At 38.1% G+C, this 72089-nt stretch overlaps 1 protein-coding gene, 1 long non-coding RNA gene and 3 pseudogenes across 11 annotated transcripts in view; 4 read left to right on the top strand and 1 right to left on the bottom strand.

Moving 5' to 3' along the window:
- The window catches only part of LOC104601710 (tRNA-dihydrouridine(16/17) synthase [NAD(P)(+)]-like), a 15755-nt gene extending 612 nt beyond the window's left edge, over nucleotides 1-15143 (top strand). The window contains exons 1-3 of the mRNA XM_010265143.3: nucleotides 1-16; nucleotides 840-946; nucleotides 14003-15143. The exon at nucleotides 1-16 is cut by the window's left edge and continues 612 nt beyond it. Of these exons, the coding sequence (XP_010263445.1) occupies nucleotides 1-16; nucleotides 840-946; nucleotides 14003-14747 (868 nt within the window). The 3' untranslated portion in view covers nucleotides 14748-15143. The remainder of the gene's footprint in view (nucleotides 17-839; nucleotides 947-14002) is intronic.
- Nucleotides 15144-16531: 1388 nt separating this feature from the next.
- On the bottom strand, nucleotides 16532-18224 carry LOC104601895 (granule-bound starch synthase 2, chloroplastic/amyloplastic pseudogene; annotated as a pseudogene).
- Nucleotides 18225-34090: 15866 nt separating this feature from the next.
- Nucleotides 34091-35786, top strand: LOC104601711 (uncharacterized protein At4g06744 pseudogene; annotated as a pseudogene). Its single transcript, XR_016081361.1, has one exon. The product of XR_016081361.1 is annotated as an uncharacterized protein At4g06744 pseudogene (transcript).
- A 5643-nt stretch (nucleotides 35787-41429) lies between these two features.
- On the top strand, nucleotides 41430-47480 carry LOC104601712 (uncharacterized). Of its 8 annotated transcripts, none has more exons than XR_016080037.1 (6): nucleotides 41430-41836; nucleotides 41929-42001; nucleotides 44977-45054; nucleotides 45510-45602; nucleotides 46687-46783; nucleotides 46968-47480. It is a non-coding gene; the product is annotated as an uncharacterized LOC104601712 (long non-coding RNA). The 8 variants fall into 8 exon arrangements; XR_016080033.1 differs by having other exon boundaries at nucleotides 46896-47480; XR_016080034.1 differs by lacking the exon at nucleotides 45510-45602 and having other exon boundaries at nucleotides 41430-41674; nucleotides 41782-41836; nucleotides 46896-47479.
- Nucleotides 47481-60802: 13322 nt separating this feature from the next.
- On the top strand, nucleotides 60803-62857 carry LOC104601713 (uncharacterized protein At4g06744 pseudogene; annotated as a pseudogene). Its single transcript, XR_016080030.1, has one exon. The product of XR_016080030.1 is annotated as an uncharacterized protein At4g06744 pseudogene (transcript).
- The last annotated feature ends 9232 nt before the right edge of the window (nucleotides 62858-72089 follow it).

The raw sequence follows: 72089 nt of genomic DNA, 5'->3' as shown, positions 1-72089 counted from the left end.
ATTCACTACCTGCAAGGTGCGTTTCCTGCCGTTCTAAACAGGGGCTAAAGTTTTTGTCTCGCCCACTTTTAGTCGTGAATGTCTTGATGTAGTTGCTTATGTTGAGTGTTATGGTTCTGATTATGCAACTGGATCTATCATGTGGTGGAACTTGCAATGCTCTGATATGGAAGTAAACTGGGATAAATGTCATGACAAAAACTGGGATGAATCCCCTTAACAAGAATTTGCTGAGTGCAAATAATCAAACTTTTTTTTTGAGTAAATTGTTAAAATTCTGCTCCTAAAAGGAGGGTTCAGACACCTTCCTTCCGATGAATGTATTACTGTGGCTGGAAATGAGAGATTCTGATGTTTTTTTTTTTTTTTGGTTGAGAAAAAGAAATTGAATGAAACAATTAGACTTGATAAGGAAGTGACTATTGAAGTTTCTGCAAGACAGTCAATTAGCAAGGATTTGGGCCTTCTTCCCTGAAGGGGGAGTTTTTTTATATATATGATTTTAAAGAATTTCGAGTCGTTCAGTTAGCAAGGTGGGGTTACACTCACTCTCCTCGCTAGACTTAGCTGCCTTGGCTATGTCAGTGGTTTGGCTTGAGTCATAGCACATCCTTTTGGTGTGGTGGATGGGCTTTTTGATATCTCATGGTTGGGTTTGTTGTGTGTGGATTGATAAATAATGTATATGATATTTTATGACAGACTATGGCATCCTTTTTCAGTCATTCACAGACCATGATTATCACAGATTTGTATTCTTTGTTTTTGTGTTATAAAATCTTTTGGATATCTATTAGAAGAGGCTTCTGAGTTCATGTTAACTCTTATAACAATTTCAGGAGGATCGTCCATTATTTGTCCAATTTTGTGCCAATGACCCAGATATCTTGTTGGAAGCTGCACGAATGGTGGAACCTCATTGTGACTATGTTGACATTAATTTGGGGTAACTGACAAACTTCTTGTGTCTCATCCCACTTATAATGTTTGCATGATAATTGGTACTTCTATTGCATAAAATAATTATTCAATGTCAATTATATGTAATGTAGGGCAGTGGTGGCAGCCAAGAGACTCCTAAGCCGATAACAAAGCTATTATACTTCCATCCTTATCCCTAAATTATCAATCTCTATATGTTCAGTTCTTTTGCCTTTTGAAATCCATAAAGTATATTCAGGTGGATTCCAATCTTTTAAAGTCTCCATTGTTGGCATAGTAGCCACTTCCCTCCAATTCAATATCATCTCATAAGATGAAAAAGGTCCAAAGATTTCACCCAATGAACCACCCTTGTCATGATGCATTCCAAGATTGCCTTCATGCTTATTTCCTCTTCCTTGAAAATTCTTGCATTCCTTTCTTCACAAAATTTCCATAATAATGCAGCTTGTGTACATCTTCACATTATCCTTCCTTTTCTCCTTGGCAATCTGAAAGTTTCTGCCTCAAACAAACTATCCAAGCTCATAAGTAGGGTCCACTTGCACCCAAAAAGAGAAAAGAACCCCCACCAAATAGAGGTAACAAATGAACAGGAAATTAATAAGTGGTAATTGGTTTGACCATTAGCCTTGTAGAGTGCACCAATTTGGGTGGTAAACAGGCATTTTTTTCTTCTTTTTTTTGCAAAACATCTTGGGTATTGATTTCCATGATAAACCTCCCAACAAAAAACCTCTATTTTTGGTGGTACAGGCCTACACTGGACTTCATGCACTGGGAATGAAGAGAACCAAGTATTTGTGTAATGAGAGTATGGAAAAAGAAAGCACAAGAGAAACGACCTTGCATGTGGGGTGTTCAAATCCTCCCATCAAGCTTGGAAGGATATACTACTGTTGAGTAAAAGGATTTACAATAACTCTACAACCAAAGGACACTCATTCTCCCTCAACCCTCTTCTAAAAACCACCCATGCAATCCCATCAATCGAGGAATAAAAATTTGAGACGGGCTCGTTTTTGAAAAGAGAAATAGCATAAAGATTAGGGAAAGCATCTTTGAGAGGTAACTCACCAACCTAGTGTACCTTTTTTTTGATCAGTAACAAAAAAACTTTATTAATGATGTGAAGCTTTGTGAAACTTTAATTACAAAGGGGGGAGGTAAAATGTCCTAACTCCCCACCAACAGAATACATTGGAAGAAAGTTAAAAATTAGCCCAAAACAGAGATTCCCTATTCACCCCTTTCTTGGCTAACCCATTTGCAAATGAGTTAGCAGTCCTCTTTACCCAGCTGTATTGCACCTCAATGTCCCTACTCAGCCAATTGAATTTTTTCCATTCATTGTTACAACTCCACAAACCAATGTCTTCTTCCTACCAACCTAGTGTACCTCCTAGTGCTACTTTGGTCTCTCCTTGAAAAGCTATTCATGCTGTTCTTCCTCTTTTCCTAAGCCAGTTTTCCCAACATGAGCATAGTATTTGTTAGGGTACTGAGATGGATGTGGTATTATGATAGGATTTATAATTAGAAAATGAGTGTATCTATGAGAAGTTGGGGGTGATCACAGTAGAAGGTTGACAGCTATTGGTGCAATTTTGAAGCTCTAAAAGGGCAAGGTGAAGGCCAGAAAGGAAAAAGTTTGAAGTCATGAGAAAAAACAGATAGATGATAGCATCTTGATGGTGTAGAATGGCAACTCATGATTCATATTGCTACCCTCAAGTAGTTAGGATGAGGCTTTGTTGAGTTAGTTTGAGAATATTTGTGCCAACAAAGCCACAATTACCAGTTTTCAACTATTTATGCTTGTGAGGAGAAGCCTTGTATGTATTTCCATGTCAGGTACGTACCACTAAAAGCTTTCATGTTGCCAAAGGTTTGAGGAGAACCCAATATAATCTTCTTTCTAGAACTTGTCTTTTTCAGATTTTGTAATCTCATTGCAAGGTATTCTAGATAATCAGTGCTTGTGTATTCTGAGGAAAATCCTGGTTATGCAGATATGGAAGCAAAGAAAAGAACATGAAAGAAGAAACCAAGTTTCTACAGATATTGTTTCAGTGTCAATTTTGTAATGTGGGTGATATTAATCTGGTACCCCCTCCCTATTGCGTGGTTTTTCTTGTCGTATACGTATCTATTTTCTTCTTTATTTTAGATCTGAAAACCCTCTATTTCTCCTTTGTTTCCTGTATATTAGATCTGATTCCTTTGTTTAAACACAATGTACACCCTTGTGTTATTTCTTCTAAGTTTCCTATATTAGATTTGGTTTCTTTCTTTACACATCACATACATTGTAGTATGACTTTTCATCTTTGACCTTCCTATCCTACTTCACCTTTGATCTTTGACCTTTATTTATTTGATTCATAGGGCTACCTCTCCACTACAACTAGGCAGAGAACTTACCAACTGAGCCACCATGAATAGTGGTTAACTTAGCTACCAGGTTGAATTGTTCAATTTAAGAAGGGTAACTTGCTTCTATTTTACATTTTTCTACGATATTAGAAGCTAATTTGTCACCATACTTGGTTGCAAGAGTTCTTGTCAGTTGCCAGTGGTAATTTCATCTTGATAGTGGGCCCTAGGATTGACATCTAAAAGATACCCTGACTTAGCATTCGGACCATTTGAAAGAAAAATATTGAAAACAATTTAAGTACATTTATTCTATGTATTAAATGGATGAAATCATTGTTATGCAGAAGAGAAGAATGAAAGATGTTGAGTGGGCCGATTTGTGTTTAGTTTATTTCCTTTTAAATTAAGATGTTGTTGGGCCTTGGGCCCATTAGTCTTTATTTTTTAAAGAGTTGTAATTACTTAGGTTGAGTTGCCGCCCTACTTAGGGCATCTTTGTAATATCTCACACTTAAGTTAATTATAAATAGAATGAGGGGCTGGCGGCTAGGGTTAAGTAAATCCATCCTAGTCGACCTTCTTCTCTTTTCTTCCCTTTCCTTTGTCTCTTGCTGAAATCCCCCTTTCTACTCTTCCTTTCACAAGAAGCTTGGCCGAAATCAGCACATAAGGTTTTCTACTTGGTATCAGAGCGGGTTGAAGATTCTTGAAGAGATTCGTTCCTGCAGCCCTAGATTGGCCGACTGCATGGAGATTTAAGAGGCTGATTGAAGCTTTCAGGTAAGCTTAGTTTTTGGATTTTCTTGGTGGATCTATATGCCCTATAGCTGGTCTAGGGTTTCTCATCAGAATCATGAAAAACTGGAGAAAGGGGAAGAGTCCTGATTTTGTTGGACTCTTCAATTTTGACCTAGGTAGTGGCGCCCTATTTTTTTTAGGGTTCCTCTGGGTTTTTTGTAAGGGGCAATTCAAGTTCCATGTGGTTTGGAGGCCTCTAGAGAGGGCGGTTGCTTCTTCTCTCTCTTCTCCCCATCCCACCGAAAAGGAATCTTTCGTGGGAAGAAAGTCCAGGACACCAAAGGAATGTCGTTGGTTCCAAAAGGTATTCTGTTTATTCAGAAGTGACATGTGCACCAGAGGTCATGTCACTTCTGAATCAGAGGGATGCAGCTAGTTCCAATTCAGCCGCAACCGGACAACAAGGTACAAGTAGCACAGGTAGAACTCACTCTACCTCCCTTGCCCACACAGGTAGTCCACATGTCACTGCAAACTATGTTTCTGCTTCAGGTAAGGAGAGATCTCCTTGGATTATAGACTCTGGAGCCTCAGAGCACATGACCCATTGCTCCACCATTTTCTCCTCTTACCAGCTCAGTTCTGGCAGAGATAGGGTCTCTACAGCTGATGGATCCCATGTTTCTATTGCTGGGAAGGGATCTGTCAAGATTAATGATTCCATTTGTTTACCCTTTGTCCTTCATGTTCCTAGATTGAGCACCAACTTGTTATTTGTTAGTAGTTTGACTAAGAATCTGAATTGCTCAGTAATTTTTTCTCCTGGACATTGTATTTTGCAGGATCTGGATTCAAAGAGGACGATTGGGAGTGGTCGTGAAGTGAATGGAATCTACCTCCTCGATACTCTTCCAATTCACCAAAGTCATCATGTTTGCAAGGGCAGTGAGTCAAAACTTGTGGATCAGATTATACTTTGGCATAATCGTCTGGGCCATTTGTCTTTTTCTTCTTTAAGTTCTTTGTTTCCAAAACTGTTTGAGTCTGTGAGTCTGTCAAGGTTGAAGTGTGAAGGTTGTGAACTTGGAAAGCATTGTAGATACTCTTTTAAACCAAGTAATAAAAGATGTTCTTCTCCTTTTGATGTTATTCATTCGGATGTGTGGGGCCCTTATCATGTTCCCTCTATGGGTGGCTATCGCTATTTTCTCCTGTTTGTGGATGATTTCTCTCGATATTCCTGGATTTACTTGATGAAATCACGTGATGAGGTACCATCCTTGGTGAGACAATTCCATCAGATGGTATTAACACAGTTTGGAACTAGAATCAAGATGTTCAGATCTGACAATGCTAGGGAATATTTTGAGAGACATCTTGCCTCATATCTGTTGGAGTATGGTGTTGTCCATCAGAGTAGTTGTTCCTACAGTCCACAGCAGAATGGTGTTGCAGAGAGAAAAAACAGACACATTGTTGAGACGGCAAGAAGCATGATGATCATAGCGATAGTTCCGGTTCGTTTTTGGAGTGATGCTGTTCTCACGGCAGTATATCTGATTAACAGGATGCCTTCTCGTATACTTGGATTCAGCACTCCATTCAGCCTTCTTTTTCCTCAAGGGGAGATGTTTCATATTCCTCTAAGGTTGTTTGGGTGTGTCTGCTTTGCGCATATTCTTGGTCCTTATCGTTCGAAGCTTGATCCCAAGGCAAAGAAATGTGTCTTCCTTGGATATGCAGAGAATCAGAAAGGGTACCGCTGCTATGATCCAGTCTCTGGGAACCTGTTTGTTACTATGGACATTACTTTTTTTGAATCTACATACTTCTTCTCAAGGAATCCTTCTCAGGGGGAGTGTTTTGGGGAAGTAAGTCAGCAGTCTATCCCTCTCCCAGTTCCAGTTTCTGTGCCTACTATTGTGCTTGACAACCATTCGATGTCACCTACCTTGCCCCCCCCTTTGCGTTCCGTCTCACAGTATTACTCATGGCAAAGACTTCATAAGGAGGTTGATTCCACTACAACAGAACTCACACCACTTCCTGTCGATCCCTTGGAGATTCCAGATTCGGCTGATACAGATCCAGGTATACCTCTTGGTCCCTCTACTATTTCAGTTCCCATTGGTCCCACTAACACTGTTACGGATAACCTTGATCTACCTATTGCTCTTAGAAAAGGGAAGAGGAAGTGCACTGCTCATTGCATACCACAATACTTATCCTACAGTGGACTTTCTCCTTCCTACCGTGCTTTTCTCTCTTCTCTTGATTCCGTGTCTATACCCAAGGGTGTTAGTGAGGCTCTCTTCAAACCTGAGTGAAGGTAGCTATGCAAGAAGAGATGGAGGGTTTGATTAAGAATCAGACAGTTGGATGCAGATGGGTTTACACAGTAAAGTATAAGGCAGATGGAAGCATAGAGAGGTACAAGGCAAGACTTGTTGCAAAAGGATACACACAGACCTATGGCATTGATTATCTAGAGACTTTTGCACCAGTTGCAAAGATGACCTTTGTTCGGATACTCCTTTCTTTTGCTGTCTCATACTCTTGGCCCTTGTTTCAACTGGATGTGAAGAATGCTTTCTTAAATGGGGATCTGCAAGAAGAGGTGTATATGGATCTTCCAGCTGGTTTTTATGATAATGCTAAAGAGGGAAAGGTATGCAAGCTGAAGAAGTCACTATATGGCTTGAAACAATCCCTTAGAGCATGGTTCGACAGATTTAGAAAGGCCCTGATTGTTTTTGGCTACACTTAAACTCAATCTGATCACACCTTGTTTGTGAAGCGCAGGAGATCCTTGGTGTCAATCCTATTTGTTTATGTGGATGATATTGTTGTCACTGGGAATGATCTGAGTGAGATTGATAATCTGAAGAGGAACCTGCATAAGAAATTTGAGATTAAGGACCTTGGAGAACTGAGATACTTCTTAGGCATTGAAGTTGCAAGATCGAAACATGGAATTTTTATCTCTCAAAGGAAGTATGTCTTGGACCTTCTCCAAGAAACAAGGAAACTTGGAACAAAGGCAGCTAGCACCCCCATTGATCAAAACCACAGAATCAGTGCATCAGAAGGTGAACCAGTAAAGGACCTTGGGAGGTACCAAAGATTTGTGGGTCGGCTACTATACTTATGCATGACAAGACCGGACATCTCCTATGCAGTAAGTGTAGTGAGCCAATACATGCATGCTCCACGAGACCAGCACTGGAAGGCAGTTGACAGGATCCTTGCTTATCTGAAGGGACATCCAGGCAGAGGCATATTGTTTACTGATCATGGACAACTCAAGCTAGAGACCTATACAGATGCGGACTGGGCAGGATGCCTCGATGACAGAAGATCAACTTCAGGAGTGTGCACCCTAGTTGGGGGCAACCTAGTCTCATGGAAGAGTAAAAAATAAACAGTTGTGGCAAGATCAAGTGCAGAAGCCGAATATAGGGCCATGGCACATGGAGTTTTAGAACTTTTCTGGATCCGTTCTCTATTGGAAGAAATCGGTGTTCAGGTAGAAGAACCTATGATGCTATACTGCGATAACCAGGCAGCAATTAATATTGCTCATAATCCAGTCCAGCATGACCGAACTAAGCACATTGAAGTAGATAGACATTTTATCAGAGAAAGGGTAACTTCTGGAGAAGTTTGTCTTCCATACATTTCTTCTGATCTGCAGCTTGTTGATGTCCTCACAAAAGGCGTTGCAAAGAATAAGCTGGAGCATGATCTACGCAAGTTGGGGATGTATGACATCTACTCCCAACTTGAGGGGGAGTGTTGAGTGGGCCGATTTGTGTTTAGTTTATTTCCTTTTAAATTAAGATGTTGTTGGGCCTTGGGCCCATTAGTCTTTATTTTTTAAAGAGTTGTAATTATTTAGGTTGAGTTGCCGCCCTACTTAGGGCATCTTTGTAATATCTCACACTTAAGTTTATAAATAGAATGAGGGGCTGGCGGCTAGGGTTAAGTAAATCCATCCTAGTCGACCTTCTCTTTTCTTCCCTTTCCTTTGTCTCTTGCTGAAATCCCCCTTTCTACTCTTCCTTTCACAAGAAGCTTGGCCGAAATCAGCACATAAGGTTTTCAACTAAAGAAGAGAGAAAAGAGAGAGAAAAAGAGAGAAGAGAGAACTGAGAGCAAAAGATTACTGCTGGCGGTGCAGCTTTTTAATATATATATACTAGGGCGGCAACAACTAAAATAAAAAGGAGCAAAAGTACAATAGTACCCCTGTGGTACTATACATAGGAAAAAATAACAGCTGTTAACACTCCCCCTCAAGTTGGGACATAGATGTCAATCATGCCCAACTTGTCACATAAATCATGATGTCTTGAGTGGTGTAGTCCTTTTGTAAAGATGTCTGCAAGTTGATCACATAAATCATGATGTCTTGAGTGGTGTAGTCCTTTTGTAAAGATGTCTGCAAGTTGATCATTAGAGCTGACATAAGGAGTACACACTTCCCCTGTGATAACTTTCTCTCTGATAAAATGCTTGTCGACTTCAATGTGTTTAGTTCTATCATGTAGCACAGGGTTAGCAGCAATGTTTATGGCTGCTTTGTTATCACAAAATAGGGTCATAGGTTTGTCCACTGGAAAACCCAACTCACTCTACAGATTTTTTATCCACATAATTTCAGCCACTCCATGAGCCATTTCTCGATATTCATCTTCAGCACTGGATCTAGCCACTACACTTTGCTTTTTGCTTTTCCAGGTAACTAGATTTCCTCCTATGAAGGTATAGTAGCCACTAGTTGACTTTTTGTCATTTAGGGATCCTGCCCAATCTGCATAAGTATACACTTCAACTTTCAAATGTCCGTGCCTTTGAAACAACAAGGCAGCACCTGTAAACCTTTTAAGGTATCAGAGGATTCTTTCTGCTACTTCAAGATGAGTGGTCATAGGGGTATGAATGAACTGGGTAAGGACACCAACTGCATAAGCAATGTCTGGGCGGGTCATAGAAAGATATAACAATCTCTCTATAAGTCTCTGAAATTGTGTCACATCCTTGATAGGTTCACCTTGGCTGTCACCTAATTTATGGTTAGGATCAATGGGGGAATCAACTGGCTTCACTCCCATTTTTCTTGTATCCTAGATTAAATCTAGGACATACTTCCTTTGGGAAATGAAGATACCTCTTTTTGAGCGGGCAACGTCAATTCTTAGGAAGTATCTTAGAGGACCTAGATCCTTTACTTCAAACTGTGTGGCAAGAAAACTCTTCAACTTTTGGATTTCATCCTTCCAGTCACCAATGATAATTATATCATCAACATATACTATCAAAGCAACAATTTTACCTTCTCCTCTTTTCACAAACAATGTGTGATCAGATTGACATTGCTTATATCCTTTCTGCTGAACCGTTGCATGGAATCTGCTAAACCAGGCTCTCGGTGATTGTTTCAGCCCATATAAAGACTTCTTCAACCTGTACACCTTTTGTTCATTGCCTTGAGCCTGAAAACCAGGGGGTTGTATCATGTAAACTTCCTCTTCAAGGTCACTGTTCAAGAATGCATTCTTGATATCAAGCTGATGTAGATCCCAGTCAAGATTAACAACAAGAGAGAATAGAACTCTAATGGAGTTCATCTTGGCAACGGGTGCAAAAGTCTCTGGATAATCAACTCCGTACACTTGTGTAAACCCCTTTGCCACTAAATAAGCTTTATACCTCTCTACCGTGCCATCAACCCTATGTTTGACTATGAACACCCATTTACATCCAACTGGATCCTTTCCCTTAGGAAGATCTATAAGTTTCCATGTGCCATTTTTATGAAGGGCATTAATTTTTTCCTTCATAGCATTTGTCCATTCAGGTACTGAAAGAGCTTCTGCCACATTCTTAGGGATAGAGACACTGTCAATGGATGTGAGAAAGGCTCGAAAAGAGGGTGAAATGTTTTCATAGGAAACAAAGTGGGAAATGGGGTGTTTAGTGGTGCACGATCTAACCCCTTTTCTGTGAGCAATATGAAGGTCAAGGTCATTAGCAACAGAGGTATCAATTGCAATGGGGTCTGGGACATCAACAGGAACCAAGATACCTGAGTGAGTACGATCCGCCCCCGAAGAGTTTAATGGCACTGGAGGTACAACTTTTGGATTCTCCACAGCTCTTGAATTTGGTTGGCCTTTGTGATGACGGAAGAAGACACGAAAAGGAGGATCAGGAAGAAGAGGGAGCTGAACTAGTTTCTCCTCATTCCTACTCTCCCCCTGAGGAGAAATAGGGAAAAAATGCTCACTCTCAAAGAAAGAGACATTCATGGAAACATAGAATTTTCGAGAAATAGGATCAAAACAACGGTATCCCTTTTGAGTGAAGGAGTACCCCAGGAATATGCAAGGAATAGCACGAGGATTCAATTTCCCACGAGTGGGGGACAAATTTTAGACAAAGCAACGACAATCAAACACACGAGGAGGAATGTGAAGAAGGGGGGCCTTAGGAAAGAGAAGCTGATGTGGGGCTTTGCACTCTAACCAACGAGAGGGCATACGGTTGATGAGGTAGGTAGCACAAAGGACAGCCTCAAGCCAAAAGCGTTTTGGGACATTCATATGGAGTAGTAAACCCCGGGCCACTTCAACGAGGTGTCGGTTCTTTCTTTTAGCAACACCATTTTGTTGTGGTGTTCGGGCACAAGAGCTATGGTGAAGTGAACCACGTGACGCAAAACATTCTGTGAGATCACTATGAAAACACTGTTTGGCATTATTTGACTGAAAAATTTGGATTTCAGTTTGAAATTGGGTGAAGACCATCCGCTGAAAATCTTGGATAATTTTTGGTACTTCATCCCTGATCCGCATGGGATATACTCGTGTATATCTAGAATAATCATCGATAATGGTAATAAAATACTTGTAGCCACTCTCAGATGGTAAAGTAATAGGGCCCCACACATCAGAATGAACAATGTGAAAAGAAAATTCAGATTTATTATTTTTTGAAAGAAAATGAGTTCTACACTGCTTAATTGACATGTTTGACAAGAGAAATCTAAAATGGACACTGACTTAAACAATTATGGAAACACTACTTTCAAAGACTCAAAAGATAAATGACCAAGACGATAATGCCATAAATAAACTTGACTCTTACAGGATTGACTCTTAGACTCTGTGACTTGAAGACTAGCCTTATTCTCCAGCATGTAAAGTCCATCAACCATACATCCTCTACCAATCGTCCTCCCCGAGGCCAGATCTTGGATCACACAGTAAGAAGGGAAAAAGGTCACTGAGCAGTTTAAGGAATTAGTAATACTACTAACAGAGAACAAATTAATGGGAAATTTCGGAACATGTAAAACATCAGAGAGGGTAAGGCCGAGAGGGAGAGAAATGGTTCCTTGACCAGCTATGGTAGTATATGATCCATCAGCTAGTCTCACCTTGTCTCTTCCAAAAAGAAGGTGAGGTTTGAAAGTAAGAGGACGTACCAATCATGTGTTTTGACGCTCCAGAATCAATGATCCAGGGAGTGTCAGGGTTATGAGAAGCAACATGGAAAGATGTGGCAGAGTTATTTGATGTAGACGCAAATGAAGTTGAGGGAGGAGCATCCATATGACGAATTGCTTTACCATAGAGCTCTAAATGGTCACGGAATGAATTTATAATATCCTCCCTTGGGTCAGATCTAGATGAATGTGTCTGAGTCATAGTATGAATGGGGGGTTGATTCTCTTGAGTAGCCATGTTTGCCATAGTGTGTTTTCTTGTACCTTGCTGTCCTGACTTTTTATTCATATCTGAACCTTGCTTCTTATTCATATCTTGAGCCCATTTCGGCTTCCCATGAAGATCCCAGCATGTGTCTCGGGTGTGTCGGGGTTTCTAGCAATGAGTACACCACAATTTGTCCTTATCATCCATCTTTTTTTGAAGATCTCCCTTCCTAGAAGTATTTCCCCCACTGGTAGTAACACTTCCTTTCGCTGCCAATACAACTACATTTCCTCCAGAACTGTTCATCAAATTCCTTCTGCTTTCTTTTGATTGTACAAGAGCATAAACTTCCTGAACTGATGGAAGATCCTTGCTACTTAGGATCTGGACTCTGATAGATTCATATGTAGGGTTCATTGCACTTCCAGTCCACACTCTGATAATGATCTAATTCCTTCCAGACAGAGGTCAAGTCTGAGTAGTACACAGATAGACACCTCTCCCCCTGTTTACAAGTAGACGATTCTGCCTGTAGTTGGTAGATTTTTGCATAGTGTTGCAGTTCCGAATATGTTGATTTTGCTTGTTCCTAGATCTCATTTGCCGTTTCAGCCCACAGGAAATTCCTTCTTATTTGAGGTTGCATAGAAACTAAAAGCCAAGACATGACCATGCTGTTTTCCTGGTTCCATTTGTCATATTCAGCACTCCCAGAATGTGGTTCTTTGATTCTCCCATTAACCTATCTTTCCCCTTGCAGTGATGTACAACTTGATCCCTCTTGACCACTCTAAATAATTTAAACCATCAAGAGGGATAACAATCATGGGAAATGATAGGTCCACACCCCCACTCATTCCATTCAGCATTGAGGAAACACCGGATGTAGCAGAATCTTCACCACTCATGATTTCAGATTCAAAAACAACTCTTAAATGGGGTACACAGCCTTAAAGTGTTGTTACAGGTGCTGTTACAGCACTAACAGGTCATCCCTTGACTTACAAGTTCAACACAAGTGTTGCCACAGTGCATACAGGTCATCTCTTGACATACGCATCAACAGGACTACTGTTACAGCAAGTACTGGTCACTTTCTGACGTTCAGTTTACCATAAAAGCTGCTGTTGCAGCACACAAGAGGTACTGGTCACTTTCTGACCCACAGTTCACCATAAAAGCTGCTGTTGCAACACAAAAAAAGGTCCTCACAACCTACAGTTTCACAGGGATCAGTCTACCCCACAAAAAATGAAAGAAAGAGGTGCTGATCACCTCACATCCAATCGGCAGACCTAGTACAGGTTCTGCCCTGGCACACGACTAGAAAAAAGGTAAGAGAGAGAGAGAAAGGTTACTTCAATGTGAGATCTTCAATCAGCCTAACAGCAGATGAGGGCGGCAGATCTGGAAATCTGGTGCAAAGAAGAAAAAAGACTGTTTGCTCGACTTCTCCTTTCAGATCTGGTAGTCCTGCTCTGATACCATGTTATGCAGAAGAGAAGAATGAAAGAAGAGAGAAAAGAGAGAGAAGAAGAGAGAACTGAGAGAAAAAAGATTACTGCTGGTGGCGTAGCTTTTTAATATATATACTAGGGTCACAGCAACTAAAATAAAAAGGAGCAAAAGTACAATAGTACCCCTGCGGTACTATACATAGGAAAAAATAACAGCTGTTAACAATCATGTTATTATGGCATTAAACATTGGCAAAGGAAAGCCATAATACATTGAAAGAAGAAAAAAAAACATTGCAGAAATGAGATATAACTTCTTACTCATCAAAAAAGAAAAGAAAAGGAAAAAGGAGAGAGATAGAGCTTCCAAGAAGTCTAATGGTTTTCAGAGGTTCTAAATGCTCACCTGGGTATATGGTTTCCTTGTGTTCTTCAGTAGGTAGGAAGACCTAGTTTTTGTTGTTTGAGTGTGTAGGGATCTCCTTGGTGAAACTGTGATTGAGTTAGCTGTTGGCTATGGAAAAAGAGGGAAAATGGAGGAAGGGTAATGTGTTTTTTCATGCATCATGTGGAAGTTTGTTGTTCCGTCTCCAGATTTTGTAACTTATTATCTTATACATATTATCATATGCTGATTAACTCCAAAGGAATTTTTGTAGGTAATGTTTAAGATTACAGATTTTCTATTTTTTTTAATTGGTGTAAGATGTATCAACATTGAGGTAAAGAGTTAATGGCTTCAATTTACAGATTTTCATTAATGTGCAGGTGTCCACAGCGTATTGCAAGGCGAGGGAACTATGGAGCTTTCTTAATGGACAATCTCCCTCTTATAAAATCTCTAGTGCAGAAGTTGGCAGACAACCTCCATGTTCCTGTGTCTTGCAAAATCAGGATTTTCTCAAATTTACAAGATACCATAACATATGCCAGAATGCTAGAGGATGCTGGTTGTTCTCTCTTGGCTGTCCATGGACGAACTAGAGATGAAAAAGATGGAAAGAAGTTCCGAGCTGATTGGAATGCCATCAAAGCGGTAAAAGGTGCAGTCAAGATTCCAGTCCTGGCCAATGGGAACATACGCCACATGGATGATGTTCACAGATGTTTGGAGGAGACAGGTGCTGATGGTGTGCTTTCAGCAGAGTCTCTTCTTGAGAATCCAGCTCTCTTTGCTGGATTTCGGACTGCTGAGTGGGTGGAGGCTGATGAGGAAAGCAATATAGATGGCAAACTAGACCAAGCAGATCTATTGGTGGAGTATTTGAAACTCTGTGAGAGCTACCCTGTTCCATGGAGAATAATCCGTTCACATGTTCACAAGATGTTAGGAGACTGGTTCAGGATTCATCCGCAGGTGAGAGAGGACCTCAATGCACAATCCAGGCTTACCTTTGAGTTTCTATATGATATGGTAAATCGGCTGAGGGAATTAGGCACAAGGATTCCACTTTATGTGAAGGGCAGCCATGCAGGAGGGCCAACGGAAAATGGAGTTGATACACGTAATTAGTGATTTTGAGTTCAAAGGAAATGGCTTTAACCTTTAAGCAACTACTAACCAAATGGAGTTGCTGTCTGGCTGAAGAGAACACTAGGCTCTGTACCCGGTTTTGATCGCTTGATCATTCGCCCCTGTAGCTGTGACCTATTTTTGTTAGAGTTTAGAGTTGTACTTTCATGGTGGTTGGTACCAGATGCGATGCGAATGATTCCTTTGGTAATTATACAAGTCTTAGCTTATCTTAGCTTTAATTAGATGGTAATATCTCTTTTATAATGAAACTAATTGCTTAATTGTTAAATTTTGTTTTGGCCAACTATTAGGCCGTGATTTGTTGGGATTTTGGAAAAATATCTTGGAAACTAATCAATTTCCTGAGTAGGTAGTGGTACTACATATTGCAAAGATGCATATGATTGTTATTTTCCTGGCTGCAATTGTTTAACAAGACAGAAGAGAATCTCATTTTGTTCATTTTTGCTTTTGAATTGTTTCTTACCGAAATTTCTGAAACTATAATCACCAGTTGCTATTTCCAGTTTACTGTTTTATTTTTCTTGTCATCACATCTTCACACCATCACCACACTCCACACCAACACTCAAACAAGTAATTTATACGATTGTTGGTTGCATGTGTTAATTTCAAATTTAATGACATTGTAAATAATGTTCTTTTAATTAAATTTTGAATGGCCAAACTACTGCTAAATTTTCTTTTTTTTTTCTTCTGATAACTCGAGATGAGGGGCTACACCGCTACAGAGTAACGGGGGTAGCATTTCCCCAAAAATCCAAAAATTAATAATAAATCTTTCACAAGGTTTTCTACATTTATAGAGGATGAATGAGCACAATTAGCTAGCCAATCCACGACTTTATTTGCTTCTCTAAAGATATGATGAGACTCCACCTCTCTATCTATTTTCACGAGTAATTGCTTGCAATCTTCAATGATCGTCTTCAATCTCCACAGGGTTCTACTCGATTTTTAATGAGCTTGGAATCACCTGTTGAAGTTGAGAGCTATACTTTGGGCTTCCCAAACAGCTCATACTTTCCGCTAAATTGATCGTAGTAGAGTCTATACTATAAGCCTTTAAATTAACACAAGAAGCATTAAAGTTGATTTTAATAGTATCTAAACATAGGCTCCTCCATTTGACTGGAATCCAGCATATCTCTTTGCAAATTCTAGGATTGGAGCAGGATTTTATTTCTATAAAGGTGTTTAGTGCTCTTTCCATTTAAAAAAAATGGTGTTTAGTGCTCTCTCCAGAATGATGGGAAGAGGCACATGTTATGGGCCCGGGCGTAGGATCTCGTCACGGGTCGGTCCACGGGGAGAAAGCCCTGCTTTCCCTTGTGCTTTCCCTTGCGTGCCCCTATTGTGGGAAACTGAATGGGTGATTTGTCCAAGAGACCACCCGAACTCTCCTCACTCTTCTCTTGACTGGAAAACTGAATGCTTTTATTTCAACTCATAGCTCCTTAAATAGGAGATTACAAAAGGGGGTTCCTTGTTGGATTCGGCTAGGCTGGGTAATTCAATTCAAACTCAAACTCCTAATTACCTACTCCTAATAGTAACACAACTCTTACTTAAGAAGATAAGATAAGATAAGGATAAGGGATGAGGAATGATATATCTGGCGACAAGTTGGCGAGCAGAGCTGTTGTGGTAGGATAAGTGTGGACCCACCCTGATGAGCTGTCGTGTGGGCCCCGTTCTACTGCTGCTGCCGGCGGTGCGCGCATCTCACAGTGCTGCTGCCATGCGGTGTGTGTTGCTGTCTAGTGCAGCGCGCTGTCGGGCAGTGCGTGTTGCTGTGCGGCTGCTGTGCGTGGTGGCACGCACTGCTGGTTATGCTCGCCTACGAGTGTGTCTATTGCTTCTGTGTCTGTAACATTACACCCCTCTTGGACTACGAGCTTGTCCTCAAGCTCGAATTCCGGATACGTGGCTTGGAACTCTGCCAATGGATCAAATGGCTGCACACTATCTCTCAGTCCACCAACAGCATGAACAACAGGAACTATCCCGTAGCTCAGTGCATAAAGCTGGTTCAGTCCACATGGCTCAAATCTAGAAGGCATGAGTAGGATGTCTGCACCAGCAGTTATTCGATGAGCCATTTCCACAGAGAAACCAATCCAACCCCTGACTTTGTCATGGTGTTGACTCTCAAAATGTCTGAGAAGTTGTTCCAAGTCAGGTCTCCCAGTGCCCAACATGACTAGTTGCACATCCCGGTCCACCATCCAAGGAATGGACTCAGCAATGAGATCAACACCTTTCTGCTGGTCAAGCCTGCCAATGAAGCCAATCAGAGGAACATTCTCCTGAAGAGGAAGACCAAGCTCCCTTTGTAGAGCTGCTTTGCATTGAGGCTTGCTAGTCTAAAGAGTCTCCACAGAGTAATTGGTGTAGCCATCAGATGCCAGGTAAACACCCAACTGTGGGTTCCATTCTTTTGCATCAATCCCATTCACGATGCCCTTCAGCTTCCAATCACACTCATTTATTATTTGATGCAGACCCCAGCCACCTTCTTTAGTTTCAAGCTCTCAGGCGTAACCATGGCTTACAGTGACTACACGATTTGCTGCTTTCAGGCCAGCTGCAAAGATATTGAAGTGTTCCCCACCTCCTGGGTGTGCTATGTTGTGGATCACAAGAACGCACCGGGTATACTTACAGAAGAGAACCTCAAGAGCAGCCTTACAGAAGAGAACCATGCGTTTTAAAATATCCTCTCGGCCTCCCCCATATATATTTTTCTCAATATTGCGAAACATAGGGCTGTCCATGAACACAAAATCCATGCCATTAATATAAGCTTGAAAGAAAGTTACCTCCATATCCTGCCCATCCACCTTATATCTCTTGTACACTCCTGTTTCTTGGACTTCTGCATAGTTACCATACCGTGGTGCCACAACCATAACTCTATGTCCACGCCGAGCCAGAGCCTTTGGTAAAGCCCCAGCAACATCGCCAAGTCCACCTGTCTTCGACCAAGGAGCACATTCTACAGGTACCAATATAATGTTCATGACATTGTCCCCGACCAAAGGAGGAGACTTTACAGTTTCATCCTCCGTGCGCTGATTATGAAAGAATTGCTCGCAGCGGTACAGCCATCCTAGTGGGTCGCTGCTGCCGCTGTATGAGGAAAACTCCAAACGGCTATACTTGGGAATAACTGCAGCTGTCGGGGCAGCGATCTGCTGTTCGCTGGATGCCTCTGCCCGGTCCGGACGACGACTGTTTGTGTTGGCGATTCCCTCAGAACTTCATTCTTTGTTGGAGAGGAATGCTTCCAGCAGGCATCGCAGCTCCCGGACATCTTCCTTGACTTCATGAACCTCCATGCTGGTTTCTGCTAGCCTATGTTCCAGTTCGTGGACCTTGGATGATAGCTGCTCCATATCGCCCATGACGTTTGGTTCTGATACCAAAATGTTATGGGCCCGGGCGTAGGATCTCGTCACGGGTCGGTCCACGGGGAGAAAGCCCTGCTTTTCCTTGCGCCTTCCCTTGCATGCAGACCCTATTGTGGGAAACTGAATGGGTGATTTGTCCAAGAGACCACCCGAACTCTCCTCACTCTTCTCTTGACTGGAAAACTGAATGCCTTTATTTCAACTCGTATCTCCTTAAATAGGAGATTACAAAAGGGGGTTCCTTGTTGGATTCGGCTAGGCTGGGTAATCCAACTCAATTCAAACTCAAACTCCTAATGGTAACACAACTCTTACTTAAGAAGATAAGATAAGATAAGGATAAGGGATGAGGAATGATGTAGCTGGCGACGAGTTGGCGAGCAGAGCTGTTGTGGTAGGATAAGTGTGGACCCACCCTGATGAGCTGTCGTATGGGCCCCGCTCTACTGCTGCTGCCGGTGGTGCACGCGTCTCATAGTGCTGCTGTCGTGTGGTGCGTGCTGTTGCCGTGCGGTGCGTGCTGCTGTCTAGTGCTACTGCCGTGCGGTGTGTGCTGCTGTCTAGTGCTACTGTCGTGCGGTGCGTGCTGCTGTGCGTGCTGCCGTGCGCACTGCTGGTTAGGCTCGCCTATGAGTGTGTCTATTGCTTCTGTGTCTGTAACAGCACATTCCTATTGTTGAATTTGTTTTTCATCTTGATTTTTCCGTAAGTGCCATAAAAGAATAACGATTTTCTCTCTGATAACTGTGTTAAGAGAAGACCATTTCTGGGACTTCAAAGGTATTTCCACCAATTCTGATTTGAACCATTAAAACAAATAGGCAATTTAAGAGTATTTTGAGCAGTTAACCACACTTGTCTAGCATTGGGGCAGTTGATAAATATATGATCAGTGCCCACTTCCTCCCCACAAATACCACATGATCCACCAATATCCAACCCTCTAAAAATTAACATTCTTTTCGTTGAAAGCTTCTTGTTAAGTAGTAAGAACATAAATACTTTGTATTTGGGAGGGGATTTTATGCTCCAAACTTTTGTTATATCGGTTGCAGTCTTGGGAATAATACCTTTTAATAATTTTTTAAATATTCTAAATTTTTTTAGGGCCCGTTTGACGTGTTTTTCTGTGCGGTTTTTCGGCTGTTTATAAGTCGAGAAGATCGATTTTCGGTCTATTTCCGTTTGACACATGAAAGATCTAGCCGCCAAAAAATGGAACTCCAAAAAGACGCAAAAAACCCATTTTGGGCTGATTTCGAGAAGCTCCAAATGAAGCTTCTCGCGTAAAAAGACACGGAAAGACGCACATCTGCCAAACATGCTTCGGGCTACTCAGATCTTCATGCAAAAGCTCAATGCATCTTATGACTGTCAGAACTACCAGAAAATCTTCCCAAAAAACACACCAAATGGACCCTTAATCAAGTAACATCGATCTCAACTACTCTATTACAAAAAAAAAAAAAATGATCTCAACTACTCTATTATAAAAATTATGAAGTTGTTGGTTGCAATTGCCATCTTTGCTCTAACGTTGGACATTGTTTTTCTGTCCAAGTTTTGAATAGCCCTAAAATACTTTTTAAATATGAATGTTACCTAGTTTATTTGAGATAACTATAACTGGTTGAAAATCTTTTTAAGCTGGACGGTATTTTTACTCGTTAACATAAAGGGTGATCTGCTAGACCAAAACAGCAGCTTGTTTGGACGATCGTCTCCAACTTCAAACCATCACATTTTAATGGTTTTAATTGGACTGAAGGACCATCAGCTGGTGGAAAACTTCGGTATGCATGCCCCGGCCTGAGCTGGGCCTAGCTTTTGTGTTCAAGCCTGGCTTAGGCCCAGGCAGTCATGGCCCAACACCTTAGTAAAATAAAAATATTTTAATAAATCTAAAATGTATTTTTTTTGCAAATATTTTAAATTTCAAATCTAATCTTTGAGTTGTACTAGAAAAACAAAACAATGACTAGATCATAGGCCCGGAACCAAGCCCGTATAGGCCTGAGCCTGGGCTTATATTTCAGGCTAGGGTCCGGGCTGGGATAGGGCCAGCCCAAACTAAAGACCTTAGTATAGGTGCTAAACCCGGTCTGAGCCCAACCCTGCCCATGAACACCCCTAATGTAACTCATGACATCACATCCATTAATGTAAGATTCTTTCAAAGACGAAGCACTTTAGCTTTGTTATCCTCCTCCCCACGAAGAAGCAAAAAAAAAAAAAAAAATTCTTTTCATGTTGATCGACTGATGGACTCCAACAGATCACCTAAAGAGATAACACTAGCTAAGAGCAGAGGCTTTCTCCCGGTGTCAGCTGGAGAAATTCTATGTTCAATCAGAACTGTATACAATTGCATAGTCCAAACCCTCAGACGAATCATCTAGACTGGAAAAACAAATATGATAATCAAGAATAATTAAATCCTTGAAGTTGAAATGAATTTTTTTTTTTTTTGCTCTTTTACTTGGTCTTCATGCAAGTTGGCAACTTGGCAAAAGAAATATAGTTCAATTATAGGCTTTTACCTTATCGTGTATGGAATTGGATGAAAGGGTTGGTCAACTTTTTTTGTTTATCTCATTATATATTTCTATGTAACTAACTCATAATTATGCGAATATGGTGGTTTAATTCTCAAAGCCTTGTTAATTATCAGATACCAACCACCATGTGCGAGTTAGCTGCAGTCTTAACTTATTTCTGGTCTTCATTCGTTCTCATGGTAGAACCCAAGGGACGATAAATGAGTGACCAGAGGTCCAGAAAGTTTTACTTTATCATGAGGAATTAACTAATTAATTAAGTGGTAATTAGAATCTATATCTATATTTATATTAGAAAGAGGAAAGAGGGTAAGTGAGGGGTCCTCTTCCTCTAGTTATAGATAGCTCACATGATAACATGGCTCATACAAAGTTCTACCATGCTCTCTCTCTCTCTCAGATCATACAAAGTCTATCATGCATTCGTACCGGGTCCAGTAATCGGGTAGGGCCTTACATCATTATCATTTCCACATCCGGATGGGAGGCGCTCGGGTCCTCAGAATTTTGGTGAAGGTTTCACCCGTTATGCTTGTTTAGGTGTGTAAGATTTTAGTGTGCATTGGTAGCAGGTTGAGCCGGGTTTGCTTCGAAAGTGTTCTTTTTTCTTACAGCACGGTTTTAGTATAAGACTAAGGGGGTGTTTTTTTGGATTTTGAGAGAGGGGAAAGTTGATCAATGGGATTTTAGTTTCCATTGACAAAGAATCCCATGTTCTTTTTTTAGATTTATGTGGGGTCAGGAAAAATTTTCCACACTTGAATGGGACAAAAATACCTTTTTTAATACTGGATTTTTATGGATAAAATAGACATTACCTTATTTACATGAGAAATAAAAGAACATGGGTAAATAACTTACTGAAAAACGGACAGGGCCTAAGACCCACAAATTAAGGTGGGGTCGTATCAATACTTTCATTTCATGGTTTTGGCCACATGTAGAAAATGTAGTGGTTAGGTTGGAATATTAGAGTCCTATTAGAAATGGGCTTGTGATCACTAGGTTTTTGTTTCTGTTTTGTTTTGTTTTGTTTTGTTTTGTTATTCTTTTTTTTTTCTTGGGGGGGGGGGAGGGGGGTTTAAAAGACTTTAACCTCCCTTGATATTTCAACTAAATATTAAAGCATCTTCACTTTTCAAATTGGACTTACACATAGATTTATAAACTGTTATCTTAATAGAAAAAGTAAAATGATTAAAATACCCCAGCTTAAATTTGGGATTAAATTGATTTGTAATTAATTTAGAGAAAAAACCTTCATCTTCAACCTTGGAACAAGACAAACAGGTTTCTTCCCATGACTATTCCTGCTTATTGGGTGTAGTCAGTGAAGGTTTTCTCTTGCCGATTGATGAGGGGCATTTTGGTCACCTTGCTCAACTAATAGCACATGGACGCTGTTGACAACACGGTGTCCAGGTCAGTAGGACAGCTCGACAAGTCAACATGTGATACCCAACATCAGGTGGGCAGTCGAGCTGGGACAAGCTCGGGCCATCGCCAACATGAGCTCACCTAAACCGTTCCGTGCGCCACGCCCCTATAGGCACCGTTACTGTGACCATAGGAGTAGCTCGTCGAATTGTGCGCTACAAGAATCGTGGGCGACCTGTAACTGCTGCCCAAATCTAGCAACGGACACGCTAACATGCCTTAAATTGTAGAAACAACTCCACTAGAGACTCAAAGACGTTGCCTAATGGCACCTGAACCTCAGATAACTATAAGAGGACCCCAAATCCACCAAACTTAAGCTCTCTCACACATTCTCCCGAAATCCCCATACTGACTTAAGCATCAGAGTGTTCTCTTGGGTAAAACCTACCTAGTCACTCTAATCCTTCTTTCTTTACAACTCTTTCTAGCTCGGACGTATAGATACCAACTCGACACTGCCAGATCAGAACCTTATTCGAGCCCAGTCTCTGGACACGAGGGAACGAGCAGATTGTGCATCACCACCGATCAAGTGTAGATCGTGCGAGTTTTTTTTTCTTTTTTTATTTCCTTTTTCTCCCCATCACTGGTTTTTTGTCACCTTCCTATTTTCACCCCTTTGTTTTTCTTCCTTTCGATCCAAGGGATGGAACAAGAAGTTCAAAGCATTAGAAGAAAATCATGGAAAGGAAGAGACTCTAATCGATATCCCTAGAGGATTTGCTTTAGTTTGCATGGTGTTCACCAGGAAGAAAATAAACCATAATGGTTTGAAAAGAATGCTAATTCAGGCTTGGGGATGATTGGGGATGAATGTCGGGGATGAAGTGGATGGTAGATTCCTTCTTGTTTTTGGAGAGGAGGTGGAGCTTAAATGCTTCGCCAAAAAGGGTCCTTGGAGCTTCATGAAAACCTGATCCTTTGTCAACGTTATATGCCTGGTCTTAGCTTGAAGGAGATTCCCCTACACCATTGTATTTTTTGGGTACAATTGCAAGGTCTCCCGGTGGACTAGATGATTGAAATCATGGCTTGGAAGTTTGGGGCGATCATGGGAGAGGTCATCAAGTAGTTAAAATTACCCATGAAGAGGCATGCAAGGAAAGATTATATTCCTATACTGGTCCAACTAGAGGTGTTCCTACCTCTGAAGGCAGGGTATCCACTAAAGGGGAAACGTAGAGAGCCCTAAGAAACTTCCTATTTTTTGTTCCAACTACGGAAGATTAGGACATGATGAAAGAAACTATTCGTATCGAGCTACATCTAATAACACCAAGTTGAATATGGAAGACGATATGGGTTCTGATTAGGAAGGTCCAAGACTTGGGAAGTTCAACTCCAAACCTTGGGGACCTTGGTTGCGGACAGAATATCATCTTAAAAAAGAACGTCAGTTTCTCCTTCAAGAGGTGGAAGGTGACGATCAATACACTGGAGATGGGGGAGTAAGCGCTAGAGTTCATACTAATGCTCGCAGCAATTACCCAACAACGGGCGGATGTAGTCATTCACTAGCCCAAGACAACATTTGAGCACGTACAAACAACTGGCAATCAAAGGTGTGTAGAAAATCACCAAATCAATTTGAGTACCAGGAAGAGACAGAGGCGTATCAATAGTACTAATGTGATGGTTGGCCCTTCGGCTGAGTATGAAAATAAAACTAAGCGACAAGGTGGTGTCTGTGACGGATGCTTGGGATCAGTACCATATCAGACAAATACCATAACTTCTTTGGACATCCTTTCACAGAATGCAACCAAAAAGGAAGTTATCATTGATCATATTACCACTTTATTCAGGTCAGCCCTCTACCCTTTAATCTGCAACCTAGGAGGCTACGGACCCGGACCACCATGCCCCCAAATCTGATCGGAAGAAATGGACCCGGCTGGACGTAAAAAAACTTAAAAGAGCCTTCCACCCTATTAACCAAGGACCTATTAAGAAGGCTAAGATTATAGAGTTGGGGGATGACACGGAGAAGGTGTTTGGTATTGATTGACCAACAACTACCAATAGGACCTCTGGATTCATGGCAGACGCTCGTAAAGGGCATCCCGAGATAGAGGTGTAAATTGGGCATGTTGCTTGTAGCCAAGCACGACCCGACCAGAATTTGAACCGACCCAGCATGGCACGACATAACATGACATGACAACACATGGGCTATGCTAGGGCCGGCACGATAGTCCGGGCTGTGCTTGGCCTGGGGTTTCCGGTCCATGGTTTGGCATGGCATCACTCGTGGACCATGCTCGGGCTGCTCGATGAACTAGTCCCAATGGCTAGTTTTAGCTTTTTGGGTTTTTTTTCCAGATATACCCCCCAACAACTAAACAGGGGGGTATTTATATATTTTGATTTTGGGGGAGAGAAAGAATGACACAAATGCCCTCCAACAACTATAAAGAACTATATAGGGGTATTTATATATTTTGGTTTTGGGGGGAGAAAGAATGACACAAATGCCCCTAACAACTATATAACAACTAGTTTAGGGGGGCCTTTTGGGTAAAGAGATAAATAACTTTACAATGACCAAAATACCCCTCCTAACAACTAACTAGTTTTTAGGGTATTTGGGAAATTAAATTATTTTCAATTCCTATAAATAGCCTTATCCTCTACCATTCTCATCACACCAATTCAACAATTCTCTTAACCTCTTCTCTAGTTCTCATACTCTCTTAAGTCTCAATTTCTTAATCTCTCATACATTCTCTGATTCTCCAATTCTCAACTTTATTGAAGTTTCAACAAGAAGAATGCTTGCTCAACATCTTAAGTATCCCAAGTTAGCAATTTTGGAGGCTTGGATCTTGGAGTTGAAAGGCTTCAATCGTTGAAATTAAGTTTGGATTCTGAACCGACAATTTAGGTAAGTACAATTAAATTAATTTTTATTTTTTAGAATTTAAAAAAAATGATTGGCTCCTCCAGAAACCAATTCCCCAACATGTTCACCGATATGGATGCTATTGATATTGACAAAACTTTCACGCCTAGTACTGATATTAGGGGAAATAAAAAGAAGGCCACTAAGTTGATTAGTCCAATTTGGAAAATATTTAAAGTAAAGGAGGTTTAGGGGAAGGGAAAAAGAGCTATTTGCAAAAAATGTAGGAAAGACTTTAGCTATTGTAGCAAGGGTGGTATTAGCCATTTAGGCAGACATTTGCTCACCCATGAGAAAGAAGAAGAAGAAGAAAAAGAAGAAGAAGGGAGAGAAACAACACAAACACAAATTGTACATGCCGAACAATGAGGCAAGAATTCACAAAATACATTGTACATGCCGAACAACCATTTTTGTTAGTTGAAAATACTAAACTTGAAAAATGATTCCAAAATTCTATAAATCCACAATTTAAAAAAGTTTTTAGTAATACTATTAAATTAGATGCTTTAAAAAAATTTTATTCATAAAAAAATTTAATTTATATATTATCAAATTAATTCTAAAGTTGCAATTACTTTTGATATTTGGACTTTTAAATTTAACATAAGTTATATTTGTGTTACCAATCATTTTATTAATGAAAATTGGATTTTAAATAAAAGAATTTTAAGTTTTACTAGGCTTGAATGGCCACATACTGGCCCATCTATTGTTGTAAGTATTTTAAATACTTTACATGCTTATGAAATTGGCAATAAATTATTTTCTATTAGTTTTGATAATGCTAGTAATAATGGTTCAACAATAAATATTTTAAAATCTCAATTAAAACGATATTTAAATGGCAGATTATTCCATACCATATGTGCATGTCACATCTTAAATTTATGTATTCAAGATGATTTAAATATTACTTCTACTCATATTTCTAAAATTAGAAATTGTATTATATATATTAAATGTTCTGGAGCAAGAAAACAAGAATTTAAATATTTACGTTAAAATTATAGTTTAAAATATAAACATTTTATATTAGATGTTAAACATAGATGAAATTCTACCTATGCTATGTTAGAAAGTTGTATTTCTCACAAACAAACTCTTAGTGATTTTTATAATGCAAAAATGCCTATTGATATTATATTTGAGAAAGATTAGGACATGGCAATTTGTATAAGAGATTTTTTTCAAAACTTTTTATAATGCAACCAATGAATTATTGGGTATTTATCATCCATCTAGTTATAATTTAGCTTATCAATTAATGATGATTAGTGATTGTTTTGCAAAATATAGAAAGAATCCATAATTTAAAAGTATTGTTGAAATAATGGAAAATAAATTTAAAAAATATTGGGAGAACATTTCTCATCTTTATTGCTTAGCTACAATATTAGATCCTAGGATTAGGAAAGATGGTTTAGATATTTTACTTGAAACAAATTGTGAAAATATGAATATTGAAATTGGAAATAAAAAGAAGAAATTAGTAGTTTAGTATTTGAAATGGATAGTTTATATGAATCTAAAGTATGAGGGAATAATAAAAATTCTACAACTTGCACAACTACATATTCCACTTCTAAACTTGAGTCCAGTAGTGGAAGGGAAAAACCTTTTTATTTAATAAGTAAGAGGCAGATCCTCAACAATTCGAGCTCTTAAGGAGCATATCAGGTCCCATGACCCTCAAGTAATCTTTCTTTTTGAAACAAAATTTCAAACTAGTAAGCTCACTCAGATCTTTACTCGCTCTAGAACTCCAAACCTTTCCATAGTGGATCCAGTGGGCCTCTTTGGAGGATTATTAATTGCATGGTCGAATGGTATCAATATTAATGCCCTCTCTTCTTCTACAAATATCATTGATATATAACTCACAATCTTAACTTCAAACTGCACTTGGAGGTCTTCCTTTATTTATGGTAACCCAGATCACAGGTTCCATTGTAGAGTCTGGAAGGAGCTCAGGAGTATCACAAATAACCTGTCTAGCCCTTGGCTTCTTATGAGTGACTTCAATGCTATTATTTCTCTGTTTGAAAAAGAGGGTGGATCTTCTACAATCAACAGAAGCATGAGGGACTTCAATGATTTTATTAATGATTGCCAATTAGTGGATTTGAGGTGCTTTGGCCAAGCCTTCATGTGGGCCAACCAATGTTTTTATGGTAGAATATGGGAATGGCTTGATCACTTTCTTGCTTCAATCTCTTGGCGTACTCTATACCTTGAGGCCTGGGTTTACAACAAAATTACTCAGGGATCGGATCATGGCCCTATTATCCTTAATTGCTTCCCATATGTGTGGAGGGGCTTTAGGCCATTCCGCTTTGAAGCAATGTGGATGTCTCACCAGAATTGCAAACAAGTTATTGAAAACTCATGGTCTCATCCTGCCTGATCATTGGGTGCCAAGTTAATTAAGTGTAGGAAAGTCCTCCAGAATTGGAACAGAGAGGATTTTGGAAGCATTCGGTCCAGAATTGCAGATCTCAAGAATAGACTGCCAGCTCTTCAAAATGATAATAGCACCTCAAGGTACCAACAACAGCTTCTCTAGAAGCATCTTGATGTAGAACCTCAGTGCGAGGACTCCACTAGAAACAGATTGTTAATACTCCCACTGAAATAGAATTTGTTATTTTGGACTACTTTGAAAATTTGTTTTCTACCTCCCATCCAAATCTGGATAATGGTATCACTGATCTGATAGCTCTTGTGTTTTTTGAGGAAATGAATGAGGGCCTCTGTGCTCCTTTATCAACGAATGAAATTCGCCAAGCAACCTGCTCTATTGGGGGCTCAAAGCGCTAGGACCAGACGACTTCTCCATAATTTTCTTCCAAAATTACTGGCAAACAATCAGTCCGGACCTGCTCTCTACCATTCAACATTGGTTCTCCAATGTAGATGTGCCGGATCTAGCAAATCTTACTGGATCACCCTTATCCCCAAGTGCAAGAGCCCAATTGAGGTGGGACAGTATCACCCAATTAGTCTTACCAATGTCTCCTATTGGATTCTCGCTAATTGTTTGGTTTTTAGACTTCAGCACCTGTTGCCTCAATTAGTGGATCAGTCTCAGTGTGCTTTTGTCAAAAGTAGGTTCATCTTTGATAATATTAGAATTGCCCATGAAGCCTTGCACTCCTTAAAGAATTGAAAAAAAAGATAACCTTTTACATGGCCATTAAATTACATCTCAACAAGGCCTATGACCATCTTGAATGGTCTTTTGTTTTGAAAGTTCTTGAGTGCATGGGATTGAACAAGCATTGGAGGAACTTGATTCGGAGCTGTCTAATCACACTCACGTACACCTTCAACATTAATGGAACTCAATGGGGCAAAATTCATCCTACTAGGGGATCCGTCAAGGAGACCCTCTTTCTCCTTATATTTTCATTTTGCCAGCTCCGGCTCTCTCGAAATCTATAAAGAATGTTATCTTGGAAAGGAGTCTCTAGCCTCGGAAACTCAAGCACAATAGCCTTGAAGTCTTCCACCTCTTTTATGCTGATGACTACCTATTATTCTTCAAGGTGGATTTCCAGAATGCGGTGCATCTCAGAAAACCTAGTAGACTATGCAAAGGCTTCTGGTCAACTAGTAAGTTACCAGAAATTGAAAATTAATTACCTTCAAGAAGAACACCCCTTGCATGTTCAAAAGGATCATCTTAAGAATTCTTGGTATCAAAGAGGGGCATGGTCTACCCAAGTACCTAGGTCTGCCAAGCAGTATCGAAAGGAACAAATCTGATACCTTTGCTAATATAATGGAGAGAACTGACTTCAAGCTTTAGGGCTGGAAAAGGTTATCGCTGAACCATGCAGGTAGAGAAGTGCTAATCAAAGCAGCTGCGATCTCCACTCCAATTTACATTATGAGCCATTTCAAAATTTTGGACAAGCTTTAAACCACTTAAAATGGTAAACTTGCCGGTTTTTATTGGGGCCAGAAAAATCAGGAGAAAAAGAGAAGTTGGATTAGCTAGAGCCATCTCTGTTCATACAAGAGGCATGGAGGACTGGGTTTTCGTGATTTAAAGAGCTTTAATTGGCCTCTCCTTTCTAAAGCTGGTTGGCAACTCCTTGAAAATCCAGATTCTTGTTGGGAGACTGTCCTTCAAAGAATTTATTTTCCAAGTGGCTCTTTACTTTCAGCTAGCCCTGGTCGATGCCCCTCTTGGTCTTGGAGGAGTATCTGTTACAGGCTCTCTCTGCTTAATAAAGGTCTTATTTGGCGCATAGGTGATGGAAGCTCAGCCCATATCTGGGAAGATAATTGGATACCAGATCTACCGGGCCACATTCACCCCTATGCCTACAAACTGTGACATTCACATGGTCAAAGAGCTCATGCTGAATAATCCTAAACATTGGAAGTTGACCAATGATGGAAAATATTCAATGAAATCTAATTATCAGCTTGCAAGATCTATTGCTGCAAAGTGTGGGCTAAAATTTGGAAACTTAAATTTCCCTCCAAGCTAAAAAATTTCATTTGGCGAGCAATCTCTAATGTTATAGCAGGAAAATTATTCCTTCCTCATGCGGCCCTCATTGTGACGACCCTGTTGAAGATGCCATGCACTTGTTGTGTAGGTGCCCGTTTGCAAGGGTTTTATGGCTAGCTAGTGGGGGTTAGCCATTCGCTCGGGTGACATTACTCAGGAATCCTTCGAAGAGTGGATGGAGTTCGGTATTCATGCTTCCCAATCGGAGTTCTCTATTTTAGAGGAGTGGTTCTAAAAATTTGTAATTAATTGTTGGGGCATCTAGTGAGCTCGCAATACCTTGGTATTCCAAAGGCGGAGAATCACCCCCAAGCGAGTGATAGAGTTGGGTTCTACCTTGTTGAAGGAGTTGCTTGCCTTAACCTCCCTAGACTCGCAACAACTACCTTTGGTGAGAACAGACATGTTTTGGTGCCCCCCTCAAGGCTGGATCAAAATAAATTTGGATGCCAGTTCTATTGTGAGTACGAGTAGTGGCTCGATGGCCTGTAAAGTTAGAGACCACTCGAGTTGAATTATAGGAGGTTGTGTCTTATTCTTTCTATGTGGTTTAGTTGAGGAGGCTGAAAGACGAGCGCTAAGACTTGTCTGTCTAGAGGCAGATCGAGGAGGATTTCAGAAGGTCATGTTTGAATCAAATTCTAAGTTGCAGTTGAAGGGGTGGACCTTGCCAAATCCTCCCCGGAGTCTCTATCCTTCTCCCCTCTTGGGGCCATCTAGCACGATATCTCCTTGCTTATGAAGACTGATTTCCTTTTCTCACATTAGTCCTGAATGTAATTCCTGATGCAGTCGCTAAGCATGCTTTGCAACTACCTTCAAGGGGTGTTGTTGTATTTATCTTTAATCCTTTTTTTCAGTAATGTAATATCCTCTTAAGTACAAAAAAAAAAAAAAAAAAAAACTTGGAACAATGAAAACTTGACCATCGAAAGAGTTGCATCTATCCACTAGCCCTCCTATTTTTCTTCTTGTAAATTAATTAAAAATTATTTGATTTCTGATTTCATAAGCAAGTCATAAGAACTCCCTCATTAGATGAACTGAATCTTTGAGGTTAAGGATATAAGTTTCTATTTTCATGGTTGTTCACTATAAACAGTTAGTATACACACACATTGTCTGTGGATTTCTTGGATCAACAGTAAGAACTTTGAATCGATTAAAAGTTATACACTTAAATTACAAACCTACTTAAACATTCTATTTGCAAAAGCACATTTCTATATTATTGCCTCACCAGATAAAGCAGAGATAACCATAGTAATCACATTACCAATATAACTCTCCGATATCTTAAGAAAGGACAATACAAAAACCAAAGGGAAGCAACTCTGATGTCACAAGTTCTAATTTTTTTTCATTGGGGAGAGTTTAAATTTTCAAATTTCATTTACTCCCACTAAAAGTTCATGATTAAAACCAGAATCCAGTTCACAATTTTTACAGTACAATCCAGATAAGTAGCTCCATTTCCTTATCTGAGTGACGCCTTCATCAATATTGAGACCTTCAATTTATGATTGAGGCTTCACAGAAACCGCTTTACAGATAACAACCAAATAAAAATAAACGCAGATTTAGTTTTTTTATAAACAAGGTCCTTTGTTCAAGTTGCCTTTGATCAATGAAGAGAGAGGCTTGTGTCCATGTAAGACGCCAATCAATTAAAGCAAAGAGGTGTAATAAAGGGAACCATTGGAATTTAAAAAAAAATATTAACTGCATACGATGTCATGTGCTAACAAAGATGGAGGGAGAATTAAAGGATCGGAGAGGTTTTTGTCTATTGATGTCATCTAAAAGGAGAGGTCTAAGCCCAATTAAAAAAGTAAGAAGATGTTTCAGTATTTAGGTGAAATATCAAGGGAGGTTTAAGTCTTTTGCCTTTTCTTTTTTTGTAAAACCCAATTTTAATAGGGGATTAATTAACTCATAGAGTTGAGTTTCATTTAGAAGTAAAGTCCTTTCGCTCTCTACGAAGGGTTGGAAGGAGAAAACTGTACATAAGGCACTTTATAAGTCCATCCTATTTCTTGCACAAAGTAAGACCGAGTTCCCATCAATATCAATTCCTCTTTAAAGAAAGTAGAGAAAGGACATGCTAGAGTGGGGAAAGGAAGATGTTGGAAGTGGCTCGGTTACAGAGTGAAAAACCCGCCCCAATCACGTATACAACTACATTCTATGTCACGTTTAAATCGGGGGAGAATGACAGTTCATCCCAGTGTCAAAATTTTTAGGCCTAAAATATAATTGGGTTACGTGTCAGTTCGGAATTGATGTCAATTCACAGGCAGGCATTGGTGTATAGACTGTGGGCTTTTGATATTTTAAATGTTCATAAGTCTGTAATGAAATTCAGAAATCTGCATTGGGTTTGTCCATACTTTTTCTGTTGAATCTGTTTGGGACATGTTACATGTAAAACACCAACCCCAACCTCAGCCCAACTAAAATACAAAAGAAATAGAGGGAAGCAATTTCACATATTGTGATGTTCAAGTAATTGCCACCCGGACTTAGAATCCATTTGGTTTGCGGAATAGGGGTCTTGAATCAAAATCAGAATCCAACCCTTTGGATGGGAGGAATCAGAATCCATTTTCCACTCCTAATGGAATGATATCTCATCTCCCTCAAGAATGAGAATTCATTCTTAGGGGTGCAAATGGATTGGATCAATGATCCGATCCGATCCTATTTGGTCGAATTTGGATCACCCAAGTTCGGATCTTCGGATCGGATCTGATAATAAGATCCGATCAGAAATTGGATTGGATTCGGATTCCCCCCTTTTCGATCTGAAAAGATCCAATCCGATATATATTATGCATTTATAAATATAAACATAATATATATATATATATATATATATATATATATGTTTGTATGTGTGTGTGTTATTTATTAACTTATAAATATAGTTTATATTATATTTTATAAATTTTTTATATTATTTATTTATTTATAAAAACATATATATATATATATATATATATGATGAAAATGGTTAAAAAATACTTGTCCTTTTTGTTTTTACTTTATATAATTTATTAATTTTTAAAGAAAACAAGTTGGATCGGATTAGAATCAAAGATTTGACTTACCAATAGGATTCGAATTCAAATTCAAATCGAGTCTTATCAGATCTGATCGGATTGAATCCAACATGAATGGTATTGGATTGGATTCAAATATACCCCGATTCAAATCCAATCCGATCCGTTTGCATCCCTATGTATTCTAGTCAATTCCAAATCCCAATTCCAATTTTTGAACCAAATAGATGGGAGGAATAGGCCATTTTGATTATGATTCCAATGGATTTTAATTCCAATTCCAATTCCGATTCTGATTTTAATTCCAACTGTGAACCAAATGGATCCTTATTAAAATTAGTGCCAGTAAATAGTATAAATAAATTAAACTAAATATTATTAAAATATTATATGATATCAAAATTAAAAGTGGCTGTAATATTGCAATTTATGAACAAAATAAATTAAAAATTGCTTACATTAAACATGGAACTACACCATTTTAGTAACACAACATTCAAACCATCTTAGATGGATCAAAATATAGAAACAAAATCGAATTCTATCGTACCAAATATGGGTACATCTAGACCTGGCAAAAAGTTGACTCAACCCGCGAACCCGACCCAACCCAACCCAAAAAAGTAGGATTAGGGTCTAATATTTAACCCGAATGTGAAAATGACCCAACCCAAAAAAAACTAGGTTGGGTTGGGTCATGGGTCAATCCGCTGATCCGATTGTCAAGTCTAATTGGGATTATTCATAGGTCAACTCTAACCCGAACATTTAAGGTTAGGGTCTAGCATTTGACAACCCAACCCGAACCCGACCCACCCAACCCAATTGCCAGGTATCCATATTCCAATTATACACCGATGGAATTCAGATAACTCTTAATAATGGATATAATTCGGATATGAAATTGGACAATCGAATAGCATTGGAAGCCCTATAATGGGGTGGGGTGGGGTGGGGTGGGGCCCACTTATGGTCGATGTGGGTAGATTTGATGATTAAACACTAAAACACGTGGACCTAATCCAGTAGTGTCCAACTTGAGGAGATTTTTTTTTTTTTTTTTTTTGGGGTAAAGAACTGGAGGGGATTCCAAGATCAGAATTATTGAGTGGTGATTTAAATAGAATTATCCGAATAAGCTTGTTTCTTTTAATTATCCGAAAATCACTCGGCACAACCATCCATTATGGGTACTTATAGAAAAAAAACATCCATTATTGGTGGGCCCAGGTGCTAGTGTCCATCAAATTTATATTCGGGTCGAACTTTTAACTCAGCATGGCTTTCTCAGTCAAGACGATTGTAAACGATAATAGTTGTTGTGTTAGCTGGCGAGTGGCGACGACGACTTGAATAAGTCAATACCCCACATTCCATCCATCCGCTCTCTGCTTGTTGCTCTTTATTATTTATTATGTTCTCGTTACCCATGCCTTCAACGATTTGGCTCCTCCTCTTCCTCCTTCATCTTCGTACCTTCTGAAGAGAAAGAAAATGGAGAGAAAAGGCAAACCAAGGAAGAAACAAGTGTCCGGATCGATGATGGTCAATATCATCGTTTCTTTCTCTGCTACCAAGTTCCCTGCTCCTCTCACCTTGTTCATTTTTCTTTCATGTTTTCTCCACCTCCAAGTTCTTGCTGATACCTCACCTACCGCAAGGGAAACGCTAGATGTTACAATAGGCGGTGGTGGCTATTACCAATATCCACCTCCACCTCCCGAAACCAAATATTCACCACCACCACCTCCTCCTCCTCCCGAGCCCAAATATCCACCGCCACCACCGGCTTTTGAAAGTGAACGACTCAAGTTAGTGTATCCTTACATCGTGGAATTAAGAAAACGACTCGAGTACCATGACCCCAAAGGCAAATTGAAGTCTTGGAAAGGCACAAATATCTGCAAATTCGAGGGCTTGTACTGTGAAACCGTGCCAGATTTTAAAGTCAAAGCACTCGCCGGTATTGACTTCAACGGTTTCAATTTTGGCTTAGGTTCCAACGTAAGCCTTGAGGGTATCATCGAGAATCTCTCTGATCTCGCTATCTTCCACGCCAACTCCAACTTCTTCACCGGTAAAATCGTCTCCCAGATCGGCAAACTCCGATTTTTGTACGAGTTGGACTTGAGCAACAACAAATATACTGGTTCCTTCCCAATGCCCGTCCTAAACGCTAAAAACCTGTCCTTCTTGGACCTTCGGTTCAACAGCTTTTGTGGGTACCTCCCACCTGACGTGTTTACGCTGAACCTAGACGTTCTCTTCGTCAACAACAACCAATTCGACGGTCCGATCCCCTATAACCTCGGTAGCACGCCGGCACGTTATATCACTTTTGCTCACAACAGGTTCTCGGGTTCGATCCCGCGAAGCATTGGCAAGGCCGCGGGTACCTTAACTGAGGTGCTCTTCCTCAACAACCAGTTGTCAGGTTGCCTACCCTACGAGATTGGCCTCCTGAAGAAGGCAACGGTGTTCGACGCCGGGAACAACCATTTGACGGGTCCGATACCGTACTCGTTCGGGTGCTTGAAGAGAATGCAGCTGCTCAGCTTCGCCGGTAATAAACTTTACGGGCAAGTACCGGAGGTAGTGTGCGCACTTCCTAAGCTTGCTAACTTGTCTCTGTCGGACAATTACTTCACTCAGGTGGGTCCCAAGTGTAGGCACTTGATCAAGAAGGGGCGACTCCATTTAGAAAACAATTGCATTCTGGACCTGAAATCACAGAGATCACCGGCTGAATGTGAGAAGTTCTTTTCATCAAGCATGGAGTACTGCAGCTACGAGAAGACGTTTAATGTGATTCCATGCAAGCTTCGTCACCATTCTAAGAAAGCCTCGTCAACTCCTCCCTCAGCACCAGCAGTCAGTCCCTCGCCTTCTTATAAGGCTCTCTTAAGGCATCGGCTGTGATAGAGATAGACTGGCATCTCTCTCTCTCTCTCATGCAGTTGGGCTTCGTCATTCATACTCTGTTATGTTGTATTAATGAATAATAATTCCTCGTCGCGTGGTAAAAGCAATTAAAAATAACGAAAATCTCCCTGTAAGCTCTGTAGCGTTGTACTGTTGTAGTAGTAAAGTAACACAATAAGCTGTTCAACTGATTTCCTTAATTCATCGTGCTTGCCATGTTTGAGTTAACAGCCCTTGGTCAAACAAAGAGAGTACAACTTACCTTCATTCATTCTTTTACAGAAAAAGTAATTAGTGATCGCATGAAGAGTAGTGTTTTATTTGTCGTATGCGTCTTTGTTTAAAATTTAAATTCCTTGTGGGACATGCCATTTTGATGAATTCTTAGCACAAGGCGTTAAGTTCAGTAGATCCGGATTCCGGAGTGATGGCCAGTAAGCCTTACTCTACTTCCGATTGATAACCGAAATTCCGAAACATGGAACCGAGTCAGCTCTAATCCCTAGCTTAGCTGTTTGACTTTAGAAAGATTTTTTGGAAGCTTTGGTAATCAAAAGAAGAATGTGAGCATTAGTTCAGAGAATGTTTGGTAATGTTGGGATATGTACATTGCTGATGTGGGCTATTTAGGGTGTATTTGAGACTTGGCTCTGCTTAGAATTACCATGTATGAGCCCCACATACACTTACCACTATCTTGCATTGATCACGAATAACACCATATGGATCCCTTACAGTTTTCTCATAAGTGGGTCCCACATGTCAAGTTTATGGGGCCCACCCGTATGAATTTGTATTTGTTATACAGACTATAATTGAAGGAACTTCGAATATGGTATTGTATATCTAGATGTGTGTAACTACAGAAACATGTCCAAAGCAGTTTGCAAAACATATCCAGTGTCCTTATAAATCATTTTATGGACTAACAAGATAATAATTACGGAAAATTTCTTAAACTACCCCAAAGTTTTAAGAAATTGACTAACTATACCCAACTATTTCAATATTGTCGTAAAGTATTCCTACTGTTTCTGACAATTAACTAAGTGCCTGTTTGGCAAATCTTTTTCAAAAGATCTATTGCAAAATCTGATGGTTAAAAGAATAGGTGAGCTTTTGCAAGTAGATCTTGGAAAACCAAATACTGTTTGGTTAGAACATTTTTAATAGATTTTCGGAAAGACCATAAAAACTGGAAAACTGTTTGGTAACTCCATGAAAATATGTGTTATATATATGAATGTCTCATGTGTGGGCCAACAAACCATTCATTTAACACATGTGGGACCCACATATAGGTCAATATGCATTTCATAGTTGTGGGCCCCTTGTGCATTTACCATAAATGGGCCCTACATTAAATCCACATATGCATATCCATCACTACGGGGTCCACAAATATTTTTTCAAGGTGGGCCCCACATACATTTCAACATATATATAATACGTAATGTCGACCCCACATACATTTCAACATATATATAATACGTAATGTCGAACCCACAAACATTTCAGCATATAAATAATACATAATGTTGGCCCCACATGCAATTCCAACTATGTATATCCTTCCTTATGTTCATAAATATTTTTTCTATGTGGGCCCCACATACATTTCAACATATGCATAATGCACTAATGTGGGCGCCACATGCAATTCCAGCTATGTATACCCTTCATTATGGAGTTCATAAATATTTTTTTAATGTGGGCCCCACATACATTTCAATATATGCATAAGGCATTAATGTGGGCCCCACGTGTAAGTCCACTTATGCATGTCATTCATTTTGAAGCCTATAAATATTTTTCAAGGTGGGTCCCATGTACATTTGACATATGCATAATGCATTAATGTGGGCCCCACATGCAATTTATATCCTTCATTATGGAGTCCATAAATATTTTTTCAATGTGGGCCCCACATACACTTCAACATATGCATAATACATAATGTGGACCCCATATGTATTTACCATTGGTGGGACCCACTTACACATTCAAATTTTTTGTACATGTTAGTAGCATAATAACCTTAATTTTAATAATACAACTTTAGTATTATACAACTACAAAGCATATCCAAAATGGAAAAACCATACACCAGTTCATAATAGGAGCATACTAACCACACTTTTAGTGGTATCTATCCTACTTCTAAACTAACAAAATGATAATCAAAATTAGCAAAATAAGGATCAAACACATCATGGCACAACAACAAGCACAAGCCCCAATTGCAACAACCCACTCTTTCTTGTAATCTGCATGTTCATGAGCAATACTATGTTGATGCAAACTTCTAATTCTTCCGAGGTGTAGTTATTTGCCCACATGAAGTTATATTCATGTGGTTGAAAGAAAAAAATGTTAATAATTTTCAATCCATGTCAAACACAAATATTGATCAATATGGTTTTTTGGGTATTGGACTTATACCTCACCGGTTGGACATTTATAAAACCATATTCTGTAATTTTTCTCGGTTTTTGCCATCCACAATTTCATACGTCCATGCCAACATGGACACATCGGTCCCTTTCGATTTGTTGCCATGACTAAATAACAAAACAATTGAATATCATATCACAATAAAATTGTTTGTAACCTAACAAATGATTTGTGAAATTTCCAACAAGCACATGATCACTAGTCAAGAACATACCAATGTCATAATTAAAAACACATAAGCGTTAATTGTTAAAAACACATAAACATTAATTGTTCAATAATTTATTGAAATCCCCAACTAATTTGATTGCCTCCTACGTATACTTCTTGGGCGGGTGCGATTGACACCTAAGTTGTAATGATCAACCATCTTGAACATAATTTTATCACGAACTTGCTCCATCCGTCTAGATGCCTGAGATCCTACATCAATAGTTGTTGGTGTTGTACCATGAAACATTCCTCCCTCTCCTTCAATAGGAACACCATCTTGAAGGAAATCATTCCAACACACATCTTGGATTCTCGATAATCGAATGAAATTATGTAACACACAACAAGCAAATACAATTCTAATTTGCTTGTGAAGTGGGTATGGAGGCATCGACTTTAGTATTGGGAATCTTGCCTTAAGAACACCAAAGCAATGCTCTATGACATTCCTTAATGAAGAATGAATATAATTAAAGTACTCTTCGGCATTCTTGGGTTGACCACCTCTTTCTTGAAAGCCTCTTAAATGGTATATCTCTGATCGATATGGAGACAGGAATCCAAGCATATTTGTATAACCCAAGTCAACTACGTAATGTATTAGTGTATTGAATAAAAAACTCCAGTGAATTATTTGATAGTTTTGCTAACCTTTTGGTGGTAACGGGAACATATTGTCGGGGTTTTGAACCGTCTCCAAGAAAACTCTTGAATCATGTGCAATACCCTCAAATCCTGCCTCAACAAAAGTGAAGAGCATGTCAAACGAACATTCACACATCACATTCTGGGTGGTTGTTGATTTTCTTCCATTGAATGGAACTTGATCACTAAATGGAACACAAGCATGAACATAGATGGGTTCCACCTATTGCACCTACACAATTCTGCAGATGAAAAAAATAATTCAGTTTGGTGATGAATTTTTTAATAAAGAATAAATAATTAAAAAAATTATCTCAAATATAGTATGAGATACCTCGAACCATGGATAATATTTTGGATTGTTGAGTATCTCAGGCGGTACAGTAGTTAGATCACCAAGTCGTACAATTTCCTTGCCAAATTCACAAATTGCTTTCAATGCGGAATTAAAGTGTCATGAAATGATTTCCCCATAGTGTTTTAAGCAGTCTACAGAATCTCTATTCACTATAAGAAAATTGAGCTTTGGCAATAGGCAATTCATTACAGTTGTAAATGATTGTTGGCACAAAAGATAAATATTAGCTACAATGATCAGAATTGTTGCTAATACAGATGAATTGGCAACGTTTTAGCTTTAACTGTTGCTAAAATATTGAATTGGGAACAAAGCTTATTAAATATACATGATGCATATTTAGGAACAATCATACAAAGATTGTAGAAACAAATATACTTGATGCATCAACAAATATATTATAGAACATAATTTCACTTTTACGAATGGGATTAAGTCAATCCTATGACAATAACAAAAAAATTATGCCTCCATACATTTTATATTCTTTAATGAGTAGCTAAATTTTCGAATAGGAATGTAAATAACGAGTTAAATATGTAAAAATTATTAAATAGTTAGATATAATGATGGAGATGTTTAATTAAAAATATAGAAAATGCAAAAGGTGATGAAAACTCCATGTTTTTTGAGTTTCAACCTTTATGACATAAATATATAATTTCTATTTTTGATTAATAACCAATTGTGGTCACTTGGTCATATATTACACTAATTTTTAGCATTTTTTTTAAATAAACAATTAAAATTGAAATAAAAATATAAATTAAACATAAAATAATAAATAAATATACATATTTTACATGTATGTAGAATATAATTATATATATATATATATTAATTTATTGATATAATATATAAATCATTATTGATGTGTGGTCTGACCTGTTTGATGACCTAGATGATCCAACCAATGACTCGTGACCTAGAGGGCAAGAATGGTCGACCCTTGGGTTAGTTTTTTTATAATATTGTTTTTATGGCAATGTCAAAGGATTGGGATTAATATGACTTTGATCCAACCACAAAATGTCTTGAAACAAATTTGACTTGAACCTGAATCCAAACTGATTGAATGGAAAGGGGGATGCCAAACCCGGCCACTATGCCCTACCTCGTATACAATACACGTATATTCGATTGGCACTATATTTTATAGGAATGGCAATAGCGCTAGTTTAGGGTGGGGATCATATTCCCAACCCATTACCAACCTTAATCTCCATCGGAGATAAAGATTGTCCTCCATCTCCAATTGCCGATAAGAACGGGTTTCTTGTGGAGACTCGAATCCCTGAAATTTTTTAGTTAATAGTATTTTTGAAAAATAAATTTACTTAAAATAAATAAAAAATTTTAAATATAGATAATATTTTAAATATATAAATAATATTATAAATATAATAATATATTTAATATATATAATATCAGGGTCAAGGCAAGACAGGGACCTCATTTCCCATCCTTGACCTTGACCTCCAATCAGGGACCCCTATTAGTCCCAATCCTCGTCCCTACTTGAACCCGACCCAAAATCTATTTGGGGCTGACATCTGCATAGAGGTGTAAAACGGGCTGTACTGGTGCGGGCTGTGTCATGCCAACCCATGGGCCATCTCGGGCCATTTCGCCCCCTAGGGATAACTTAGAGGGTCGGCCCAGGCCGTGCATCAGATCAAAGCAATTTATTTAAAAAATTGACAAAAACTTAAAATTTTAATTTTATATAAATTTTGATGTATAAAATTCTTATATACATAATAATTAAATAAATTAGTATAATAAAATTAAAAAAATTATTTATTTTATTGATATATTATATACTATATATTATTATATAATTATAATTTATATAATATTATATAAAATATATATATGGGTCGTATTGGGCCGGGCTGTGGGCTGGGCCGTTCGGCACAAGGGCGTACCGCCTACGGGCCATCGTGTCGGGCCGCGGGCAGATTTACACCTCTACATCCGCAATAGGATTGGGCAATTAAAATTAAAAATATAACAAGATGACTTACCAATGTCTTCATCCGTTCATCCGAGTGGTTAACTCAATTACCCAAAATAAAATAAAAAGATAATAATTAGATGTTATTTTTTTTCCAAAATTAATGGTTGCTAATTACAAAACTTCCTTATTTCCACCACCACATTCCACATTTAATACTTTTCCCTCCAAAGAATCCCACGCTAATCCCAAATCTCCCTCATCACTATTCGCGCGTCGTCTTTGTGGTCGACTTGTTGAACTGGAACACTATCGACAAGTTATACGAGTTCTTCTTCAACCAGAACAACAAATCCTCATAGAAGTTTGCAGAGGTTGATTTTAGCCATTGGCGAGTTTGACTTCTAACATATTCAGACTTCACGTTCTACCTATTTAATTGGCATTTGCAAAGGTTAGAATCGCTCATACTAGTTTCCTATGATTCATTCTAGATTTAGGTAAGAATTAATCTTTTTGTTTCTTGCTATCACTATTCGCGCGTCTTTGAGGTAATAATAGGTTTACAGGGGGTGGCGCTGTGGTCAATCAAGCCAGACAGGGGAAAGACATTGAGGTAATGATATTGGTTTATCCAAAATTTTCATATGCATCTCCTTTTTTCTCTTTTCCCATTTAACATTATTTTTGTAATTTGTTTGTTTGAAGGATCGATTGCTTTCTCCAGCCCATAAGCTTTGAACGACAACATATATCATCAGGAAGAGAGACTGAATATTAGGTTAGTTGTGTATCATATACTTACTCTCTTCATATATTTATCTTTTTCTTCTCTGTGTATTTTGGGTTTGGTTTCAAACATAAGACTGTTAATAGCAGAATAAATTTACTCTATGCTGATCTTTAAATCATGATTATTTATTCTGGCTAACCAATTAATGGTTGCTCGGTTGGTAGGATCTTTGATTTGTTGTAATAGAGACTTGGGATAAAATCTTGTTGCCACCAGGGATGGGGGTTAAAAGGATGGGGAAGGGCTGCCCCTTGTTGTGTATCCCATGAAGCCAAAAGAAATGCACTCTTTTGAGAAATTTCCAAAAAACAAAACCTGATTTGGTTTGGTTTCATGAACACAACTACAATAGGGATTAGGGTTTCAATAAGGCTATTTAGAGAAATAGCAAGTGTGGGAAGTTAAGATGGATTAATTGAACATATGTAAGAATTACATATGTGCAAAATCAGTGTGTTAAAAAAGTAAACAAAATACCAATTGAATATTGTAATTGTACAAAATTGAAACCTGTAGATCACAAAAAAATAAAAGAAAGGGTTGGGGATTGCCATTACCCCATATTTGTAATGGTTCAATGTTGTGGAATGCTTTATGTCCCTGGAGTGGGCCTTTGTTAGTATCTCACACTGTCTATATGTTGTTAGGTTTTTTCGAATAAAATTATACCTCAACTTTTTTTAAGAAAAAAATAAAAACTTTTAATGGAAGCTCCTTTGCTAGTTTTTAATAATATCAGCTTTTTAGTAGCCATAAGCATCGGAAATAAACTAATAGTAGGTGTTTTAAGAATGATTAGAAAATTGGCATATTAATATTAGAAGTGAAAGATCAGCTCAAATGCAAAAATATAGTTAGGGAATATATGCCATATAGATTTCTGTAAGTATAATTGAAGAATTCACATATTAGAACCCATTACCAAGTATGCCATCTACACTGCCTTTCTGCTGATTAGTTCCTTTAAATTGATCATTCCAGAACTGCAACAAGTAACTAGTCAGAACAAAACCTTACATGCAGCAAAGAAACCAATGGAAACTGGTAAGCCACCATATGCATATTGACTATCTAGAAAGACCAATATAAACAGTTGAGTAATTAAAATATCAATAAATGAGAAAACTTGCCTAGAGTACAAATAGACATACAATATTGACACTCAGGTTTCATCTTAACTCAATCAACTCTCTATTCAAGCTAATCATCTGGCTGCTGACTTCCTTCACCTTAGACTTGGCACATGCACTATGGCTTGCCTGATATCTCACTTCCCTTAATGGACTGTTAACAGAATTACAGATATTCCTTTTCTTGATATCTCAACCTCCTCTGAGGCTACACCATTTTCTAAGATTATGAATGAATTGGAAGTAAAGAAAATTATTTAATCAAATTATCTTGTTGGTTTTGTATGTTATCTTTCAAGTCATGTTTGACTAGACCTCTGTACTATGTATGGGGTCACTAAACTGAACTATTTCGTTTTTTTAATTAAGTTAGGTTTTTTATTCGATTTTTTAAATTCTTTCTTGGATAGAGTTTTTTATTTGATTTAAAAGATTAAATCAGGTTTTATTTGTAATTTATTAGAAAGATTAAAATGGTCCCACATCTTCTGAAGTGTTTTTGTTCTTTTGATGGGTAGCCACATGTCTGAAGTTAACACCTTTTCTGGGAGTTGGGTTCATTACTCTCACTTGTCTGAAGTAGAAACCCTCTAGTCTGAGGGCTTAGAGGTCACTTGGCTGAAATAGAAGCCCTCTAGTATGAGGTCACTTGGCTGCCAACCTGGAAGTGTCCAATCAGGTCAATTGCTCATTTTTCCCTTGCATTTGACTGTCAAAGTGAACCTGGAAGTGTTAGGGGCAAGACAAAAAGAGCATGGATTGAAAAAACCTAGAAAATTTACTGGTTATTTTTTCAGGGTCTATTGGTTTCAATAACTCTTCAAGGTAGAACTGATGGCCATATTGGAGGGTTTGAGAAAATCCGAAAGTTTTGATTACAGAGGTATGGTGGTGGAAGTGGACTCAATTGTACTTGTGGGATGTTAGCAATAACAAAAATAGTTCTTGAAGATATGGGCTTACAGTAAGAGAAACTCTAAAGTTGGTTTGGGAATTGCAGGCAACATCCAAAGGTCAGCTAACAGCTTAGCAGATGCATTAACTATGCAAGGGGTCAGCAGGTTTCTATTGGGGGGAGGGGGGGGGTGAGTGGGTGGGGGTTCGTTCCCCATGAAAGTTGTATGTAAGTTGAATGTATGAAATTGGGGTTAGGTTGCTGGGTGTACCCTATCTTCCAAGTAACTAGATGGCTGTTTGTATCTCAATAAAAATGGGAGGTTCCTTAAAATATATTTTGGCACTGCTGGAGGGTTGTTCTTAGAGCCTAGAGGTGTGGAGGTTTTACTACTTGATCTATGGAGGGTTGTTCTAAGAGTCTAGAGGTATGAAGGTTTTACTAACTGATCTATTACCCGCAGGCAGGTTGGGAGACCAGAGATCTTGTGGGGGGCACCAACCTCAGGGGTGCAGTAGCTTTTGTTAATCCCCTATTGTTTTCTCTTTTTATTTGGGTTGGGATCCATATGGGACCTCCCTCTTGTATAGAAAGGAAGAATAGGGGATGGATCACCCAGTCAACCCACTTAATTTTTTGGTTTATTGGCTGACTCAAGCAGGGGGTCCTACACTACATGACCACATAAGCATGAATGAAAGAAGAGGTGATTAGTTAACTTTTTAGATGTATCTTTCTCTTTGATGCCTAGACAGGCTCAGAATGGGTTCTAAGGTTCCATGCCTTGTGAATTTTCTCGTAATCACATTATGTAGTCTATTCTTTTCCTATTCTCTTTGTAGTGTTTTTGTCTTGTTGTTGGAATCCCTTTTACCAATATAAAAAAGGAAAGAAAATAAAAAGATATTGATACATGTTTCAACTTGTCTGCACCCTAGGTTTTGAAGTTTTTGATGGAAAGAAATAGTATAAATGCTCTACATGGCTAGGTCACAATTGGGACCCTTATTCTCTAGGTATGGAACATCTTCTTATATTCCATTTTATGAATGCCATTTTAATAAACTTTTAATACATATCATGAACTGACTACTTACTGGAAACTCAACCACCGGAAACAAATATTTTTTTTTTATTGCCACATTAGTCAGTTTGAACATTTATGTATTTTTTTGAGAAAAAGTATTGTATTACTTTTTTTAGAAGCTGTTACCATCTAAAGTGAGAAAACACACAAAAAATGTAGGTAGGCTCAAAACTTTCTAGCAAGAATCACAAAAAGAAAGTAGCAGACTCAAAAAAAATTGGTGGGAGATGTGCTTAAATAAATCTCACAGCCAGCCATTAATGTACAGACCCAATTGTTCTCCTAGTGATTTCTTCCATAGAAGTGCTTTTTTCTTTAAATATTCTCTGATTTCTTTATATAAGCAAACTCGTGGTTGAACTCGAAGTTTTCTTCATGTACCAGGATTGTGCTGTGGGTTTTCTGTTTGCATTGCTTCCCGTTCTAAGTGGTACTTCTGGTGTTCTTCAAGGAGTAATATCCATGACTAAGTCATAAGTAAAGAACCTGCAAATTCCCTTCCCCTTTTTAGTGGTTCCTGTTCCTTTTACTTTTGATGAAATTATTAACTAGTATTGCAGAGGGATAGAAATTCATTTCTATGTATGAAGTGATTTGGAAATAAAATGTATTGAAAGGGAAAACAAGAAAATGGGGGAATGGCTTTACATGATTCTTAATTTTTTCAAATACAAATTGGTAACAGATCAAGCAGGCTTAGTACTTCAAAAGTTAAGAGAAAGAATGTATAATACAATGAGAGAGAAAAAGTAGAAAAGCAAAGGGCATCATCCTTGGTCTGTTTCACAGTGTTTCCATACTTACCTTTAGAGAATCATTTCCTTCTGATCAGCTATAGCAGCCTAGTGCAACTCATTTTTTCTTATCCGTCTTCTTGCACTGCCCTCTGGTTATCAGTATTTGGATGCACTTTTTTCAGCTATTTTGTAGAGTTTGAGTGATCCCCAGGAGTTTAGCAAAGCTAATCTCAGTTTGGTCTACCTTGGAGCTAAGCAGGAAGGGTAACATCCTCTGGAAATTGTATCCTTTTTGTTGGTCTATTTGGATGGAGAGGTAATGGCAGAATATTTGATAGGGAAATAAATGGGTGCAAATTGAGGGGCACATCCTACATTCAAGCTACAGACAATTGGGTGCAAATTGTATTCAACCTAAGCTATGCTAGTTGACTGTCTTATCCCTTTGTATTTATCTCTCTATAGAATATAGTTCCTTGTACAGTTTTGAGGAAACCTCTTCCTCCTTTATTTTATATAAATTCAAATACCATTTACCCTTTATAAAAAAAGGGGGTCATTACCTGATGTTTTTTAGGGAAAGAGGCAGGATTTCCTCAATAGCTTTCCATGGGTACATCAATGTTATATTTGAAGCAAATCCCCAATTCCAACTCGCCAACATATGTACTGATATTTCCTTTTTCTTATGAATTGAATTAATAATTTGAATATATTATCTTTGTTCCAAGGTGATTATGAACTTCATTCTTGAGATATTCTTAATTGTGTTATTTTGTGTCGAACAATGGCTATTAGTCGATACTGAACTTTCCCTCTATCAGGTTGGTTCTGTTGATTTCATTTTTGGCCATTTTGTCAATACTATCTCGTACGTGTGTACCTTGGTTCCTTAAGCTGATGATAAGTCTATCATCGCAGGTGTGGCTTTTATTAAATGACAGAACTACTGGAAAAATGATTTCAGTCTTATATTCTGTTATGCTGAAGTGCTTTCATCTTATCATGATTTTGACTAGTCTTATTCGTGCAGACAAATGAACTTTATCAGCTGGCTTCAGTTGCGTTTTGTTTACTTGTTGCTTGGGTTTGTCTCTCTTCTCAGGACTTGGACTTGTTTGCATTTCTTGTGTTAGCTTTGATGTGGACTCCCATGATGCTTGTAGCAGAACAACGAGCTCTAAGAATTGAGAGGAGACAAATCCAGAGGCGGAAGAGGCAAAGGAACGACCTCCCGAGCTCCCAGTCAACTGGATGATTCAGGTCAGTGGTCTTGTGACCATTGCACATATGCCAATGTTAAGTTTGCAAACACTTGCCAAATGTAGAGCAAAGTTAGAGCTCTTCAGGATGTGGAATCAACCTTTCATGAGCTATTTATCATTTTCAACAAACTAGCTGTCGTGGTTATGTAGCGGAAGGCACAATTCCAAATATGTGGATGGAGGCATTGGATCAAATTTTGTGTTAATTGTATTATGCATTAGATCAAAGTTTTTGTTAATTGTATTCTTTATATGAATGAATTTGGAAATTGTAAAATATTTTTAACATTGACAATAATTATTATAATATTTGCAACAATTTATTAAATTAAATCAACAATTAAAATGATGATTGGCAAGTAACAATTGCTTGATTGTTGCTATTTCAACAATAGTTTGGAAAAACCGATGCCATAAATAAGCATAAGAAACAATTTTCCAGTTGCCAATTGTACATTAACGTGATTGTTGTATATGAAACTTTGGGGTAACAATTGCCTATTGTTGCCTATTTAACAGAAGGGTTGTTGCAGATGCTAATTAGAGACAAATTTTCAATTGTTACAAATTTATAATTAACATTAATTAGTATGATTGTCGTCGAAGGTACCATTGAGCAACATTTAAGTAGCTGTTGCTAAAATTTATACGGGCAACGATTTTTATTAATTGTTGCTAAAACAAAACATTTGGCAACAATTCCAAATGGTTGTGGCAAAACACTATTACTTTCAGTAATTGGTCCAACTGTTGTGAATAGTATATTTTGCAACAATTGATTGTTGTTAAAAACTTTTAACAACAACTTCGCTAGCCACAACTTGTTTAGTTGTAACTAAAACATTAGGCAATAGTTTTTCCTATATTGGGAACAGTTTTTTACTGTTGCCAAATGCTAATTTTCTTGTAGTGATTTGATTTGTTGTGTCCTATGATCTTTAAAAGAATTCCAACCTGTTCATCAACGGATACATATCTACTATCTTTCACTCACCCTCACTATATCAATGCATTTACTCGGCTAACAAATGCTTCTGGGTAGGGCTGTTCATAAGAATGCCCAACCCAACCAAACCGACCTACTCGGACCGACCCAACCCGAGTCGGCTGGGTTTTCATTAGTACCGGTCGGTTTCGGGTTGGGAAAATATATAAACCAATATATCGGGTTGGTTTTGGTTTTCACAAGTAGTTTCCTACTTAACTATAACTAGTCTTCTACTAGAACTAGAAGGCCCATTAGGCAATTACAATTAGAATAGACAATTTATCCTAGTTTCTAACTTTTTATAATCTTTTACACCAAATAGGCAACCCATTAGACAATTACAATTAGAATTCAATTAGGTGTCCTTTTGTATAGGAGCAAAACCGAAACCGACCCAACCCGACTCAAACCGACCAGGTCAATTTGGCCTATCAGTGGGTCGGTTTCAGTTTCCACCTCAGGTAACCCAACCAGGTCGGGTCGGTTGGGAAAACCCCAATAAACTGACCCAACCCGACCCGTGAACACCCCTACTTCTGGGGTTATTCTAAACATTTCCAAACACCTATTACCTTCATTGCATATGACATTTTTCAACCACTCTGACCTAGTCAAAATGTCATTGTGGTAAGGTGTCTTTAAGAGATACATTTCTTCTTTCTCAAGTTCCTTCGCAATGAGGACATTTTATCATTCGCTACTCTTCATCATCTACAACAACATCCAAAATTACTTGCAATACTACCCTCTTGGCCGAATTATCAACTATTGTAAATCTGATACAACATTTACATATAAACATAAGGCTTTATGCTTGATTAATTGCAAACATGCATGCCATAAATTAAGGACCAAATGTGCTACCCTATCCATTAAACCATCCAAACAATAATTAATAACCAATCCACAAAACCATATAATACTATATGAATTGTATCTACTGAAACCATTGTTCAATCCTACACATATGAAGTAGTTTAAGAAGTCATAACAATTCTAAACAATTGTTCACCTAAAACATTGAAAAAAAAGGGGTTCGTGGATGAGAACATAACATTCAAGAGTCTAACGATTAAGGACACCGAACACCCAACTAAGATTAACAGGCATGTTAAAGAACCACTCTCTTGCATTTGGCTTCTCAAACACTTCATAAAGTTTTAGGTAGTCATTAAGATCCAACCCTTCAATAGAATTCAACTCTGCTAAAACATTGCTCATAGAGACATGATTCTCTGGTTTTTTATTCATTCCATTAATTGCTTCCACCAACTTCTCAAATCTCTTATTTGTTGATACATTTTGTTCAAAAATTGCATCAGAAAATTCAGATGGCCTCTTCCTACGAGCATTTTGCTTGGTGGTTGTAGTAGAAATTTGATCACCATCAATATTGGTAGAATCAGCAATGCCAGGTGATGGTTGTTGAACTTCTTCAAGGTGTGGATCATTAGAGACATGCCCGTCCTTCTAGGGTGGAGATTCCATTCTACATGCTAGAGATGCAGAGAACCTTCCTATAGGAGTGGTACCCTCAAATATAATTTCAAGGCTGTTATACTTTGGACAACCCATACTACGAAACATTTTTGCCTTGATGTTAGCCTAAAAAGATAAGGGGACACTAATCAATATATACATTTACATACATATAAAGTTCCAAATAAAGATGATCTCTAAATAAATTCAAAGTTTAGAAAATACCAATAAATAACTCTCCCATGTCTCTGGGGAGGCTACAACCATCTGCTTCTCGTTCCAGCCAAATCCCATTTGTTTGAACCTTAATTTCTTAAACTCCTTATACCTACTTTTTAGATCTTGTATTTTGTTACTGAAGGATTTAGTGTTGAATTTCAACCCAACTTGTGCAAAAAAGCTTTGTCGAACATCCTTCCAACCATTTGGTTTCAGACACCCAGAAACCATTCCCCACTCTGTACTTGAAGTACTAGTAGACCTGGACGGGCTTGAACATGCAAATGAGCCCGTGGGCTTAGCCTCGGGCCAAAAATCCTAGCCTGCAATAAATTCAAGCCGAGCTCCGGATTTGCCAAAATAGCCTGGCCCAAGCCCGGCCCAGCCCGACCTATAGACTAAACTTAAAAAACCCTGAGCCGAACCTCTCTTCTCTTTCACCTCTTTCACCTCTTTCCCCTTAGCTGAACCTCTCTTCTCTTCACATCCTCCTCAGTCCTCACACTCTCAGGCAGCCACACAACCGGCGAGGCGGCGAACATTCACCAGCGCAACAACTCCGACAGTGAGTCATATCCTTCTCTTTCTCTCTCTCTCTCTCTCTTTCTCTCTCTCGTTCCTCTTCTCACTTCTCTTTCAAATCTCAGACACCGGCAAGGCGGCGAATATAGGCACCGGCGGCGGCGGTGAGTTTTCTCTCTCTCTCTCTCTCTCTCTCAGACGCGAACTGACACGCTTTTCACTGTTAAAGTCACAGCTCACCACAAACTCAGCTCCGACGAACACAGTCACCGGCGGTGAGTAAAAGCCTAGGCTCGGGCTTCAGGCTTTTTACCAGGGCCGGGCTCCGGCTCGGGCCTAACAAATTTCTATTCATGAAGAGTAAAAGCCCGGCCCGAGCCCGGCCCGACCCATGAACAGGTCTAAGTACTAGTAAATCTATGAAAATATGCGCAAGAGTCCAATTTGCATTAATAATGGGTGCATCATCAAATGTTGTGGTATTGACTACACTATTTGCCGTCTATATAATAATCAGATCATTAGTTACTATCGAAGTGGTAGAATCATTTTAAATTTTGTGTTGAATAAGCAAATAACAGAAGTATGGAATTACTTGCAATGATAGGAGTCAACTATGGTAGATGATCTCAAAAAATATGCAAATGGCTATAATATAAAGCTGAACAAAAAAAGAAAACAAAGTTTGATAGCTTCAACAAACTTGCTGGTACAACCCCCAAGCAACCAAGTTCACCACCTTAGAAAGATACATTAAAAAAATATGAGGTATATGTAAACATGTCTTTTTACATCAGATCTACAACATGAAGTTTGTGATGAAACAAAACAATTTAATAGTGGAGAAGTATATGATATATGTAAACAGGTGGAGAAGCATATGATATATGTAAGTAGGTCTTTCACAACTCTATGTGGATTGCATTGTTGATCAGAAGTATTCATTAGAACACTCCCTTAATTAGCTTTAGGTTTTATTTTTTTTCTGCAATGCAAATAAATAAAATAAAGTAGAAACTGAAACAAAAATAAATAAGAATTTACACTGAAATCATCATTAGTGTCTACTATGTCAAGCCTCATTAAAAACTATTCTTAATGAATTTTATTGATAATATATAATATCCAAATTAATTCTGATGGATAATATTTCATTTAAATTCAAATATTATTGCTAACAGGAATTCAAATCTACATATATTTGATCTGGATGCAACCCATTTATAGCCTTGAATAACAATGAAAGCTCTAGAGAGATGTGCAACTCGGTCTGGTTTGGGTTTGAGGCCAATTTGATTAAGTAGCATGCTTTTAAGGCCCTAATTGAGTTAGATTGGGTGAGTGTGTACTTCTAGAGGGTCGGTGTATGCATGCTTTTTACAAATACTTATGTCTCACATGTTCAAATACCAATCTTTATAACTTGGAACCAACTATCAATAGAAATGATTCTGATGGAGCAAAATCTGTTTCACCCAATCTTTATAGATTGGAACCAAGTAGCCAAAATTTGTTTCACCCAATCTTTATAGATTGGAACCAACCAAATCAATAAATAGAAATGATTCTAATGCACCCAGATCAATAAACTGAGCTTCCACATTGCGCCTTTGCATCAAATATTATTGATTGCTTTACTCCAACATTTGAGTTCAAGTATGGATTCCAAAGCATCATAGCCCAAAGAAAAATCAGTATACATCTGGCAAAACTTATTGGGGATACAATAAGTGAGTAAGGAATCCATATTAGGGATAGCATATAAGCACATTAGGAAACAGTTAGGTGATAACTGTTATTCACTCCATTACATAGGTCAAAGATATTTCATAATCCCCAGTGAATGTGACATGATGCAAGAAAGCTAGGGCTTATGAACAAGGACAGCTCTTCACCCAAAATGAATTATTGGCTAGACAAGACAGTCCGCCTTCTAATCACAACCAGTAGTCAGTCAGCAAGATTAAATCATATTAATTCAATTACAGTGGAATTGTGCTTCTCTTTGTTGCTTTGGACTAATGTGTGGTAGATCATAGATATATAGATGCATTGGATCTTTTTTTTTTTTATCTATCTATAATCAAAATTCAAAATGATTGTACTCTAAGACAAATGTAGAGAGAATCAAAGGCTAAAGCTCAATATGATCCTGCACAGGTAAAGCTTTGCATAGCAGCATTGTAATCTATAAGTGTTAAAAAACTGATAACGAGTGTAAACTCCAAAGCAGAGAGGTGAGAGGTGGGTCTTGTCACTCACTTTAACCACACAAATCACAAACATTGATCTCAGACCACCCTAATCGTGTCCTACACATGGATATATAATGTCTAGAGCAGATATTTAGGATGAGGATGGTGTGATGACCATGGGAGCTACATTACAGGGGGTTGGGATGTTCCACTGAGAGTTAATGTTAAGACAAGATAGAGAAGAAGAGGTTGAGCTAGCAATTAACTCTCTCAGTAAAGAGTAAAAGGTTTAGAAGGAAGGTGTCCCATTGTGTCTCATTCGCTCAGATCAAGTCGTGCTGAGGAGGACAAGTTAGAGAACAACGGTCAGAAGTGGCAAAACAATATCGACTTTCTTCACTGGAAAAGCTTCTACTTTTCAAAGAGAGTGCTGATAAGGAAGGGACTTATGCAGGTAGACACTAAACAACAATGAGAATGATCAAAATTTGTTGAAAATAAGGGAGCCGCAGTGAAAACAGAGAGAAACTATTTTGGTGAAAATTAGGGAGGATAGTAGGGAAACGGTGTTTGTAGGACTGGAAGCAGTAGGTTGGCTTAAGGGGTTCCAGACGAAGAAGGGTTTATACTATAACAACAACAACAAGAGGCGAAGAAGAAATTCCAGACAAAGAAGGGAAATGGGGTTGTACCTGTCTTGTTAGCAAGTTTTCAAACCTCTGATCGTTGCAAGTTACCCTAATGGTATACCTGCAAAAAGGAGAGAAATATTAGCTCGCATGAAGAAGAAAAAGAGCAAAAAGACACTTAAAGAAGAAGAAGAAGAGAATATTACGCAGGTCAACAATGACTGAGCTGAGAGCTAGAGCTCGAAACATCTGAGAGTTTTTATCGAAGGATTGGTATTTTGTCACAAGCGTGTGCGTTGTGGCACACGTTCGAAGAAGACAGAAGATTGTGGAAGCTTCATTTGAAGCTTCCCGAAAAAGCCCAAATTCGGGCTTTTCGTGTCTTTTGCGGGCTGTGTCTTTTTACAAATAGATCTATCATTTACCAAAAAGGAAAACCCCGAAAATCGAGCTTCTGGGCTTCTAAATAGCCGAAAGCCCGCGTGAACAGACTTCTCTATGTTGCAGGCTGCATAGAAGAATAAAAGAGGAGGTTGCACCTGAACGGTAAGGTCTCTAGAGTTTCCACATTGCCAACCGGACGAAACGCTGAACAGACAACCACTGATAACACTATGCCATTTGAAACCCAAACTAGCGCCTAGCACCTGAATGGAAGGTCTCTCGTGCAAAGGCAAACCTTTTATTCCTCCTCCATCGTCGCCCCGAACTAGCACCTAGCACCTGAACGGTAAGGTCTGTGGTGTAGAGGCAAACCCTCTATTCCTCCTTCTGGCCTCTCTCTCTCTCTCTCTTCCCTTAAATACTTCCCTTAAAACTGCCCAAATCCAGCTCTATGACACGTGTTTCCTAACCTAGTGCAGCTTTGATTACATCCTTGTAAACCATTGGGAGGTGGCTTTCGAGAGCAAGGTGGTGCTCAACAAAGATGACCAAGGCAGTAACTGTTGCGGTAATGGAACAAGTTCCACAGAGAGAGGTCAAAGGTGGTGGGGTCCGCTTTGCAGTGGCAGTGATGAAATAGGGGAGAGAATGAAGGTGAAGAAGGAGAAAGAGAAAGAGAGTGAAGGGTAAATTGGGTTTTAAAAAAAAGTATACGCCATGTGCTATTACGTGTGTATGAAACGTAACAGATGATAACTGTAAGGGTAGAGCTAGTTAATTGTCAAAAACAGTAGGGGTACTTTAAGACAATACTAAAACAATAGGGGTATAACTTGTCAATTTCCTAAACATTAGGGGTAGTTTAAGAAATTTTCCCTAATAATTAAAAGCATCATCAAAATGATGAAACACATCATTACACAACAACATGCATAGGCTCCAAGTGCAATCTCCTTCTTATAGTTTGCATTATCATGAGCAATGTTATGTTGTTTGATGATGTGCACTTGAGGTTCCTCCGAGGTATAATTATCTGCCTACATGAAGTTGTATTCATGTAGTTGAAATACAAGAATAACAAAAATTGGTTGTACTACTCATTTTTCATATTAAGTAATATTACTCACAAATATTTTCTGTGTTGGTTTCGTACCTCACTAGTAGGGCATTTATAAAATCATCTTCCAAAATTTTTTTTTCAGTTTTTGCCATGAATAACTTAATATGTCCTTGTCTACATGCACACATGGGTCCCCTTCGAACGGTGACTGATAATGCGCAATCCGGTCGGACCTAGCTGCCGGTTACCTCGCCTATGACGGAGCTGAAGATGCCTGAAACAAGGAAGAAGCTGGGGATTTCCGGGGAGGAACCCGGTTGGAACACTCCGAAGCTCAAGTTAGTGCTCTAGAGAAGGCAAGGGAAATAATGGATTTCGATACCAGAAAACACAAAATATCACATACCTCTTTCCCTTGGGGGAGGAAGGCCTCTTATAGCCACCTGGTGCACTTGCTCCCAAATTTCTGCTAAGTCAGGCATAACCGCCTCTGTGGGGGGGGGGGGGGGGGGGGGGTAGACAAAACCGCCACTGTCCTCTTTGTCAGGGCTGTCTCTACCACGACTGAGATGGCAGTGGCAAGAGGCCGTTATGGCGTAATCTCTGTCTGTCAGACCCAGATCAATCAGGCGTGCTGCCTCATAGTACGGATGTCAGATATGGTTTCACAGTCGCGCGGCCTGGAGCTGAGGTGCCGGAGTGGTGCGCGAGGTGAAGTCTTAAGCTCGGATGAGCAGATCCTACTGTCCTGAAGTGCTGGCACATGATCCGAACTGGCTCGAGGTGGGCTGGCCCTGGCCTTGCCCCTCACGGGCTTCGTTGTTAGCCTCGGGATCCTTTAGGGAGAGCTCGGGTTTTCCTTTTTTGGGGAGCTCGGGAACTCGGGCCTCTCTTTGAGGAGCTCGGGAGTTCGGGCCTCTCTTCGGGATATGGCCGTGCTAAGTCATCGTGCCGACCTAGTGTTCCTGCCAGGTCATCTTGTCTTCTTCCACGTGTCGCACAACCAAGGGGTCGGGCCAAATCTACCTCCATCAGTGACCATAGCTATCATTTCACACATACTCAATTAATTCATACCATCCGAACTTTAAATAGATACAGGTTCATAACAATGAGTGCAATACATATTATAGTTTAAACATAGACAAAACAAAATGTTCAAGAGTCTAATCAAAATACACACAAGTTATGTAGATTGTCTCCTATTATTTCTTGGTTGGTTACGATTAATACTTAGATTAGAGTGTTCAGCCATCTTGAACATGATTTCATCCCTGACTTGCTTCATTTGTCTAGTGGGTTGTGAACCTACTTCAATTAGAATTGTGCTACACCATGGAACATCACTCCCTCTCCTTCAATGGAAACATCCTCTTGTAGGAATCAATTCCAATACACATAATGTAACCACAACATTTGGATGAAATTAATTGTGCAATACACAACAAGCAAACATAATCTTAATTTTCTTGTGAATTTGGTATGGAGGCATTAACTTCAGAATTAAGAATCATTCTTTCAGAACTCCAAAACAACACTTTATGACATTCCTCAATGAAGAATGCACATAATTAAAATACTCTTCAACATTATTTGGGCAACCACCTATCTCTTAAAAGTCTCTCAGGTTGTACCTCTTTGAATGGTATATGGATAGAAATCCAGGCATATTCGTGTAACCTAAGTCAACAACATAATACTTTCCTATATAAAATTGCAATCACATTTGTTAGTGCATTGATGATATAAATATTTCAAAATTATTTGATAGTTTTGTTGACCTTCCTGTGGCAGAGGGAATATATTCTCTAGATTTTGGATTATCTCAAAAAATACCTTCGAATCATATGCAACACCCACCCATCCTGCATAAATGAAAGTAAACATGTCAAATGAGCATACACACCTTACATTTTGGGTGGTGATTAACCTTCATCGTTTAAATGACACTTACTCACTAGTTGGAACACATACATGGACACGTGTACCATCTATAGCACCAACACAGTTCTGCACAAAGTAAAAAAAATCCAAATGAAGTTGTTTTTTTATTGTATAATGAGGAATAAAACACCCCATAGTCATTACCAACAAGAGTTGTTTTTCATTTTTTTGGTTATCATGTTCTGATGTGCGAAGGCTAGTTTTTGTACTTGTGCTATATTTTCACAAATAAGGTTAACTTTTTCCAAGCAAAAATACCATAATTTTAGGAATACTTAGGTGGATGTTAGCCTTGAATCTTGATACCTAATTGTCTGGATATTGCATGGTCCACTATGGCCGGTGGTATTTTTCTTTTATTTTTCAAGAAAATCTTCATCTTATATATTTCTATAAAAAACTTTTACTTTGCTTGAGTCTAAATTTAATTTTGCTTGTAGAACTTGTTTTTCTTATTTCATATTTTGTATGTCTTTTTTTTCCTTGTATCTGAGCACAACATTTGGTGTTGATGCTGCGTTCAGCTACAAGTATTATCAAAGACTTGGAGGTGCAACAATGATGACCTTGCAATCTGCTTAGGATTGACAAGAACCATGTTATCCTAGTACACTTACTACCCTTAAGAGAGTGCTAAGTGATGAACATGATAATGTCTATTCTAGACATGTCCTTTGTCAACTTTTAAGACTTGGAATAACATACAGCCTGCCCACTCCTTACACTAGAGATATCATGCGCTGAAGTGAGGAGTGAGTGTTTGCGCCGATGTGAGAAATGAGACTCAATGGTTGGGGAAAAACATTGAGAGATACTGCTCATTTTCGGTCACATGTGGGCATTGGCACACATATGAGGAAGCCTTGAGATGGCCTAAAAGCCGAGAAGCTAGGTTTGGTGCTTTCTGAAATCATCCCAAAATGTGCTTCTCGTGTCTTTTCGGAACGCGATCTTTCGGTGATTAGACTAGATCTAGCAAATCACGATCTTCTAGACTTTTAAATAGCTAACAAATCGCATGGAAAGACTTGCCAAATGATGCCCTATTTTGGTATCTAGAAAATAGCAACACCAACACATCTACAAAGTATAGAAAGTGGCTTTACCTACTACGCCATGGTTGAAGTTGAACCATTTATCATGCATTCCTTTAGGCTATGTTTGCTTTGAAAGCCTACCATTTTTTCCTTTTACAATATTTTTCTTTCAAACCAAACACACCCTTAGAAACCAATCTGCAGCTAGCCCGCTCTTGGTGAAAAACAATGATCGGCTTCGCATTCGCAATACGCTGTGCCACTGAAACAACATATCACTTAGACATACGGTACAGGATTAATTAATTCGGCCTTCTCACAGCCCTCATCCAGTATTATGTAAAGGGAAATTTTCTAAAACTAACTATGAGTTTATAATATTTCCCTTAAACCCACCACAACTTTTCAATGTCTAAAACTCACCATGTCAGAAGTTTTTATTTTCCAAAACTCACATTCCATTAGTTCACCATTAATGCTTCTTAACAGAGGTGTCCATGTCAGCATAAATAACAATTTTAATGACCAAATTACCCTTGAATGGCGAGTTAGAGGAAAAATGGTCGTTTTCAGTTTTCAATTTTCTTGTTTTTTGCAATTTTAGTATTTTGTTATAATTTTCAATGTTTTTTATAATTTCTGTTTTTTTACATTTTGTATTTTCTACAATCTATAAATTTTCCTGTATTTTATTTATTTATTTGTAATTTCTGTGTTTTTCTATAAATTTTGGTGTTTTTTCGATAATTTTTATTTCCTGATTTTGTTTTTCAATTTCTATAGTTTCTATAATTTGAAAATATTTTTTTATTTTGTTCGCAATTTCTATAATTTTTTATATTTTTTGTAATTTCTATGTTTTTATGTATTTTATATTTGAAATAATTTTTGAACTTTTTCCTTTTTTTCATATTTAAATATTAAAATAGTAATATATTAACACCTGTTAATTTATTTTGTATATATTTTATATTTTTTTATGAAGGTTAAAATGATAATATATTAACACCCATTAATATATTTAATGTAAAATTAATGACATGATTAGATATTTTGAAAAGTTGTGATGAATTTGAGAAATACTGAAAACTCATGATGAGTTTTTAGACAATTTCCCTATAAAGAAATATCCTAATACAGTGTAGTGTATAGGCTGTCAAGGATTCAATTTCATTATTTTATACTAAAGAATCATCCAGTTACATGAAGCAGTTGAAGAATGGTCCTTTGTCTTGAAAGTTCAAACAACGATATTGCCCACTTCATATATGTCATTACTTACCGTTGGACTAATAAATTAATTTTTCCTATATCAAGTGTGCATACGTGAATGTGCAACGCACATGAAACTTCTGATGACATTGTGGCAGGAGAGGAGCTTTGATCATCTCTTTTGTTTTTTTTTTTTTTTTTTGACAATTTCTCTTCAAACAAACCAACAAATAGATAAATAAATAAATAACCCCGGATGGACAAGAGTTTGGTGTTTGGTTCGGTTACATAAGAGTAAATTGCTTCTGAGTTGGTTCCTATCTTGGAAGGAGATAATCCTTCATGTTGGTGTTTCTAGATTTATTAATATTGCACTATTTACAGAGGTTTCGTTAGGGTATATTTGGCAAATAAATGGTTGGTTGAATAAGTATTCATTCTATAAACATTTATTTTTAAGTATTTATTTGAATAAAATTTATTAGTGTTTGGGAGGTTTTTTCTCAAATCACTTATACTTAATTTTAAATACTTATTTGTGTTGCATTGTTTGGTGAATTTGGTGAGCTGCTTATCCCATAAATATACTTATGTTTGCAAAAATAACAATTATAGCCCTAACCTAACAAATGCATATATTTGATATTTTTAATATTAAATTGATACATTTGATTAAAATAACGATTCTAACCCTTGCAACTCGTATAGGCCCGTGTGTCACATACATATTATTAAATAGATTATATTATTTTATACAGATAAAGAATAGTTGAAAAAAAAAACAAGAGAAAAAAGAATGAGGTTAGAGAAATAATTAAAACAAAGAAAATAAAATGAAAAAAAAAGGATTAAACGGTGGTCTTCACACACCTAAAGCTAGGAGTCCACAGAAGCAGTTGCTGCTACAATATGAGAGCAAATTGTATTGTCCCAAGAAAAAGAAATAAGTGCTTATTTAATAAGCACTTAAAAAAACCACCCAATTGTTGCTTATTTTCAAATAAGTACTTATTTTAGACTTGTTTGTTAAATAGGAATAAGTACTCACTTTCCACTCTTTTTAAGTGCTCCCAAACAACTTGGTGCTTTAGTTTACTATTTTTTATATTCCTAAACTTTATATTTATACCATACGTATTTGTACCCGATGACCCTAATGCATTTGAAACCAGGAAACTTTCTTCGTTTCTAAACCTTGAAGAAATGTTGGAAATGCAAAATGCAACTAGTTTGGGGTTTATTTAGAAAATACCTCAGGTCTGGTTGCAGATAGGACTGTTCATTTGCAAAAAATGACGGTATGATTTCTATTTTTCTTATTTGTTTGAACCTGAGGCATCTCTACAATCCCCTCTTCTCGCACAAGAACAACCGGGTGGAAAAGTTGCCTGTTAACACGACGGCCCAATCCGGCCCATCTGCACGTGGTGAATGGTGATACTGATCTCAGTCCAATCCAGACCAGGCCGCCGGAATTGGATATGCCGATGGATTGGTAATACTAATATATACAGGAGCTGTATGCTGTATTTCACTGGTGCACTTGTTGGCTATTGCATGCTGAGACCTGAGACCTGAGAGGATCAGGCCCCACCGTTGAATCATTTCCAGCTAAAAATGATCTTGAACCAAAAGTCAAGCTTGTTCTTGTTCACTTAATCTCAATGGGTGAGGCCCATCTCAAACTGGCTCCAATTCTATTGGCATGGACCTAGACCATGTTAGGGAGCAAACTGACGGCCCAGATACGAAGTCTGCTGCTGGCTAGGCTTGTCCAGTACTCCTTTGTCCCGCCAGGCACTGTCAAACACTCCTTATGCTGAGGTCAGGTCCAGTACGGTAATATATAGTTGTTATTCGGTGCTTCTTAGGGTGGCTTAAAATTGTCAAAACCTAAAACCCATTGTATTGTGAGGACTGTTGTGGAACTGTGCGGAGGATTAATTATTATAAATAAAAATTAAGAAACCAGCATGGGCGAATACTGATTAACAATATAATCCCTCCATGGAAAGGAACTTCTATCAGACATCTACAGCATTATCTTGTATAGATCCTCCACTCGACTTTGTCTCATCAAGTAGCCAGGGCTGAAATTTATAGGGGGACCTCATGTCAGGTTGGTTTCACCGGCATGACCTAATTCTGCATCCAAACATCCACGCCCCTCAGCACTCAATCCGTAGACCGTCGCTAGCTAGCTAACCCAGCAACATCTAGCAGAGAGAGAACATACAGGAGCTAATCGCGACACTGTGAAAACGTACGTCTACCTTTCTGAAAATGAAACAGTAGACGACAACAACCGTATCCACCATTTCTGTATTCTTGTTTTTCTGGCTCTCCTTAATAATCCGTCCATTTATTCTTCCCTCCACCTCTCTCACTCTCTCACTCTCTCTCTCTCTCTAGACTGTAGATTCTTCCCTTCTCTGCTCTTGGAGTCTTGGGTGATGTTTGGTCTCATTTCTTCGGTAACACAAGAAAAGCAAAGCCAAAAGAGACCAGAATAGTTATGACGGCAAAAACTTGTATCCATCCGCTCTTTACCAATTCTCTAGTTTTCATCTTCATTATTACTCTCCTTCCTTGTTTCTTGCATGCGCAGGGACTCAAAAACACAGCATTCTATGAAACCAGTACAGGAACTCTTGGCATCAGTGTAGGTGCTGGCGGAGTCAGCGTTGGGGTTGGGGTGGGCGTCGGCGTCGGCATTGGCAGTGCCCCGGCTCCAGAAGCTCCAAATTATCCGCCACCTCCTGAACCGGAGCCGCTAATATTCGAAAACGAAAGGCTTGCCGTGGTTTACCCGGTAATCCATAGATTCAAAAAAAGCATCACCTCCGATCCCCATGGCATCACTAATACCTGGGTAGGCCCCAGAATCTGCAATTACACCGGCTTCTACTGTGATCACCCACCGGACGACAACAGCCTCAGGGCACTAGCAGGTATTGATTTCAATGGCTACCAACTTGGGGCACCCACTCTCGATGACTTCGTCGACCAGCTCCCCGATATTGCTATCTTCCACGCCAACACCAATAATTTCGCGGGAGCCATTTCCCCGAAGATCGCCCAACTCCGCTACTTGTACGAGCTCGACCTAAGCAACAACAAGTTCTCCGGCCAGTTTCCGATGGCCGTTCTGGGTATGGACGGGCTTTCCTTCTTGGACATTCGTTTCAATTCCTTTACCGGGACAGTTCCAGCTCAGATATTTACTCAACCGCTGGATGTTCTCTTCATAAACAACAACAACTTCATGCAGACGCTCCCAGCTAACCTGGGCAGCACTCCGGTTCGCTACCTCACCATTGCAAACAACAGGTTCGTGGGTCCGATCCCTCGCAGCATTGGTAACGCTTCTGCCACCTTGGTGGAGGTGCTTCTTTTAAACAACCAGTTATCCGGTTGCCTCCCTTACGAGATCGGATTGTTGAGATCGGCGACAGTGTTCGACGCAGGGAACAATCTTTTGACGGGACCCATTCCATGCTCGTTCGGTTGCTTGGAGAAGATGGAATTGCTAAACCTTGCCGGGAATCAGCTATACGGGCAGATACCGGAGGCAGTGTGCGCATTGAGGAATCTAGTCAATTTGTCATTGTCCGACAACTATTTTACATCAGTGGGACCAACGTGTAGAAATCTGATAAAGAACGGAGTGCTTAACGTAAACAACAATTGCATTCACGGCCTGCCGAACCAGAGATCAGTGGGCGAGTGCTCGGCGTTCCATCCCGGGTCTTGTCCCTACCCGCCATCGTACAGTTTCAGTTTCATTCCTTGTGAACTTCCTCAGTCTCCTCCTCCTCGTAGTATTCATTCCTCGAAGCCTTCGACCACCACCGCCGCGTTCGTAAGTTCTCACCGATCGCCGCCGTTGCCACAATCCCTTAAAAATAAACTTAATTAATTAAAATGAAAAAGGAAAAAAAGAAAGGAAATGTTGGTTTGTAATAGTATATTCTCATATATTTTTTTCCCTAAGACTAGAGTATGTTCTCATATTCTGTACTATTCAGAAATAAAAGTCAGTTTTGACATGTTTTTCTCAACATTCTAGTTCTATAAGAAAAAAAAGAAATAATATACCAAAAGGATGGCTGGGATCATCTTTCATTGTGGGACCGTAGGTACACTGATCACATCTTGAGATGATCATGCAAATTCAATATGAAATGAAGTTGGGGAGACACAAACACACTCTAGTCGCTAGATAGAGTCCCCGCATGGGTTTCGAACCGCCGTTGATTCGAACGGTCGGACCGATGTTCGACTTAGAAATCATTTAGGCAATCGGAACCATTGAATCGATTAATGATTTATTGATTCAGGCAGTCCAACCATCGATCCATTCAACAGTTTTTTATCATTTTTATTATTTTTTATTTTTTTTCAATTTTTATTATTAGAACGAGTCATCCGTTTCGAGGTCATTTTTTAAAACCAGTCCCGGTACTCACTACGTTACAAAATAAAATTAGGTGCGAGCATATAAGTTGAATTTGAAACAGTAACACCCCGTGACTCCGTGAGTGGTGGTCCACCACTCTATCTGTAATCTCCTTCCGACCCCACATTGCCAATATGAGGCTTACAAATATCTTGTTTTGCACTCAATATATTTATATGTCTATTCTTTTTCAAATTGAATATAAATTTGTTTTTGATTGCAGTATAAGTTTATTGATTTCACTTTTGTTACGATACTACTACTGTTGTAACACAGGGTTCCATTAATGGAAAATCATGACATTATGATCTATTTCACATCCTACCATGCATTGAGAATATTTTCCCACAAAAGTAATAAATGCAAATAAGGGAGATATTCTTGATATACGATCAAAATATGCTGTGAGGCCGGTGGTGTGAGACGCACTTTGTTTCAAATTATATCTTATTTTGTTTGATACTTTGGTTGCAATACAATTTAGATACTCAAAACAAAATTAAATCAGAATTTGCATTCACATACATTTACATTAATCCAAATATATAAAATTGCATTGCTACCAAACATAACCTTTACCACAAAATCATCACATTGATACATTTCAAACCCACCTACTACCTCTCTTTTGCTTCTCATCATTTTCAAAAACCCAGTCTTTAGTAGTTTGTATGAATTACTGTTTTCAACAAAAAGAAACATAGAGCCAAAATATCGAAGTAGAAAATTAAGATAATCAAATTAGTATGGAGCCGTCACATGAATTGTTGATAGTTGAGATGGTCACTTTGCCTCCCTCCTCTAAAAAGGTACAAATTTGCAGGATAGTAAGATAAGTGGACCTCACATGCCCCCTTGTCTGTCCCCACCCAACTGTCATTAAGAAAAAAAGCTAAAAACCTGTCTAAATATTTAAAGAAAATAGAAAATCCCTATTTTTCAAATATTGAATCTACAAAAAGAAGTTTGAAATTCTTGATTATTGTTTTCGAATTCATTGTATTAATAGAAAAAAAAATCGTGAATTTTGCATAATTATGTTTTAAGGGTTTTGTAAAAAAAATGGAGAAATTCATGAAGAATTCCTTTAATTGGTTAACATTCATAAAAATGCTAACTGGTTTGATGCCAGGGGTCTGACCCTGACGTACCAACCCTAATTACTAATTCATGTTCTGTTGACATGTGACTCTCTCTAATAAGTGTATAAATGGTTTGCATGTGAATTAAGCAGAGATGGTCCACCACAAATAATTGGGCATAAAACGGCCATATGGTTCTGCCCATGGATTGACTTTAATACTGAGAACGCTATGATTGGGAAAATTCCCGATAGGTGTCCTGTATTTTAGGCTGAGTGTTAATTTAGTTATCGAACTTTAAAATACGACAATCTAATACTTAAACTTTCAAAATGTGACAATTTAGTATCTATTATTAACCAGTTGTTAAGTGTTATGGGAAAAGACATAAATGCCCTTCAAATATCATCAAATTTTCTTTATCAACCATCAGCAAAGTCCACCACAAGAAAAGAACGTGACACTCTAGTATCCATCCATGCATTTAATTAAAAAATAATTGCAAAAAACACTTCTGCTAAATGTCAATGATAGAAATTTTAAGCTTTTGTCAAATTTCTTTAAAATGTAACATCAACGGTCCATTAAGCTTTTCTACCTTTTATTTATTTATTTATTTAACCAGATTTCATCTTGTATTTCTCGATTTAAAAGTAGAAGTTATTTTTTATTTCTTTTGCCACGTCCTCCATGAAAATGGTTTTCCATCTTCCATTTATTCTCCCCTTGAGGAACAAACCAAAGATAAAGAGAAAGAGGATGGAGCTGCTCCCAAAGGGAGCAAACTAGAAGAATCAGTTATGGATGTTAAAATCGTCAACCCTTCTTGTCCTTTTCTTCTTTTTCGTCCTTACTACCATTTGTAGAAGAAGATAAGGAGCTCTCTTTTTGGTATGCTCTTCTACTTCCCTACCTTCCTATTGTCTCTCGTCCTATTTGTGCCTCTGACCTACAACGGCGCCAACATTTTCTATCTACACGTCCCTTTTCCGGACAAAATTTTGCAGAATCTACTAGCTTTACACCTGAATATGCAATTGGACAAACAACACGAAAATGATCTTCTTCGTCATCCTTATCCTCCTCGTTCATGTATGCTATCAAGGAGGAAACCCCACCTTCTAAACCGAAGGGACATTTAACCCATTTGCAGTAACAAGAGTCTTCAATTCTTCCATGGAACTCTTCTTCGGCTCAGAGTGGAACAGAAAGAATGGATTGATGTTTAAGATTCTGCAACCTACTGCCCTATCAAGGCAATTTTCTGTAAGAGTACATGAGTTCTTTCCTGGGTCACATTCGAATTCTTCCTACAAGGTTCAGTTTTTCATGACTTGGATTTCTACTTTGGAGTCGTTCGGTTACAGGGAATTGTTTTCAATAGAGAGTCTTTTTAAACCAGGGATTCCGGGTTACAGCAATTTCCCTTGATTTCAACTATATTTTCAAGAATACGTCTATAGAGATTTGGTTCAATCACTTAATTAAGAAGGGGAGTGTAGATCCTAGGGAAGTTTCTCTTGGTCAGAACCTCTCGAATTTACTTAGTCTAACACTCATGTACAAATTTGGTGGAATTTATATAGACAATGATGTTATAGTCTTGAAGAGCTTCTCCAATTTGAGAAATGTCATAGGAGCACAGACTATCGATCTAAAAACTGGAAATTGGAGTCGCTTGAACAACACTATCATAGTCTTTGACAAAAAGCATCCACTCCTCAACAAGTTCATCGAGGAATTTGCACTCACCTTCAATGGGAACCAATGGGGTCACAATGGACCTTACTTGGTTTCATGGGTTGTTTCAATAGTGAGTGGAAGACCTGGTTTTAATTTTTATGTGTTGCCACTACCAACATTTTATCCAGTTGATTGGAATAGGGTTCAAAGCCTATTTCATGGACCTCGGGATGCTACCCATTTGAAATGGTTGTCTTCAAAGCTCAAGCACATTCACAGGGAAAGTTTTGTTGTTCACCTATGGAATAAGCAGAGTAGGAAGATGATGAATAGTGTTTTCATTTTCTTAAGAAACAAGATGATGAACAGTGTGTTTTATTTTCAAGGGTAATTTTGACATTTTCAAAAGTCTAAAATCGCACATGAGGTCACATGATATACATAACTGGTGGTCCACTAACGGTAGGTACTATATTGTCGCATTTCGAAAGTTTGAGTACTAGATTGTCACGTTTTAAAGTTCGGGTACTAAATTGGCACTCAGCCTAAAGTACAGGGTACCTATTAGGAATTTTCCCTAAATGATTCCATTTTATTTTCATCCTTTCTAGAAAAATAATGAATCCTAGGGCAGCAAATTCCTTTCTAAGAATATGTACATTGTGCCTATTTAGTAATATTGGTTTAAATATTGTGTTTTTACTAAATTGTACAAGTCCAAGTTTCATACAACTAATTTTCAATTTATTTTGTTCATGAAATATAATATCAAAACCATTTTTATTTTATTTTATAAATAATATGTGATATTTTTATCATTTTTAGTTTAATTTAAGTATACTATTCAATAGCTGATTACAATCAGTATTCCATTATCTACAAATCAAATTTAATTTAGATCTACCTATATCTCATGTAATTATTCAAATCCGTTTGTAGCCCTATGTAATTCGAACCACGACTTTAATTTTAAGTTGATTCTATCCCTACTTTTGAATTTGATCCCTCTCTAACTCAGGTAGAAAAGGTAATTTAAATTACTACTTTTTCACTTCATTCATTTCCCTCTCATAGACTCATTAAATCCTGCATCTAAGGTGTTAATTTCCTTTTCAATAAACCCTACATTTAAAGTTTTTTTGTTTCTCACAAATAAATTTTACTAATTAAATATAGATCTAATAATTTTAACAATACAAAATTGATGTATTTAAAATTGGGGTGAAAACAAAATTTTTGTTTATTAGTCGATAAGTAATTCAACCATCCAAATCAAGTAGTTAACCCATGATGTCATAATTAAATATAAAAGTTTAAAAATACAAATCTTTTGTAAAAATTTGTGGACACATCTCTATTAATAATATCATTTTTATGCATTTCAAAAACATAATTATTTTTATTATTAACCATGAAAATGGAATAAAAAAATGTGAAAAAACAAAGGGCAAATTTCTTAAACTACCCGAAAGTTTTAAGAAATTAACTTACTCACCCCTATTATTTGGAAATTGACTTAAAGTACCCCTTAGTTTTTTGACAATTGACTAAACCCTCTTACCGTTAATATTTGTTAACAAAAAGATGGAAAAGACTATTTTACCCATCATTCTCCTTTAAATTTTTAAAATGAAACATTGAATAAAAGATTATTTTATTTTTTATATCTTCCCAATCTAATAAAAAATATAGGCTGTGTTTGGAATCGGTGTAAAAGTATACAAATGATGTTTTACATTGAATCATGATTCAGTGATTGTTGCACTTTTGAAAAGCGTGATGTGATCGGTATATAGTTTTACATCAATTTTATCGATGTAGTGATTCAGTGATTGTTGCACTTTTGAAAAGCGTGATGTGATCGGTATATAGTTTTACATCAATTTTATCGATGTAGTATTTACATCGATAATTGATGTAAAACTTTATGTTTGATGAGGTTTTACATCGATTAACGATATAAAACTCCACTTCATTCAAACGCATGCAAAACTAAACCAGAGTGGAGTTTTACATTGATCATAATTACACACTCCTGCCAAAGCATCAGACGAGCTCAAATTGGCTAATTCAAGAATGAGGAGATCGAGTGGATCTAAACGTACCCATGTCAATGACCAGATGAGATCAGATTGAAGAATAAAATTTTTCTATAGAAAGATGAGATCAGATTGAAGGATAAAATTTTTCTATAGAAAGAGGGACAAAGCTGACGAAGAAGAAAGAAGAAGAAGAAGGAAATAAAAATGAGCTTCTTTTCTCTTTCTTCCATGGCCAACATTGAAGAGATTTGAGATTTCCACCTCTCTCTTTCTATTGCCTCCACTCTCCCCTATTCCATTATTCACCAACGACAGTTTCGAAACTAGCAAATGGTAGAAAGATGCATCTTCCTAATCTCTTTAGCATATTTTCGATTAGGTTGGCTTTGGAATCGGACTTGATTACTGGAAAAGAAGGGGAGGGTCAGATCCTGATAGAATTGGTGGAAGGGGACGAAGGAGAGGGGGTACATAGTGGGATGCCCAAGGAGGAGGTGCTGACTCATTTGGCCATTGGTGGCTTTCTCACCCATAGTGGGTGGAATTCGACTCTGCACCACTACTGAAGGACGAATTTCATGGCTAATGGTTTTTGTCATCTAGACTAATCAATGCACTTGAAGCAGCTTCATAAGGGTAACTAATGGTAAGTTATCACTCAGAAAGGTAGTATACCTTATGAGTACTAGAACAAAGGTGAGCTCTTGGATAAGATCAGTTCCACTGTCATAACTCATCGGCTACACAGATCAAAGGCTTCATTAGATGCCAATTTTACATCTCAACAAGGGGAGCCCTAGTGAAGGTGAGAGGTTTAAGATTATTCAAGAGACAACATACACGAATGCACCATCTAATTCATTAGTCCATGTAGCCAGCAACAATAAAAACACTTCTCTTAGAAATAAGGAAGATGAAGCCAAAAGCGGAGAGGTTATGTTGTCTATAAGGCTAACAACCAGAGGTGCCCTTCTGTCCAAGCTCCCTAGAAACTATGATTGTAAGACTTCTCCTTTTTCTTCCTTCTTCTTTGATCACTGCGAAATGCTATGATTGTATCACCTACTCGTATGGTTCCAAATTCGAATTTGGATTTCTGCTAGCTAGTCTTCAGTGTTGAAATTTGAAGTGCATAGACTCACTTATTTCTTCTTGTTGAAAAGTTAGAATGGTAATTTTGTAATTTTCTTTTATATTTTGTCTTTTGTATTAAGTGGGTTGCCTTGGGAGTTGGAAGCTGAAAGGTCTAGAGTGTAAAAGTAAAACTCCTTTATATTTCTTGTAATCTGAAATATTTTGTAACAGAGCTCAAGAAGCTAAAAACGTAGTAAACCTAGAACTCTACGTGGGCTTTTCATCTTCTTCTCTTCTCTTCATTATACATTCATCTTCTCTTCTACAGATTTTTTGGTTCTTCCTTTGATTTTTACCACCACGCTTCCATTGCTCCAACAAACTTTTGGTATCAAAGCAAAGATCCATTCAACCATTCAAATCTAAAACTAAAACCTTTCATGGCATCAAGTTCCAGTAGCTCTGTTTTAGATCCTTTTCAAAACTTTCCACTTCCTATTTTTTATAGAAAAAACTATAATTATTGGAGCATACAAATGAAGATATTTTTTATCGCCAAGGAGATTTGGGAGCTGGTAGAAGAAGGATAAGAAGAACTAGAAAATTGTGAGCAACTTGCAACATGAACTGAAGACAAGAAGAAAGAGTACAAAGAAAATAGAAAAGATAGAGCCATATTCAACAAGCAGTAAGTAAAACAATCTTTCCAAGAATCATGGCTGCCAAAAGCTCAAAAGAAGCATGGGATATTCTCAAGATAGAGTTTCAGAGCACAGAAAAGGTAATATCCATAAAACTTCAAACTCTTTGGAGAGATTTTGATAATCTAATAATGAAAGAAAGTGAATCTGTTCATGAGTTCTTTTCTAGAATTGCTGATATTGTAAACCAAATCAGGACATATGGAGATTTTATCTTAGATGAAAAAATTGTAAAAAAAGTTTTGTGGAATTTACCAATTAAATTTGATCATGTGGTGGCTACCATTGAAGAAGCAAAAGATTTGACTAAACTATCCATGCATGAGTTAATGATCTCACTTGAAACTCATGAGGATAGAATGAAAAAATTTTCATGTTCTTCACCATTGAAGAAGCAAAAGCTTTTTAGTCCAAACTCAACATTGCAAAAAAGAAAAAGAATGATGGTGAAAAAGAAACTCCAAGAGAATGGTCATATCAAGGCAAAGGAAGATGATACTGATATAATTGAAGAGGACAAAGAAGAGGTAAATCGTATGGAAGAGGAAGAGGTGAAAAGCAAAACAATGGTTGTTTTATTTGCAAAAAGACAACCATTTGCCCCAAGATTGTTTTTTTCAGATGTGAAAAATGCAAAAATCATGTTCATGCCCCCAAAGATTGCAGAATTAAAGAAAAAGAACAAATCTAACAAGAGCCAAAAGAAGTTTGGTATTTGGATAGTGGTTGTAGTAACCACATGAAGGAAAACAAAGAACATGTTAATTATCAAGTGAAGCTGTTAATTTTCTTGAGTTGAATGAACATGTTAATTATCAAGTGAAGCTTGGAGATGGAAAACTCCAAAGTGTTGAAGGAAAGAGAGTTATTGCAGTCCAAACTAAGCAAGGTAATTCTAAACTCATCTCAGATGTTTTTTATGTTCCTGGTTTGACTCAAAATTTTCTTAGTGTTGGAGAACTTATACAAAAAGGTTATAAGGTGCATTTTGACAATGATGAATGTGTAATAACTGATAAGAAGAAAGGTTAAATCATTGTTAGAGTAAAAATGGTTGCAAACAAAGTGTTTTAATTAACCATGTCGTATGATGTGAACTATGGGCTGAAGATTGAGAAGTGGGATGAGTCCATGTTATGGCACTTGAGATATGGGCACTTGAATTTCATAAATCTCTCTTTGTTAAATTATAATGGTGATTGGACTTCCTCAAATTGATAAAGAAAATAAAGTATGGGAAGGTTATGTCTATGGGAAGAATCATAGGCTACCATTTTCATAGAGATCATGGCATTCAAAGGTACCATTGGAGCTAGTTCATGCTGACATTTGTGGTCCCATGAGAGCACCTTCTTTCAACAACAAGAGGTACTTTCTTCTCTTTATTGATGATTTTACTAGAATGATGTGGGTATATTTCTTAGATGCAAAATCACAAGCATTATCTACTTTTATTCAATTCAAAGCTTTAGTTGAGAAGCAAAGTGATCACAAATTAAAAGTTTTGAGGACTAATAGAGGAAAAGAGTTTACATGGAGAGAATTTGGGAAGTTTTGTGAAGAACAAGGCATAAGAAGAGATTTGACAGTAAGATATACTCCACAACAAAATGGGGTAGCTAGAAAAAGAAATAGAATCATTGTAGAAATGGCACGAAACATGATACAAGGTAAAAAAATCTTCCCAAAAATTTATGGGCTGAAGTAATTCATACTAGTGTTCACATATTAAATTGCTCTCCCACTAAAGTCATGCAAAATAAAACACCTTTTGAAACATGGCACAAAAGAAGCCTGTTGTTAGCTCATTTAAAGTGTTTGGCTACATTGCTTATGCTCACATTTCCTCAAAGAAGAGAGAAAAGTTTGATGGAAAATGTGAGAAATATATCTTCCTTGATTATAATGATGAGTCCAAAGGTTACAAATTGCTAAATCCAACTATAAATGAGTTGGTAATTTCAAGAGATGTAATATTTGATGAAAAGGGGGCATAGAACTTTGAAAAAAATTCCCCACAAACAGAGAAATATGTTATAGAAGATGTAGAAGAAGTGATGCTCAATGACCATGAACATGATACAACTACATCAACTACAAGGCCAACATACTTAATAAGATCAAGCTCAACAAGTTTTAGTCCAATAATGGATTCCTCTAGTTCAAGAAACCAAGATCCATGGCAACTAAGCCCAAGTGATGTAGATTTGGATACTCCACCAAGAAAGGTACATTCACTTCAAGAAATATTT

This window comes from Nelumbo nucifera, chromosome 1 (genome assembly GCF_055504915.1).
Source record: "Nelumbo nucifera cultivar China Antique chromosome 1, China Antique-T2T, whole genome shotgun sequence".
Taxonomy (NCBI): Eukaryota; Viridiplantae; Streptophyta; class Magnoliopsida; order Proteales; family Nelumbonaceae; genus Nelumbo; species Nelumbo nucifera.
Note: the sequence above shows the minus strand (reverse complement) of the source record. Positions and strands in the feature narration are given on the sequence as shown.